Consider the following 71,789-nt stretch of genomic DNA (forward strand, 5'->3'; position numbering starts at 1 on the left):
TCCGCGCAAAAGTCGCCTAAGGGTGCAGCTGGAATAGCTCAACAAGAGCGTTATTCGAAGTCTTTTCTCTACAAGACATTCCGAGCAAAAGTCGCCTAAGGGTGCAGCCGGAATAGCACGACAGGAGCATTAATCGAAGTCTTTTATTCAAAAGACAGCGCACCCGGAATAACGTTAATCGAAGTCTATCATTACAAAGACACTCCGCACAAAGCCGCCCACGTACGCAGCCGGAACAATACAAGTGTACGAATACGGCCAACAAGCCACAACACCATTACAATTACACACACACGGCGAGGGCATCGCCTATCACATCGGCTCAACCTTCGGAATGATACCCATCTCCCTGTAATTAAACAACATTATCCTCAATTCCTCACCCTCAAAAAACTCCCGAAGATCCCCTTCGCCTATGCCCGCCCCATTCGGCGAAGACAATAATTCTCGCCTACCAACCCCGTCTACTCGAAGTCGGCCATGCTCCATCCCCATGCGACGGCGCCTGCCACTCCGCGAAAATTCACCCTCACACTGTTTTCCCACCACCCTTCGCCGCCTACACCCAGTACTCGTACCAGGAAGATCCTCGGCACCCTCCACACGCGGTGAAGTCTCCACCGCAGCCACATCCAACGCAACAAAATAATCTAAGCCTTCATCCGAGGACTCCTCCGTCCAAGGAAACGAACTCCCAGACTCACGTCGGACTCAAAACATTCAAACATAGAGCTAGGCGCACTATCATCGGCGGGCACTACAACTGAAGTCTCCGCCGCAAAATCAGTATTGTCAGTAGTGGTTGCTTGCGCAGGCCCAAACGTCGGAACCTGCGCAGCAATCGAGGTTCAGTATCACACACACAAAAGTTCACATGCAATCCCTAACCCCTATTCCTACACCTGCGAAGGCTCGGCCGTCGGCGTGGGGTCTTCGGTAGCTGGTTCGACCACCGCCCTCGAGGCGTCCTCACACGTCGGTGCAGGGGCTGGTGCGAGGTCTTTGCCGGTTGCAGTCGGTGCGAGGGTCAACGAGGGGCCCTCGTCGGCATCAGATGGCGGCGCCGGATCCACCTCCGCGGCCTCGGGTAGCGCGCCGTCTAGACCACCAAGGTCCTCGACGCCTTCGGCATGCGCCATCTGCAGCAACATCACACTCATTCAGCAAAACCACGCACGCGCACACATATAACCATATAAAAATAGCCTTTACCTGATCTATTGCCCGGTCGGACCGCTCCCGGCCCGTTTCTCGGCCGTGCGGGCCCCACATCCGGTCGAAGAGCGCCCCCGCCGACTGCTTCAGCACAGGGTCCTCGACCTTGAAGATTTCGCGTTCAAAGTTTTCGTCCGATTGGTCGAAGACCTCGAAATGCCTGCACCCCTCGCGGGACAAAGCATTCACGGCCCCCTCGCAGGTGACGAGGGAGGCAAAGGACATGAGACCCGTCGCGATCGTTGGGAGCACCCCCAGCTCCTCCTGCATCCATTCAAGGAAGCGAAGGCCCACTTCTTGACCGGGCGCCTCGAAGGCAGCGGTCCGCGCACCCAGCTCCTGGTACGCGTCCACGAACTGCGCATGCGTCCGCTCGACCTCCGCATGCACCGAGGCCTCGGCCTTGTCCACACGGCTGCGCAGGGCGTCGAGCCTCGCCTCCAGCTCCTCGGCAAGTTGTCGGGCGAGACTGCCCTCCGCCCTCGCAAGCTTGGCCTCGGCTTGCGCAGCCTACGCATCAGCAATGGCCTTATTCGCCTCCCTCCTCTCCTCCGCCAGCTGGCGCCGGAGATCCACCTTCTCGGCCTCCATGGCGGCCACCTTCTCCGACAGCCTGCGGCTCTTGCTTTCCGCAGCCGACTTCTCCTGCACAGCATCCGCATGCTGCGCCCGGAGACTCTCGACCTCGGCAGCAAACTCCGCAGTCAAGGCACCCGACGTAACGTGGTCGGTGAAGTCGGCCGCCTGCCACATAAACCCATGAGACCCGCACCCTCATAAAAACAACAACCATCGAATTCCAACACAACTTACATGCTTCAGCTGCTGCGACAGCTGTTGCGACGCTTGCCTCAGTTGCTGGGACATGGAGCCCGCCACGTCCTTAGCGGCAGTGGCCGATAGAATCTCGCCGCTCGCGCAGAAGGTGGCCCACAAGTCCCGCATGGGACCCTTCGCGCCAACCGTCGCCGTTGGCGAAGTGGCCACCACCGGAGGCGGGACAACAGCCAGTTGCCCCCCATCCGACCCTGCACCATGATATTGGTTAAAGACTTACCAAAAAAACTTACCAACAAAATAATCCTTGACACAGATGTCCGTGTCGAAGTCGGCAACACGCGCCGCCGCCTCGCCCGTACGTGTCGGCGAACGCAGCCTTCGCCCCTTCGCGGGCCCGCCTGAGGGTGGCTTGCCCGCGCCAGAAGCAGCAGCCTTCGCACCAGTCGAAGCCTTGCTGGGCCCGGGGGGCCGGTTTCGCAGCCGGCAATGGCTTACTACTGCCCGGGGCGGCGGACTTCGTGGCTCCCCGCGCCTTCTTCGCCTCGCGGAAAGGATCCCCGATCCTAACGAGCGCCCGACGCTTCTGAGCAGCGTCTTGATGATCCTTCTCCATTACTGCCGATACAACAGCAGCAATATTCCGCCCGTAAGGAAAAATCTTCAAGTCGCAAGCCATACGAGACGTAAAAAAGTCTTCGCCAGCCGCGTGGGGGATCGGAACATTCTTTGGCCATCGACCCCCGGTAACCTTCAGCATCCGCGCCAAAGACTCCCGGAGTTCGGGCGAAGACATCCCTCCCCTGAGGGCTGCGCACGTCCCCATCAACTCCACAGCAAAACTGTCAGACCCCCAGTCCCCCACTGCAGTACCTATTTTTCTCTTCTTCGCGGCTGGGGCAGCCTCCTGCGAAGGGCCTTCCTCAGTCACGACCACTGGTCTTTTCCCGCGGCGGTCGACGGCCACGGCAGCGTCATCCCCAGGATAGCCGTCGTATGGCAAGTGATTCAGCTCGAAGACCCTATTCAGGCGAACGTTGGACCCACGGATATCCCAACTCCGCAGAGCCTCTGTCCTCGACACATAACGCCCCACAATCCGCACAGCCCTGTCTTCCACCTCACGCACGAATGCGGCGGGATTCCGGCCACGCAGATCCAACGCGAAGGCAGGACTTCGCACTAGCTGCTCGCCCAAGGAGGGCATCTGGCGAGGGCATACTTCGCCCAACTCCCAGCCATGCGCCAAAGGCCACACTCCGTAGCCGATGAATTCTTCAACTAAATCGCGTCCGCTACTCATGCGGGCAGCACAACGAAGGGCCCCTTCGTCACTATCATCCTCCGCCACGTCAAATGGCGAGAACGCCACATAGCAGTGCAAGCACATCACGGCCGCCGGGAGTCCCGGGAGGTCTTCGACTTCGCCTCCCGCCACATAAAACCAATAATCATACTAATTGCCCCACTTGTTGTGGGTGCAAGGAACCAGCTCCACAACCTCCGCCAAAGTCTTGCCAGTCCTCGGCGTAAAGGTGCATGACCCAAACTGTGCAATCTCGTCTCCAACTTTCCTCTTCTGCCAGTGCAAACAATAATTTTTGGCGAAGACCTCTACGAAGGGCTGACCGCCATACGGAGTCACTGCCCAGACATACTTCGCCAGGGCTACCACGACATTAGGTGTCAATTGATGAATCTGCACCTCAAACCTCTGCAACACCTCCACCACAAAATGATGCGCGGGTAACCGAAGGCCCGCAGTAAAAAATGCCTCGAACACAACAATCTCACCCTCCAGCTCTGGAATCTCCTCCGCCCCTGGAACTCGGCCAACTCCGTTCCCAAAATACCCCAGCTGCTGCATGTCTTGCACGCGAACCGAGGAGATCCGCAAAACGCCAAACTCTACCGTGTGGCCCGGGTGCAGCTCCACAGCCGCTAGATCGCTCATGGTTTCCTCAGATGAAGATTTGCCCGGCGGCGTGTTCGCAACGGATGAAGAACAAGACGGCATGGCTATGTACCGTCGGCGGTGGCGCGCAGTCTGCTTGACGCGGGCCAGATCTCCGATGAATAGGAGCAAGGAGGGCAGGCGAGCGGGCGAACAACTTCAAAATGCTAGGGTTTGGCGGCGCACAGAAAGGTAAGAAAGCCTGAGTCGCGCCGCCCCCCTCCCTTTTTATACACAGGACGCAACCCTTCGGGAAGCTCACAGTCCAACAGTACCACGTTCGTCAACGGTCACATCAAAAACCCCAGCGGAACCACTTCGAGCGAGGGCAGCGTCTCCACCATCTAGCGACGTCTTCGACACCAGATGACTTAGTCGAACCGGTCCCTCGGAGGGCAAATGTTGGGGCGAAGGCGAAGACGCTACCCTTCGCTCCAGGCCTTCGCCACCTCGCTGCACCAGCGGAGGCAAGATGACGGCATGAACCACCCTTCGTCCTCCTCACCGCAAGACTGAAAGTGCATTCATCCCTTTTGTGAGTTTTGGTGATTTGGATAACAACACATTTAAAAGACTAACAAGTTTGCTAAGTGTTGAACAGGAAATTCAGTATGATGAACATACTTGAATAGTGTATAATGACAGTGAACAAAGGTTCAACACAAGGTTAAATCCAGTGAGACAATGCAAATGGATATAATATGGTCTCTCTATATTGGTTTGAATATATGGGCAAGACCTAAGAAATCACTGCATACATATGATCAGAATAGAGGTTGAAGTGGTTAAGAGGATTGGTCAAGCCAAAGTGAATAAGATATGAGGAATTGTGAATTGGCTTGACCATATTACTATCAGTCCATATATGCTTCTATGAGAATCAAACTAGAGCTTGATTGATCTTGACAGTTATATCTAGAAGACATTCAAGCAAGTTTCACAATATTGAAGAAATGATTCTCTCAATGGATGCTCAATATGATGTGACTCAAGAATGGCTTGATAGGGTGAAGATAGCAAGGAAAGGGCTTCGAGGAACTAAGCGAAGGTGAAGGCCAAGCGACGGCTTGTAGACCGAGGTACCATGGCTAAGGTGAAGAAGAGAGTACTTGCACTAAGTCGATGAACTAATCAGCTATGAAGAGTTATAACATGTTGATGCATCAGTAAGGTGACTTGAAACCATGATTTGAACTCATATATGGTGATATGGTACAAGTCACAGGGTTTGATTTATGTTTGCTTCAAAAGGTGAGACAAAGATGTTTGTGATCCTTATGAAGCAACGCCATGGAGAAATCACACATGAGACGCCAATGACTCAAGGAGTTTACTTAATTAATTTTATTTAATTTGAGTATAGGAATCGTCGTACTATAAAGAGGGATCCAAAAAGAAGGTAGGTGTTTGCCAAAGCTCAAGCCTCTATATTCAAAAGCTATTTTTTGAAAACCAAAAATCTCTTTAAAATTCTATGGTTGACCGTGGTTAGGTTTGAGAAACCTAGAGTGTTCTTGTTGAAAAGCAGCTGAACTTCTTAAACTGCAGTTGAGCTTTTCAGCTGAGCTGAACTTCAGCTGAGCTGAGCTTCTTCAGCTGCAGCTGAGCTTTTCAGCTGAGCTGAACTTCAGCTGAGTTGAGCTTTCTCAACTCCAGCTGAACTTCAACTTCAACCGGGGTCCAGGGCAAGTTCAACCGGGGTCCAGAGAGGTTCAACCGGGGTACAGGGCAAGTTCAACCGGGGTCCAGAGAGGTTCAACCGGTGTCCAGGGAAAGTTCAGCCGGGGTATTTTCCCCGGACCTCACTGGTCAAAACCGGTTGAACCGGTCCTAGGGGAGGTTCAACCGGTGTCAGGGTCACCTGACCGGTCTGACCTCCTGACTGGCAGACTGACTGCCAGTGTGACCCCCAGGCGGTTGAACCGGCCCTAGGGGCGGTTCAACCGGTGTCAGGACCTGTTTTTTGCAGTCTGACCTGCAGTCTGCCAGTCTGACTAGCAGACTGTCTGTCAGCCTGTCCCAGGCGGTTGAACCGGTCTTAGGGGCGGTTCAACAGGTCTTGGTCAACTTGACCAGTCTGCAGGTCAGTCTGCCAGTCAATCTGACAGTCAGACTGGCAGACAGTCTGCCTGACCTGCCAGGGGCGGTTCAACCGCCCTAGGGGGCGGTTCAACCGGTCTCAAACAGAAAAATCTGCCCAACGGCTAGTTTTGAGCTCCACCTATATATACTCACTCCTACCTCTCTCCCCATACACAAGAGCACGACCCCAACCCCATTTCTAACTTGAAGAACACCTCCCATTCTCTCTCACACATCTCTTGCCTCTCCCATTTCAAATCTTTGGAGAGAAATCTTTGAGTGAGTTTGAGAGCTGTGATTTTTGTGCTTCATCTCCAAATCTCTCTTGCTCTTCTTCATTTGAGCTTTGGTACTACATCGAGTTCTTTGTGGATTCATTACTCTTGGAGCTTCTAGCTCCTAGACGACTAGGTGTCTCTTGTGAGTCTCCAAATCTTGTGGAAGACCACAAGAAAGTTTGTATTACCCGCTCGTTTGAGCAAAGATTAGTGTGTGGGCTTGACCTTTGTGGTCGGCAAAGGGAGGATTAGGGTTGAAAGAGACCCGGCTCTTTGTGGGCGCCTCAACGAGGAAGTAGGGCACCTTTTGTGGTGTGACCGAACCTCGGGATAAATCTTGTGTCTCTTGTGTTCTTGTTCATTGTGCTTATTCGTGTTCTTCGTTCTCTCACCATTGCGTGAAAGATTTGTTCATATATTTTTGGTGTGTGGATTTTGAGAAGTGCCCTTCTCAGATCTACTACTTTGAACCCTGTGGATCAACTAGAACATCTCATTTCCAAAGTTAACTGGGTGAATTTCGAGATCAATTCAGTTTTATATCTCATTCTTTAGTTGAGCTCGTTCAAACCAGTTGCACCGGTTTTGACACCGGACAGTTTTACCTAGTTTGTTTCTAGTTTTTGTTGAAAAAGTTTTAACTTGCCTATTCACCCCCCCTCTAGGCAACTTTCAATTGGTATCAGAGCCTAATCCTCGTTCTAACGCTTAACCGCGTGAGGAAAGATCATGTCGAGGGGACTAAGAAACGAAAGTGCTTCTAAGCTTGAAAAAGTTGAGGTTGCCTCGACTTCATCTTTTGGTGCAGATGTTGATCCTAGGGCAATAGACCTTGCCATGAGAATCGCCGAAAGGATGTTCCTCAAAATGAAGGAAGATGAGGCGAAGAACAAAATTGAAGAAGAAAATGATCGATGGAGACCAAACGACGAATCCACCTCTTCACAAGGTTCGTCTTTCAAATCCACTTCTCATATGTGCTTTATTGCTAATGGGAGTGACAGTGAAAGCGAAAGTGAGGATGAGGAGGAGCAAGAAAGTGATAGTGAAGATGAGGATGATCTTCAACAATTCTTCGCTCAGCTAAGCAAGAAACATCGGATGAGCTTGCTCAAACTCATGAAAAGAGCGGAAGAACAAAAAGAAATGCTTCATAAGCAAGAAGACTTCCTCATCAGAAAAATCGAAGACTTAGAGAAGTTGACCAAAGAGCATGAGAAGCTAAAGTGCTCTCATGATGATTTGGTCCAAAGGTATGAAGACATTTCAATTGAGCAAATTAAAGCTATTAATCATTCATCATATATTGCTCAATTAGAAAATAAAAATGCTATGCTCAAGAACACGGTAGAAAAGCTAAACATTGAAAATATAGCTTTACAAGAAAAACATGATATGCTTGTATGCTCTCATAATAAATTTATGGATTCACATATCATGTTAGAAATGGCTCATGAGGTTGTGTTAACTAATTTGAAATCATACCAACCTCACATGTGCACATGTGTTGAAATTGAAACTATATTACCATGTGCTAACAATTGTTGTTATCAAGCAAGCCAATCTTCCATTGAGCTAGAAATTTCAGGAATTAGTGATATTTCTATCACACAAGAAAATAAAGAGCTCAAGGAAGAAGTTGGAATGCTAAGAAGGAGCTTAACTCGTTTGAAGGGAAAGTGTCATGCTCAACCTTCTCAAGATAACCGTGATAATATGGTGAAAAGCTTGAGAAGGAGACAACCGTAGCATGCACAAAACCCCTTCAAAAGAATACCAAGCTTTCCAAGAAGGGCATGAGCAAAATCCATGGTGAGAAAATTAATGCTCATATGATTTTCTCTAACAATGTACCTATGTGCTTCAACAAAGAAAGATCAAAGAGAAGCGATAGGAGGTGCTATGGATGCAAGGAGAAGGGCCATGAAATTGATTCATGCCCCCACATGAAGAATCAAGACCTTGCACGATCAAGAAAGATGACCATCAAAAAGGATGAAAGCAAAAGGCAAATGCATTGCAAGGACAAGCATCGCATTTGCTACAATTGCCGTGAAAAAGGTCATCTATTCAAGGTTTGTCCAAAGGGTAAAACTCCTAAGCCTAACTTGTCAATACATTCAAATATGCTTCGGAGACCCAAATTTGACTCTTGTGCTAGAAAGGTGATGAGTTCACCACATTCTAGGACAAAGGCCATTTGGGTGCCTAAGTACTTGCTAGCTAACCTTGGTGGACCCATCCAAAAATGGGTACCAAAATATACTTAATAAGTTTTGCAGGTACCCACAGATGATATGAAGCTTTGGGGTGCTTGAGCGGTTTAACTCAATTCTTATCTCAAGCTATCAATCTTACATTGTATATCCTTTAAGATTGACCCAAAGATGAATTGAGTTGTTATATCACTAACTTCATATTCATCTCTAGCAAGAACTTGTGTTGTAGGGAATAAAGATTAACCTTTGTGGGAATCAGGCAAAAGGCCTACAACCAAGTGATATCCAAAGGATGGTAACAATTAATTCTTAAGTGCACATTGCTTTTAATTGGTATATTCCTTTGTGTCTTTTGTAGCCACATAGGAAAAATGAAGCACTTGAGAATGAACTTAAAAGATCTTACCTTGCTTTGGAAAGGATCTAATTATATGGTAGATTGCAAGTTCATATTTTTATATTGTGACAATCTACATGCTTTAAATTGATTGTATGTATCTTGTGGCATATTTCAAATTGATTATCGTATTATTGCCATGACCTAGACATAAAGAGGATTATCCCATGTTCTTAAATGAATAGAGTGCTAAGTAAGAAATTCAAATTCTTAAAGCACTTACCAAAAGGGAATTCTCTATATGACAAAGTTGTGAGACTAATGTTTTTATCTGAGTGATTTATGTAGTTTCACAACATGAGAATGTGTTTCTAAAATGGAGTGTGTCATTCAATCTATGCGTACATTTTAAAATTTGAAATGAGGTTTATTGTGGAAAATTATTTTAAAATTTTCATTCCAAGCTCAACTGGTCTGACCAGCTGAACTTTCTAGCTCAGCTGGGGAGACCAGCTGAACTTCGGAGTTGAACTTCAGTTCGGCTGATATTCACCAGGAACCCCCTGGCTGAAACCGGTTGAACCGGTGTCCAGGACCGGTTGAACCGGTCTGGCACAGTTTGACCGGCCAGTCTGACCATTTTTTCAGACTGCGTCAGCCCTTTTTCAGACGTCTTTTTCAGTCTGCAACAGCACCTTTTCAATAACTTTTACAGCACCTTTTCAGCAACTTTTGCAGCACCTTCTCAGTAACTTTTGCAGCACTTTTTCGGTCACTTTTGCAGTACTTTTCAGCTTTATTTTTGCAGACTTTTACTGTTTCATTTGGTATGTGACCAATAATAGTTCCTTTCAAGTGGCATTCTTTTAATTGGTAATAATCTATTTTATGCAAAGAAATGTCAATATGAAAGTTAAATTCTTTTTGGCTTAAATTTGTTAATTGGTGCATATTATAAATTCACTCATCCATGTGCATTAATTTAAAAGGAATTTATTTTATGCATGTATGCTCATAAATGATGATTTGCTTGCCATTCATATATAGATATCATCATTCATTAAATACTTCCTTGTCCTACTAATACCTCTTTTCAAAGTGTTTTATCGACTAGTTTTAAAAGGAAAAGAGATAACAAAGAAGGAAGTCTCCACAAATGATGAAAAGAAGAATAATAAGGTGACACCACCACAGATAGTAAGATCTGTCAAATTGGTATAAAAAAATGGTACATTCTATATGGTGGTAAGTATTCTTAGGCATAAGTTAATTCATTGCAAATTTGTCATTCCTTGACCATGCTATGTAATGTACTCCTCATGAGACTCTTAACTAAATTGAAAGTGCATGTGGTAAGTCATTCAAATACTTGATGCACATATCTAGTGGGAGAACATTATATATCTTGTGTCGTAGAGAATAAGTTTCACTTGAGTAAGCTATACTAAGACAATCCAAAATGGTAAATTTGTATCTCATTCATATGGATTGTAATCTTTGTTTTCTAAATAGCTACTCTTAATGCAGTTTAAAATTCCCTTATCGTTAATTCTAAAAGTGCATAAGAATCTTTTTGTTAATATTCATCACATACATATGCACTAACATGGATATGTTTTTAAACTGTAAAAGGTACAATTAATGATCCATACTCTCTAAATTTTGGAACCCATATTTTGATATCTTAGAAATCTACTTGAATCAGTATCCATATGCTTCACATTGAATTGGATCACTAAGTTGTAAATTCCATGCATAACTTGTCTTCATGATATGAATGCTTGTACGACTAACCTTGATAAGCTAGGTGCACCCAAGGTCAAGCTAGGTTCATCATCAAGAAGGCAACACAACGATGTATCAAGAAAAGGAGAAAAGGCTCTTATTCTTAACTCTAGTTTTTATCTATGTGATTAAATATTGAATTGAAACCATGTAAGATGGTTGTCATGTATATGTGGGGTCCTACACAAAGAGAAATGCCATAATAAGGATTGTGTGGGTACTCAAGGCTTTTACTACTAATCTCAAAGGACCCAATTCAAATTGGGTACCAAGATATGAAGCTTAAACTTGTTTTGCAGGATCACTCCTTCAATGGATCAAGTTGGGTGCTCGATAATGAATGTATAAATCATATTTGGAGATAGTAGCAAGGGTGGTAACAACTGAATCTCAAGTGCATATTATTTTCAAATCTTATCTTTTTTTGTGACTTGTGTAGCCACTAAGGAAAAAGAAGCACTTGAGGATATGCATCAGTTGTTGATTATGAAATAAAGGTCTAATTAGAAGATGAATGAATATTATCATATGGTGAACAATCCAAAACTATGTGATGTACTCTTTCTAATTAATTTGGATTTGATTCTTCTATATTAGACAATCACCATAATATGGATTAAGTCAGCCCTTTAGACTTCATTGAATAACCATGCATATTATCCATGTCATTCAAAATATATTGTGCATGAGGGCTCAAGGGAAATTTAGTCCATATTATGAGGTTTCTCTATTTTAGCAACTCGCTTGCCTTCCACATATAAAGGGTTGCTAAATAAGAAACCAGTGCTTGTGCTACTAATGCCATCTCTTGTGTTGAGTTTATCCATAGAAAATCTATGTTAAGAGATGGTGCTTATTATTTAATTGGATAAATCACAAGCTTAAAGGATATTATTCAACTAAAGTAAGATGAAGTTGATAAGAGGCCAAGGTATGAAAACTTCCTCTCATTCAGTTGTTTTAGTATTTTATCCTTAATGGAATGTACCATAGTATAGGTTAATTTCCTTGCACTATAAAATGTTCAATAGTGCATATAACTTTGACATCAAATATATGTGTGCACTAATTTAAAGGAATTTAATCTATATTTTTGGGTTTCATGAATGATAATTCATTTTCCATCCACATATAAGGATTATCATTTGTGAAACCATCCCTTGTGTTTCTAATGCTCTCTTTTCTAAGTGTTTCAATAAGGTCCTTCCAAGTGTTTTCAAGATGGATTCAAAATCCACGGATATAAGAGTCTTGGTTGTTTCAATCATTGAGTTTCAATGGGTCTCATATCAAGTATGATTGAACCAAGCCAAGATCAATGAAGTTCAAGATCGCCTGGTTGGATGAAATCATAAAGAGAAAAGAAATCACAGTGATTCAAGAAGGGAGTTATATTTTTTTGTCAACCAAATAATGAAGATGTAGTGACATATTTATATGATATCCTTCATTATGAGGTTTGAGGTTTATATCAGCATGCTTTACCTTTTAGGAATTCAATTGATATACTTTCAGTCCTTAAACCTTCAATTGGTATAATTTTCATCATCTATGTAAAGCATGTTATGTTAAACCAAGATATAGTGCAAACATCTCTTTAACCTCGTATTATTGATATGCATAAGTGTACTTTGTGTACTCTTGTATGCACAAATTGAGGGAGAGTTTAGCCTATATATTGTGAGACTAATGATTTCTTTCAAGTTCATGTTGTGTAGTCCACACCTTGGAGAACATCAAATGAGGATGAGTGGTTCCAAGGAAATGATCAAATATTTACCACATGTCACCCCATGGATTAGTTCTATTGGGGAACGATATGTGTTCTCTAGCATAAATTCAATTGTTTCAAATATATTATGCCTTGACCAAGATATATGATGAACTCCTCTAAGAATCTTAATTGAATCAAGTGCATGTTACAAGTAATTCAAGTACTTGATGCATACATTTAGCGGGAGCTCATTCTATATCTTGTGTCCTTAAAGACTAACATTTTCTTTTAGTGAATTTGTGTAGTTCTTTGAAGAGAATGAGTTTCTCTTGATCGTTTAAAGAGGATAAGTTTCTCTTTGAAATGTCAAGACTATCAAAAGCTAAGATGGAAATTCATGATTATAATGGAGACCATGTGGCGTAGAACAAAGGTGTGTCACTCCATGAATTATTGTATTACATTTGTGTATCTAGGCTCTTACATGCTAGTGTATGCATGTATATGCAATATCTTAAGTCACATCATAAGGTTGCACTTGTGGTGACGATTAAAGAATCTCTAGATATTTGATTAATACCTCTTGTGGTGATATCATAAGTTAGTCTTAAGTCATCTTAGTGAGGTATGAGTCATGCTAACTTATCAAGAATCTTGGCTTAAAATATTGCATATCATGTCTATTAGTATACCTTTTGATTATGAGTAATTCCTTAAATTGGTGCAATTTCATATTTTCATACTTTATTTGTACCAAGGTTCAAATTATAGAACTTAATTCCCTGACCTCACAAGTCAAAGTGCATAAGCTAAACAAGTATTCATCACTTGTATGCACACATTTAGGGGGAGAATGGTCTATAATTTGAATCTTTGAGACTAACTTCATTTCCAAGTCTCTTATGTGTGTAGTCTCAAATTAGAAAGGAATCTTCGGGCAAAGACAATCACTTCCACTGCAAATTTTGATGGGTATCAAAGATTCTTTGCTCGAATAAATGTATCTTTTATACATTTCATAAGAGAATGAGTTGCTCTTTTATATGCTACTCCAACGTCATCTAAAATTGGTAAATATGTATCACATCCTTTTGGATTGCAAATGTCTGAAGTAGCATAGCTTATAAATTCTCCTGTCTAGAACTTAATTGATTAAATAGTGCACATGTTTCTTATGTTGCATGATTATGTTCAATTGATACTCCTTTTATACCAATAGTACTTTAAGTTGCAAATAAGTTCTCTCAACAGATATCAATTGAATTCATATATATATGTGTGCACTAAAACTTGAGGAGAACTTAGTGTAATATGCTATTAGTGATCTATTTATCTATCAAATTGTATCAATTGGTGTTTTTCAATTGATACTTTTCATACATGATCACTAGTTGCATAATCCATACTTGTGCAATTTTCATGTTGCCTCTTGTTGTGATAAGAAAATGCTAGGTGACATCTAGACTCCAGGTATCAAGATTTATCTTTCAGTTAGTATGACAATCTTCATTTGATATCTTGGACCTATGTCACAATTATGCCAACAAGAGCTTGCAAATGAATTCTAAATCCAACACAAGTCTGGAAACCCCTTGAAAAGGTAAAACGCAAAGGTACATCACTTATGACACTTATCCATTACCTTTGTGCCATCTAAGGACCCTTTTCATAATAGTGTGTTCCCATCTTGCTTAATCATAATTTCTACCCTTTATATTCTTTGTATCCTTTTTGGAGATTTATGACAAAGGGGGAGAAATTTTGCATTAAAGCTTACCTTTAGTCTTATGTAACTAAGTGTTAGAAGACTTTAAAAAGGGGAGAAATAATTAACAAAAGATGTAGAAAATTGATGAGTGCATACTATGTCATGAACATCACGTTTATTTTATGACACACTGCACCCCATGAATAGTATGATATAAGTTGTCTCCATACTGTGACCCAAATATGTGCTTTTGGCATTTGAGTACAAAATTGGTATTTTCTGAAATGCACATATTTAGGGGGAGAAATTATATCATAGGATTCAAAATCTTATTTATCAAATCTTATGTAAGCTTTAAATGTGTTGTCATCAATCACCAAAAAGGGGGAGATTGAAAGTGCATTCATCCCTTTTGTGAGTTTTGGTGATTTGGATAACAACACATTTAAAAGACTAACAAGTTTGCTAAGTGTTGAACAGGAAATTCAGTATGATGAACATACTTGAATAGTGTATAATGACAGTGAACAAAGGTTCAACACAAGGTTAAATCAAGTGAGACAATGCAAATGGATATAATATGGTCTCTCTATATTGGTTTGAATATATGGGCAAGACCTAAGAAATCACTGCATACATATGATCAGAATAGAGGTTGAAGTGGTTAAGAGGATTGGTCAAGCCAAAGTGAATAAGATATGAGGAATTGTGAATTGGCTTGACCATATTACTATCAGTCCATATATGCTTCTATGAGAATCAAACTAGAGCTTGATTGATCTTGACAGTTATATCTAGAAGACATTCAAGCAAGTTTCACAATATTGAAGAAATGATTCTCTCAATGGATGCTCAATATGATGTGACTCAAGAATGGCTTGATAGGGTGAAGATAGCAAGGAAAGGGCTTCGAGGAACTAAGCGAAGGTGAAGGCCAAGCGACGGCTTGTAGACCGAGGTACCATGGCTAAGGTGAAGAAGAGAGTACTTGCACTAAGTCGATGAACTAATCAGCTATGAAGAGTTATAACATGTTGATGCATCAGTAAGGTGACTTGAAACCATGATTTGAACTCATATATGGTGATATGGTACAAGTCACAGGGTTTGATTTATGTTTGCTTCAAAAGGTGAGACAAAGATGTTTGTGATCCTTATGAAGCAACGCCATGGAGAAATCACACATGAGACGCCAATGACTCAAGGAGTTTACTTAATTAATTTTATTTAATTTGAGTATAGGAATCGTCGTACTATAAAGAGGGATCCAAAAAGAAGGTAGGTGTTTGCCAAAGCTCAAGCCTCTATATTCAAAAGCTATTTTTTGAAAACCAAAAATCTCTTTAAAATTCTATGGTTGACCGTGGTTAGGTTTGAGAAACCTAGAGTGTTCTTGTTGAAAAGCAGCTGAACTTCTTAAACTGCAGTTGAGCTTTTCAGCTGAGCTGAACTTCAGCTGAGCTGAGCTTCTTCAGCTGCAGCTGAGCTTTTCAGCTGAGCTGAACTTCAGCTGAGTTGAGCTTTCTCAACTCCAGCTAAACTTCAACTTCAACCGGGGTCCAGGGCAAGTTCAACCGGGGTCCAGAGAGGTTCAACCGGGGTACAGGGCAAGTTCAACCGGGGTCCAGAGAGGTTCAACCGGTGTCCAGGGAAAGTTCAGCCGGGGTATTTTCCCCGGACCTCACTGGTCAAAACCGGTTGAACCGGTCCTAGGGGAGGTTCAACCGGTGTCAGGGTCACCTGACCGGTCTGACCTCCTGACTGGCAGACTGACTGCCAGTGTGACCCCCAGGCGGTTGAACCGGCCCTAGGGGCGGTTCAACCGGTGTCAGGACCTGTTTTTTGCAGTCTGACCTGCAGTCTGCCAGTCTGACTAGCAGACTGTCTATCAGCCTGTCCCAGGCGGTTGAACCGGTCTTAGGGGCGGTTCAACCGGTCTTGGTCAACTTGACCAGTCTGCAGGTCAGTCTGACAGTCAGACTGGCAGACAGTCTGCCTGACCTGCCAGGGGCGGTTCAACCGGTCTCAAACAGAAAAATCCGCCCAACGGCTAGTTTTGAGCTCCACCTATATATACTCACTCCTACCTCTCTCCCCATACACAAGAGCACGACCCCAACCCCATTTCTAACTTGAAGAACACCTCCCATTCTCTCTCACACATCTCTTGCCTCTCCCATTTCAAATCTTTGGAGAGAAATCTTTGAGTGAGTTTGAGAGCTGCGATTTTTGTGCTTCATCTCCAAATCTCTCTTGCTCTTCTTCATTTGAGCTTTGGTACTACATCGAGTTCTTTGTGGATTCATTACTCTTGGAGCTTCTAGCTCCTAGACGACTAGGTGTCTCTTGTGAGTCTCCAAATCTTGTGGAAGACCACAAGAAAGTTTGTATTACCCGCTCGTTTGAGCAAAGATTAGTGTGTGGGCTTGACCTTTGTGGTCGGCAAAGGGAGGATTAGGGTTGAAAGAGACCCGGCTCTTTGTGGGCGCCTCAACGAGGAAGTAGGGCACCTTTTGTGGTGTGACCGAACCTCGGGATAAATCTTGTGTCTCTTGTGTTCTTGTTCATTGTGCTTATTCGTGTTCTTCGTTCTCTCACCATTGCGTGAAAGATTTGTTCATATATTTTTGGTGTGTGGATTTTGAGAAGTGCCCTTCTCAGATCTACTACTTTGAACCCTGTGGATCAACTAGAACATCTCATTTCCAAAGTTAACTGGGTGAATTTCGAGATCAATTCAGTTTTATATCTCATTCTTTAGTTGAGCTCGTTCAAACCAGTTGCACCGGTTTTGACACCGGACGGTTTTACCTAGTTTGTTTCTAGTTTTTGTTAAAAAAGTTTTAACTTGCCTATTCACCCCCCTCTAGGCAACTTTCAAAGACGAAGGCCTACAACGAAGTCTTCTCATCCCGAGTCCTCACCCAACCTGGAGGCCCATGTGGGATTCGGCCCATTGTAACAGGCCCCGCACGGAGAAGCGTGTTACAGGCCCAATTTGTAATAGCTTTTCTGTAATGACAGTTTGTAACCCTCCCTTGTGGGAATATTCTAGGGATAATCCAGGTGCCTGAGGGCATAAATGTCATTACATCAAGACATTGGGCACTCGGGCACCTATAAATACCCCTGTACAGTGCCCTTGAGAGGCTGGATTAACAGAGCAATTGCCATCTCGAGTTAAACCTTGTTTGCATTCTCTCCATTCCCCCGTTGGATCATCTTGCCCAGGAGAGCAAGTTCCAACAGCAGACAACCTAGGGGGGGTTTGTTGTGTAAAGCAAGGGTGAGTACACATCAACATACTCATCAATATGTCCTGTTTGGCTGTAGTGGACTAGCTTTATGTGGAGTTTAGTCAAGCAGTTGCTTTTAGTTGGTCAGGTTATTATTACTAGTAGAAAGCCAGGTTTTAGTATTAACCCAAGTTATTAACCCAATGTGCCTTTTCCAAACGGAAAGAATACCACTTACCATTACCATAGTCATAACCAAAACCATCATCCTCATCACCACCTGTAAACCAAACATCTCTGATCAAGTATCTCTAATCAATGGAGCTCCCTTGGCCGCTCATAACCGCGAGCACGGCTGATATATCAATTTCATAACACTCTACAGAGGTTGCGCACTTTACCCACAAGCCGTGATTCCCTCTTGCCTCGGGCTGATCAAACCCTTAAACACTACCAAGATGAATAGGCAGGGTTTCACTACGTATCCTTTACAAAGATTTCATGGGGCTGCAGCCGCCCGTTAGGTTTCCTAAATGCACCGCACTCCTCCCAAGGGGCGAACCAACCTTGGCAGAGCGAGCCGCATACACCGAGCCCCATTAACGGCACGACGGCGAAGCGAACTACACCCTAGTTCCTCTAATTATTCAGCTAAGGGCATTCCATTCCACCCTCATGGTTGCACTGTTTTCCCGGGCGGTCATCCAACGAACCAGTCCTTACGGAGAGGCACTCGAGAAACAGCTCGAGTCCCCTTAAGGGCCACAAGTATATCATCATGGTCAAAAGGGAAAACTGCGTATCATAGATAATCTCATCATGTTCATTGATTAATGTGAAGCACTAGCATATGGCTAAACCAAAATAACCCAACCACAACAGGTAAACAAGGACAAGATAAACAAAAGCTAGTCAATCCTTAGGTATAAACTGTGTAAATACGGGGAGTGAATTATAAGAATGAGTAGGACATATATGGGTCAAGGGACACTTGCCTTCACCAACCGACTGTTGCTCAGGGTCTTCACTTGCAACTCCTTCGGACTCCACCAACTAACCGTTATCTATACGAGTTCAAACATATATTCCACACATTTAATACGAAAGAACAGTACACCATACAATAGAATATAATAAATCAGAATAACGGTCGAGGCTACGGTCGAAAAGCGATCACGTTACGCGATTATATATCAGAGTACTCGTCTAAACAGAACAGTATGAATTTGGCCATCGTGCTATGCATAGGATAAAGTCATGTTCCGTATTTAATCATCATAAGCAGATCAGAGTAAAATTAAAAAGGTTGTCGCGCGGTGAAACGCGCGACACAACACTTTAAATTGAATTAAGAAATAAACGACTCATCGCGCGACGGAGCGCGCGACGAGACACTTGCAATAATTATAAAAATAACGTCAAGCATCACGCGACGAAACGCACGACGGCATACGTCATCCAAACTGAATTTAAAACGAAACGTCGCGCAACTAGACGCGCGACGCCACACCTTAAATAATCTGAAATTAAGACGAATCGTCGCGCAACGAGGCACGCGACGCAACACATTAATAGAATCTGAAATCAAACTAATTCGCCGCGCGACGAAGCGCGCGACAACATATTAACAAGGTATAAATTAAATAAATCGCTGCGTGACGAAGCGCGCGACGTAGCACGCTAAATAACCAAAATTAATCCAACTCGTCACCGATGAAGTGCGCGACGCACCACACTAATAAATCTGAAATTAAACTCATTCGTCGCGCGACGAAGCAGGAGACGTAGCACGTTCATTAAACTAAATTCAAAACTAACTAAACTGAAATTTGATCGCCGCACGCGCTGGGGCTGCGCACGCGGGAACGCGCTGGGCAAGCCGCGAGGGGCCGCGTTGCTAGGGCCAGGGGCCTCACGCCGGACAGGGGCTGCGCCGAGGACCACGCTGCTCGGGGGGCAGGGGCCGCGCGCAGGGGGCACCGGGGAGCCGGCCGCGCAATGGGCCGAGTGGGGGGCGCAGGGGCGCCGTGCCCAAGGGGCCGCGCGCGAGGGGGACGGGGAGCCGCGCCGCCAGGGCCGGGGGGCCGGGACGGGGCCACGCGCCGCGCCAGGGAGGCAGGGCGGGACCGAGGCGGGGCCACGCCGCCGCGCCGCACCAGGGGGCCGGGGAGGGGCCGCGCCGCCGCGCCAGGGAGCCGCGCGTAGGGACACAAGCGCGAGGGGAAGGGCGGGGTCGCGCGCAGGGGAGAGAAGGGGTCACGCGCAGGGGAGAGAAGGGGTCACGCGAAGGGGAGGGAAGGGGAGGAAGAGGGAGGGAGAGAGAGAGAGGGGAGGGGAGCTCACCTCGGGGATCCAAATCCGGTGATCACCGTCTTCAAATGCTTGTTTATCTTTGTTATAGAAGATCACATTGTCTGAGACTTTTCTTGGTCTAGAAATATGAGCCCATTTGATCATTAACTTGAACAAATTCCCACATTGAACAACCCCGACCCAATAATTAATTTTAATGGATAAGGTCAATTCTTATTTTTCACACCCACCTACAAGCTTAGTATATAGAAATTGGTGTTTCTCCATGCTTTTTTCTTTTTCTCGCGGTCCATAATGCCCACATGACGCATAATATATAGCCACATTTCTCTAACAAATAGAATACAAATTTAAGAAAGTCGTGATTCAAAGTAGTTGGGTACAATATTATTTTAACAAGGACATCTATTCTTGAGCTTAACCTTAAACTATATTTTTTTGCATGTTTATCATAGGAATCATGCTAAGATGGACCACTGTAAAAATAGAGAAGTTGAATAATAAATTAGCCCTTAGGGTAGGCAATAAAAAGGTACATCTAACTATGGATGATGGCTATGGGTGATGTTCCAGTAAACTGACAGGGAAATAGTCTCAATATTTCCTATAATCGATTTTGGTGTTTGACGACCATCATAAACCTTGTGGACTAACCAGTTTGCCTAGTTGATCATTTCACAGGTGCATAAGTTCATCTACAACTATTCTAAATCGACTATCCAGAATACCGTAGATTATTCCGGGCCCTTGTGGCGAACCGTCTGGGCCCTTGCGGCGGACCGTCCGAGCTCTTGCGGCGGACCGTCCGCGGCTCCAAGGTGACCCTCGGACAGGAACACTGTAAAAACATAAGTCTACACTATGGACCGTCCGGTCTGTGAAAACCAGAAAAAACCGAAGGTGACGGGTTCGGTAAAATGTATTTTTAGCGTCCTCGCGGACCATCCGAGGTGCACGACCGGACAGTCCGCGACTGCTTTATCTGACATCTGACGACACATTAAATGCTATATAGTCGTTGATATAGCCGTTACTGCTGAACGTTGCGATTTCAGCCGTTGATGTGCAGGGGCGGACCGTCCGGACCAGGGGCGCGAACCGTCCGCGGTAGGCAGAAATGAGCAACGGCTAGGAAGTGGTTGGGGGGCTATAAATACAACCCCAACCACCTCCATTCACTTCACCCAAGCACTCCAATCCTTCACATTCAATACAAGAGCTAGCAATCCATTCAAAGACACAATCAAAGCTTCCAATCTCTCTAAGTTCCACAATTGAGACAAGTGATCATTAGTGATTAGTGACTTGAGAGAGAGTGAGTGATCTGTGTGTTATTTGTCGCTCTTGTCGCTTGGTTTTTACAATCGTGCTTTCTTTCTTCCCATTCTTATTCTCAAGTGACTTGTAATCAAAGCAAGAGACACCAAGTGTGTGGTGGTCCTTGCGGGGTCTAAGTGACCTGTTTGATTAAGGAGAAAGCTCATTCAGTCTAAGTGACTGTTTGAGAGAGGGAAAGGGTTGAAAGAGACTCGGTCTTTGTGACCACCTCAACGGGGACTAGGTTCTTTGGAACCGAACCTCGTTAAAACAAATCACTGTGTTCATCCGCTTTGTTTCTTGGTTGATTTGTTTTCCCTCTTTTTCGGACTCGAATTTAATTCTAACGCTAACCCCGACTTGTAGTGTGTGCTTAAGTTTATAATTTTCATATTCCGCCTATCCACCCCCCTCTAGGCGACTTTCAATTGGTATCAAAGCCCGGTGCTTCATTAGAGTCTAACCACTCGAAGTGATGTCGGGAGATCACGCCAAGAGGGATATTGTGACCAACGACAACAAGTCCGCAAGCTCGGGGAGAACCCATTCGAGGGAGTCCGGTTACAAGCATAAGGAGGAATCCTCTTCCTCCATCAAGTCACAACAGAGAGGTGACAAGAAGAAGAGGATGAAGAAAGTGGTCTACTACGAGATCGACTCATCGTCACCCTCCACCTCCGGCTCCGACTCGTCGTCCACTACTTCTAAGCGCCATGAGCGCAAGAAGTATAGTAAGATGCCCCTTCACTACTCTCGCATCTCTAAGCGCACTCCATTACTTTCCGTTCCCTTAGGCAAACCACCATCCTTTGATGGTGAGGATTATTCAATGTGGAGTAATAAGATGATGCTCCATTTAACATCTCTCCACAAAAGTCTTTGGGATATTGTTGAGTATGGAGTGCAGGTACCAAAGGTAGGGGACAAGGACTACGATTCGGACGAGGCTGACCAAATTCGGCACTTTAACTCCCAAGCCACAACTATACTCCTCGCCTCCTTGTGTCAAGAGGAGTATAATAAAGTGCAAGGGTTAAAGACGGCCAAAGAAATTTGGGACGTCCTCAAGATCGCACACGAAGGGGACGAGGTGACCAAGATCACCAAACAGGAGACGATCAAGGGGGAGCTCGGTCGATTCGTCCTCAACCAAGGAGAGGAGCCACAAGCCATGTACAACCGACTCAAGACCTTGGTGAATCAAGTGCGCAACCTCGGGAGCATTAAATGGGATGACCATGAAATGGTCAAGGTTATTCTAAGATCACTCGTTTTTCGTAATCCTACGCAAGTTCAATTAATATGTGGTGATCCTAGATATAAGCTAATGTCTCCCGAGGAGGTTATAGGAAAGTTTGTGAGCTTTGAATTGATGATCAAAGGCACCAAACAAATCATCAACTTGGAGCAAGGCGGCACCTCCACACCCGAGGTGCAACCCGTCGCATTCAAAGCAACGAAGGAGAAGAAAGAAGAGTCTACATCAAGTAGGATCCCCATCGACGCCTCCAAGCTTGACAATGAGGAGATGGCGCTCATCATCAAGAGCTTCTGTCAAATCCTCAAGCAAAGGAGGGGGAAGGACTACAAACCCTGCTCCAAGAAAGTGTGCTACAAATGTGGTAAGCCCGATCATTTTATTGCAAAATGTCCTATTTCTAGTGACAGTGATAGAGGCGACGACAAGAGAGGGAAGAAGAAGGAGAAGAAGAGATATTACAAGAAGAAGGGCGGCGATGCCCACGTGTGTCGGGAATGGGACTTCGACGTGAGCTCCACCGACTCCTCCTCCGACGAGGATGCCACCAACATCGCCGTCAACAAAGGTCTCCTCTTCCCCAACGTCGGCCACAAGTGCCTCATGGCAAAGGACGGCAAAAGGAAGAAGGTAAAATCTAGAGCCTCCACTAAATATACAACATCTAGCGATGAGGGTAGCTCTAGTGAAGATGAGGATAATTTGCTTACCCTTTTTGCCAACCTAAACATGCAACAAAAAGAAAAATTGAATGCATTAATAGGTGCTACTCATGAGAAGGATGAACTCTTGGATAGCCAAGAGGAATTCCTTATTAAGTAAAATAATAAGCATGTTAAGGTAAAGAATGCTTATGCTCAGGAAGTAGAGAAAAATGAAGACTTGACTAAGGAGCTTAGCATTTGCCATGACACCATTTCCCCTTAGAGCTGAGAACACTAGTTTAATTGCTAAGGTTGAAAAATCAAATGTTTGCCATGATTCAATTGCCAATCTTAGAAATGAAAATGCTAGTTTAATTGCTAAGATTGATAAATTGAATGAATCAATTTCTAGCCTTAAGACTGAGAATGATAAGTTAATTTCTAAGGCTAAAGATTTGAATGTTTGCAATGCTTCTATCTCCAATCTTAGAAATGAGAATGCTATTTTACATGCTAAGATTGATGAATTAAATGTTTGCAAACCCTCTACATCTATTGTTGGTCATGTTACTATTTGTACTAGATGTAGAGACATAAATGTTGATGCCATTCATGATCACCTAGCTTTAATTAAAGAACAAAATGATCATATAGTGCAACTAACTGCTAAAATCAATGAGCATGAAACTGAGAATGAAAAAATTTAAATTTGCTAGAAGCATGCTCTATAGTGGGAGACTCCCTGGCATCAAGGATGGCATTGGTTTCCAACAGGGAAGCAATGTCAAACTTAATGCCCCTAAAAGATTATCTAATTTTGTTAAGGGCAAGGCTCCCATGGCTCAGGATAACGAGGGTTACATATTATATCATGTTGGTTATCCTGAGCACAAAATTAGGAGAATTCATGCTAAAAAGTCTCATTCTGTTTCTCACCATGCTTATATGTACAAAAATGAGGCATCTAGCTATAGGCATTCTACACATGTTAAAATGCCTAAAAAGAAAACTCCCACTACATCAAATGAGCCTAATGTTTTATTTAAGACTTTTGATGCATCTTATGTGCTTACTAACAAATCAGGCAAAGTAGTTGCCAAATATGTTGGAGGTAAACATAAGGGCTCCAAGACTTGTGTTTGGGTACCCAAGGTGCTTGTTTCTAACGTGAAAGAACCCAAGACTGTTTGAGTACCTAAGAACAAGGTCTAAAACTGTTTTGCAGGTTTATGCATCCGGGGACTCAAGTTGGATTATTGATAGCGGATGCACAAATCACATGACAGGGGAGAAAAAGATGTTTTCCTCCTACGAGAAGAACGAAGATCCCCAAAGAGCTATCACATTCGGGGATGGAAGTCAAGGTTTGGTCAAAGGACTTGGTAAAATTGCTATATCACCTTACCATTCTATTTCCAATGTTTTTCTTGTAGATTCTTTAAATTACAATTTGCTTTCTGTTTCTCAATTATGTAAAATGGGGTACAATTGTCTTTTTACGGATATAGGTGTTACTATCTTTAGAAAAGTGATGATTCAGTAGCATTTAAGGGAGTGTTAGAGGGTCAGCTATACTTAGTTGATTTTAATAGAGCTGAACTCGATACTTGTTTAATTGCTAAGACTAATATGGGTTGGCTCTGGCATCGCCGACTAGCCCATGTTGGGATGAAGAATCTTCACAAGCTTTTAAAGGGAGAACACATTTTAGGACTAACAAATGTTCATTTTGAGAAAGATAGAATTTGTAGCGCATGTCAAGCAGGGAAGCAAGTTGGTACCCATCATCCACACAAGAACATCATGACAACGGACAGGCCACTGGAGTTACTCCACATGGATCTATTCGGCCCGATAGCTTACATAAGCATCGACGGGAGTAAGTACTGTCTTGTTATTGTGGATGATTATTCTCGCTTCACTTGGGTATTCTTTTTGCAGGAAAAATCACAAATCCAAGAGACCTTAAAGGGATTCTTGAGACGGGCTCAAAATGAGTTTGGATTAAAAATCAAAAAGATAAGAAGCGACAACGGGATGGAGTTCAAGAACTCTCAAATTGAAGGTTTTCTTGAGGATGAGGGCATCAAGCATGAGTTCTCTTCTCCCTACACACCTCAACAAAATGGTGTAGTGGAGAGAAAGAATAGAACTCTACTGGACATGGCAAGGACTATGCTTGATGAGTACAAGACTCCGGATTGGTTTTGGGCTGAGGCGATTAACACCGCGTGCTACTCCATCAACTGGCTCTACCTCCACCGAATCCTCAAGAAGACATCATACGAACTCCTTACCGGTAAAAAGCCTAATGTTTCATATTTTAGAGTCTTTGGTAGCAAATGCTTTATTCTTGTTAAAAGATGTAGAAAATCTAAATTTGCTCCTAAGGTTGTAGAAGTCTTTTTACTTGGTTGACTCAAACACAAGGGCATATAGAGTCTTCAACAAATCCACTGGATTAGTTGAGGTTTCTTGTGACATTGTGTTTGATGAGACTAATGGCTCCCAAGTGGAGCAAGTTGATCTTGATGAACTAGATGATGAAGAGGCTCCATGCGTCGTGCTAAGGAACATGTCTATTGGTGATGTGTGTCCTAAGGAATCCAAAGAGCCCACACAAGCACAAGATCAACCATTATCTTCCAATCAAGCATCTCCACCAACTCAAGATGAGGATCAGGCTCAAGACAATGAAGATGAAGATCAAGAGGATGAGCCACCTCAAGAGGAGGACAATGATCAATGGGGAGATAACCATGACAAAGACAAGGAAGATGAGCAAGAAATTCAGGGTCAAAGACCGCCACACCCAAGAGTCCACCAAGCGATACAAAGAGATCACCCCGTCAACTCCATTCTTGGTGATATTCATAAGGGGGTAACAACTCAATCTCGAGTCGCTCATTTTTGTGAACATTACTCTTTTGTGTCCTCTATTGAGGCATACGGGATGGAGGATGCACTAAGAGATTCGGATTAGGTGCTGGCAATGCAAGAGGAGCTCAACAACTTCACGAGGAATGAGGTATGGCATTTAGTTCCACGTCCTAATCAAAATGTTGTAGGTACCAAGTGGGTATTCCGCAACAAGCAAGATGAGCATGGTGTGGTGATAAGGAACAAAGCCCGACTTTGTGGCCAAGGGTTATTCACAAGTCGAAGGTTTGGATTTCAGTGAAACCTATGCACTCGTAGCTAGGCTTGAGTCAATTCGTATATTACTTGCCTATGCTACTTACAATGCCTTTAAGCTTTATCAAATGGACATGAAAAGTGCCTTCCTCAATGGACCAATCAAGGAAGAGGTCTATGTTGAGCAACCTCCCGGCTTTGAAGATAGTGAGTACTCTAACCATGTTTATAAACTCTCAAAGACGCTTTATGGGCTCAAGCAAGCTCCAAGAGCATGGTATGAATGCCTAAGAGATTTTTTTATCACTAATGGCTTCAAAGTCAGTAAAGCCGATCCTACTCTATTTACTAAAACTATTGCAAAAGATTTGTTTGTATGCCAAATCTATGTTGATGATATCATATTTGGGTCTACTAACAAATCTACTTGTGAAGAGTTTAGTAGGATCATGATTCAGAAATTCGAGATGTCAATGATGGGGGAGTTGAAGTACTTTCTAGGATTTCAAGTCAAGCAACTCCAAGAGGGCACCTTCATGAGCCAAACCAAGTACATACAAGACATACTTTACAAGTTTGGAATGAAGGATGCCAAGCCCATCAAGACACCCATGGGAACCAATGGGCATCTCGACCTCGACACGGGAGGTAAGTCCGTAGATCAAAAGGTATACCGGTCGATGATAGGATTTTTACTCTATTTATGTGCATCTCGACCGGATATTATGCTTTCCGTATGCATGTGTGCAAGGTTTCAAGCCGATCCTAAGGAAGTTCACCTTAGGGCCATGAAAAGAATCATGAGATATTTAGTTTATACCCCTAAGTTTGGTCTTTGGTACCCTAAGGGGTCCACTTTTGATTTAATAGGATATTCTGATGCTGATTGGGCTAGGTGTAAGATTGGTAGGAAGAGCACATCAGGGACTTGTCAGTTTCTGGGAAGATCCCTAGTGTCTTGGGCTTCAAAGAAACAAAACTCATTAGCTATTTCTACCGCCGAAGCCGAGTATATTGTCGCAGGCCATTGTTGCGCGCAATTACTTTGGATGAGTCAAACCCTCAGGGACTATGGCTACAAATTGTGCAAAGTTCCTCTCCTATGTGATAATGAGAGTGCAATCCGCATGGCGGATAATCCCGTTGAACACAGCCGCACTAAGCACATAGACATTTGGTATCACTTTTTGAGGGATCGCCAACAAAGGGAGGAAATCGAGATAGCTTATGTTAGCACCAAAGAACAATTAACCGATATCTTCACCAAACCTTTAGATGAGAAAACCTTTACCAAACTTAGGAATGAGCTAAACATTCTTGATTCTCGGAATTTTGATTGAAACATTGCACACATAGCTCATTTATATACCTTTGATCATATCTCTTTCATTTTGGTACAAATGCATAATTCTTATTGTTTATGTACCAAGGCTATGACTAATGTGTTTTCAAGTGCATTTCTACTAAGTCATAGATTAAAAGGGAAATTGAGTCTTCGGCGAAGACAAGGCTTCCACTCCACTCTATCGGTATTATTTACCCTTCGCCGTTACTCCACATCACTCCAAATTGGTATAATCTTCACTCATATTTCATTTATCAATGGGGAGAAAGTAAGAGAGGGCTCTCAAAGTCTCCGTTTTTGGCGATTAATGCCAAAGGGGGAGAAATATTAAGCCCAAAGCAAAAGGAGCGCACCACCACCTAAAATTTTTCAAAAAAACGTTTTCAATTGGTATCTTATTATTGATATACTTCAAATTGGTATGATATTTTCAATTGGTATATTTAAAGATAGTTTTTCAAAATATTTCCAATTGGTATCTACTAAAACCCTCTTGAAAACTAAGAAGAGAATTTCAATTCATGGGGAGTTTTGTTTAAAGTCAAAGGAAAAGCATTTGAAATAGGGGGAGAAATTTCAAATCTTGAAAATACTTCTTGCAATCTTATTCATATACCTTTGACTATTTGCAAAAGACTTTGAAAATATTTTTCCAAAAAAAAGCAAAAACAAAACAAGTGGTGCAAATGTGGTCCAAAATGCTAAATATCAAATCAAACTTATATACTTAGAAATGCTTTCATTTCAAAATAACTTATGCACACCTGTCAAAATGCAAACTAGCTACATTTCTACACTTTATATTTGATTTGGTTTGTGTTGGCATCAATCACCAAAAAGGGGGAGATTGAAAGGGAAATAGTCTCAATATTTCCTATAATCGATTTTGGTGTTTGACGACCATCACAAACCTTGTGGACTAACCAGTTCGCCTAGTTGATCATTTCACAGGTGCATAAGTTCATCTACAACTATTCTAAATCGACTGTCCTAAATACCGTAGATTATTCCAGACAGGAGAAGCTTTTTGGAAAAACACCTAAGCGCGGACCGTCCGGGCCCTTGCGGCGGACCGTTCGCGGCTCCAAGGTGACCCTCGGACAGGAACACTGCAAAAACACAAGTCTACACTACGGACCGTCCGGCCTCAGGCGCGGACCGTCCGGTCTATGAAAACCAGAAAAACCCGAAGGTGACAGGTTCGGTAAAATGTATTTTTAGCGTCCTCGTGGACCGTCCGGGGTGCACGACCGGACAGTCCGTGACTGCTTTATCTGACATCTGACGACGCATTAAATGCTATATAGCCGTTGATATAGCCGTTACTGCTGACCATTGCGATTTCAGCCATTGATGTGCAGGGGCGGACCGTCCAGACCAGGGGCGCGGACCGTCCGCGGTCGGTAGAAAGGAGCAACGTCTAGGAAGTGATTGGGGGGGCTATAAATACAACCCCAACCACCTCCATTCACTTCACCCAAGCACTCCAATCCTTCACATTCAATATAAGAGCTAGCAATCCATTAAAAGACACAATAAAAGCTTCCAATCTCTCCAAGTTCCACAATTGAGACAAGTGATCATTAGTGATTAGTGACTTGAGAGAGAGAGAGAGAGTGATATGTGTGTTATTTGTCGCTCTTGTCGCTTGGTTTTTACAATCGTGCTTTCTTCCTTCCCATTCTTATTCTCAAGTGACTTGTAATCAAAGCAAGAGACACCAAGTGTGTGGTGGTCCTTGCGGGGTCTAAGTGACCTATTTAATTAAGGAGAAAGCTCATTCGGTCTAAGTGACCGTTTGAGAGAGGGACAGGATTAAAAGAAACCCGGTCTTTATGACCACCTCAACGGGTACTATGTTCTTTGGAACCGAACCTCGGTAAAAACAAATCATCGTGTTCATCCGCTTTGTTTCTTGGTTGATTTGTTTTCCCTCTCTTTCGGACTCGAATTTAATTCTAACGCTAACCCTGGCTTGTAGTGTGTGCTTAAGTTTATAATTTTTAGATTCCGCCTATCCACCCCCTCTAGGCGACTTTCATAAACTAACCCTTAGGCCTATGAATGATGTTCCAGTAAACTAGCTCTTAGGGCTATGAGTGATGTCATGGTAAATTAGCCCTTAAGGCTATGAGTGATGTCCTAGTTGGATGTACCTTTTTATTGCTTACCTTATGTGCTAGTTTATCTATAAGGTATGTTACCATAATAAATTGCCTCCTCATCCCATCTTTGTTTTTGAAATCTTTTGTATAATTCTCATGAATTGTTTGTATGTGACACTGCCAATGATAGGCAAGAAAATTTTATGTACATGTAGACTAAAATTGTCATATATACAAACCAAACAAGCAAGAGCAGACACAACATCACCGAGGTGAAGACACGCGTCAAGAAGAAAAACTTGATATGGAATCACAAAGTGGTGATTATGAGAGAATCAAAAATGAGAATGAGAAACTCGAGGAGGACTTAGAGAAGCTATCAATCAAAGGGCAATGACTGCTATGCAAGCAGTCGCTAGGTGCAAACATGCAAGTGAACCTCCTAATCTGTTATATTATGATCCAACCATAGATGCAACCATTGTTTGTTAAGGGGTTTTTTATCAAGCTGTCTTTGTTCACGCAGGCGGGCGTCCACGGGGAGGCATGGCCCCAGATCGCGCGTGCTCCTCGGCACGCAGGCGGCGAGCAAATGACGTTACAAAACAAAATAAAAACCAATCGGGCGGCTCAAATCCGCAACATTTTGGTCAGTCTGATGGACACGCGATTATACGTCTGTCTTTGTTCATCCGATCATCGATTGGTTGGTGTTAGGAGTGGCTGTCATGTAGGGTCATTGTCAGGGGGCAAGTGGATTTTTACATCTATAAAAGGACAGAAGCTAATAGGGATATCAATTACCAATTATCAGAATACAAACACTATCATCGTCTATTCTCTCGTCTTCTTCCTTCCTTTACCCCTCTCCACGCTACAGCTTCCTCTCTACTCTCTATATCTGCTATTTCTCGCTAGAAGCATCTGTGACGCTAACATTTAGTATCAGAGGAGGATTTCATGGAGGAGGTGATGCAGGGTATTCTCGACACGCTGGCGCGCACGGAGGCACGCTTGACCGAGGCGCTGGCTGGTCGCTGCGGCGAGCAGTCCGCACGCGAGCGCAATTCCTCCTTCGACGGATCCGCGCCTCCTTCTTCCGTCATCAACGCACAGTACCGCGACGAGCAGACTGCCACAGTGCTCGCGTTCCTAGGGTCCGACGAGATGTCTTCGTCGACCACGCTCCTCGCCGGCTCGGTATCCGACCGCTACATCCCGCCGCTCTACGACGACGACCGCTACACCACGCCACAGCCGTTTGTCGATACTCTCGCCAACCCCGACGACGACCTCCTCCAGGAGCTCGACGTGTTGGACGAGGACGCCGCGAGCGCCGACGTGGCTGACGACGATTCAGACGCTATACCCGTCCATGCGCCGCTCGACCCCGACGCGACGATCGAGTCAAACGCCGACAGCAGCGGATCACCGCACTACCCGTGCCTCCCAAGGGCGCGGTGTTGTTCCGTCGGGACCCAGACGAGAAGGTCCACGACGGGCTCATCGGCGGGACGGAGTTGCCCGGCGAAGTCCGCCGTCTCCGTTTCTCCTTGCCGTCACCAGACCTGGCGATGAACCTCGCGCTCGTCCCCAACACCGACGCAGAGGAGGAGGAGGTTCTCACCATTACGCCCACCAAGTGTTCGAGAATGGGCCTCAACAACAGCACCTACTCCATCCCCAACCTTCCCGTGGTCTGCATCATGGGTGGGCCCAACTCAGACGACTACGACTCCAACTATGCCCTGCACCACACCATCGGCCTTCCAGACTTTTCCCAGGAGCTCTGGTGCTTCCAGATGGTCACCTGCTACCAGGCCTTCATCCACAACCTGGACGACGCACATGAGCGGATTGGCACGTCCATCGCGACGATGTTGAGGGTTCGTGGGATGAGAGTTGCTGACACGCGCACGCGTGCTGGGTTGGGCCGCCGTGCGCGTCTCGCCTCCGCCGCGGCGGTGCTCAACGCATGCGATCCTGACGAAGCTGCCATAGAGGCCGGGCTTCAGTCCGCCCTTCCCGAGCCTCCCTCCGAGCAGGACGCCGTCATCGTGCTCAACATGGCTATCGCCACCAGGCCAGAGATTGTCGTGCTCGCTCGCCGCTGGTTCCTAGGAAACGCCGAGGTCCAGAAGAAGGTCATCCTCTACAACGTCGAGCTCAAGCTGCTGCGCAAGAAACAGCACTGGTGCGAGACCGAGGCGCCATGGGCCAAGATGCTGCGGCACGGCATGCAGCCCGACAACACCATCTTCTCGACCATCAACAGCTGCGCGTGCGCCTACGGCCTCCTGAGCAAGGTTGTCAAGTGGTTCGACAAGATGTCGGGGTTTGGGTGCTCGCCGGACTGGCTCACATACTCTGCGGTGATCGACACGTACGACCACACTGGGAACTTCGAGGCGGCCCTCCGGCGCGCTCGCGCAGAGAAGTGGCAGCTCGACCCTGTGCTCTGTTGTACTGTGAACGAGGTCCACTCAACCAGCGGCAACTTCAACCGTGCACTCAACTTATTCAAGGAAATGAAGGCAACCGGTGTGAACCCAAACCTGGTCATGTGCAATACAAGGTTGTATGTCATGGGCCACGCATTGCAACCTTGGGTGGTGAAGAGCATCCACAGGGAGATGATTGACAAGCAGGTGCAGCACAACAAGGTGACCTACTGTTGTCTCCTGCATGCATACACCAGGGCACACTACGATGAGGATGCCATGGCTGTGTACCGGCTGATGAAGGATGAAGCAATGGACGTGATGCTCTACAACATGCTTCTATCCAGGTACGTCGACATTGGCTATGTGGACGAGGCTGAGGAGATCTTCAGAGACATGAAGGCGTCCATGGATGATCGTTCTAAGCCTGATAAGTGGAGCTACTCATCGATGCTGAGGCAGTATTCATCAACTGCCAACGTCCTTGGTGTAGAGGGCATACTGAATGAAATGGTGGAAGAACTGGGCAAGGTGATCAGCTGCGTTGAGACGGACAATCACCAGCTTGGTTCCATAGTAAAGCCCCTGGTTCATGACTTAGCAGACTTAGCAGGACTTGCTCACAGTGGAGGATTCAAGCAACCGTGGCCTCCACCTATGGAGTTTGAGTGCTTAGACTGTGCATGGTCTCCGGCAACTTGGCGATCATGGTCAGCGGCTTGGGGGCAAGCCGCATTTTAAGCGGTGGGGAATGTTAGGAGTTGCTGCCATGTGGGGCCATTGCCAGGGGGCAAGTGGATTTCTACATCTATAAAAGGACAGTTGTATGGGCTAATAGGGATATCAATTACCAATTATCAGAATACAAACACTATCATCGTCTATTCTCTCGTCTTCTTCCTCTCGTCTTCTTCCTTCTTTTACCCCTCTCCACGCTACAGCTAGCTTCCTCTCTACTCTCTATATCTGCTATTTCTCGCTAGAAGCATCTGTGACGCTAACATTTGGTTGCGACGCAAGTTGCTGCTAGTTTTCAGATCAACCATTTTTGCTTGCGATCACCTGTTTTGAATCAAATTACTTGTAATAATAATAATAAAGGGCTCTTTGATGTGATGCAGCTATAAAACAATCTCTACCGATCAGGCGATTTTTGTATTTCTTGTTTACATGGACAGTTGGACACACACAGGCAAGATGCATGGAATAAATTTGCCAGCAGTCCACTGAACGGAGCAGGAGGGTGATTTTTGAACTGTCTGTCTTCTCTGAGGAAACCAAACAGACACATATTCATGAACGAACAAAAAAATGACAAAGCATTCGAGGAGAACAGGCCAAAACAAGTGACAGTTTGTGCGCTATAAAAGGGGGCAGCCAAATGTCAACCGCGTTGCAGTCAGTCAGTCAGTGGCTGTACGTCATTACGACGGTCGGATCCGGATCAGACGGCTGAGGTTGTACCAATCAGCTGTGCTAACAGCAGCACCCTGCGCTTGCTCTACCGGAGTAGCGCAACTCCGCAAGCAAAACCTATCTCCAAGCCTCCAATCTGTGAACGGTGAAAACCCCAATCGAATGACGCCGACGGCGAGCCTCCTCCTCCCGGCTCCCCCATTCGTCTCTATCTCCGATGTGCGCCGCCTCCAGCTCCCCCCGCGCAGCGGCCACCGGCCTCGCCCTGCTGGAAGGGCTTGGAGTGCGGCTCCGTACAGACGCGGATGGTCTCTTCTTTCGTTGGTATATACTAGTGTCTAACGCGCGCCTTGCGCGCGCTGTGTGTTCGAAATATATAAAAATGAGACATTGTGTTGTTCTCATGCGTTTACATCTATTATTCACGGTGGTCTATTGGTCTTCTAACTGGTACAATTGTTGATGTGCAGGGATCCATGTTTAATCCTATGAAATAAAATGTATAGTTTTATTAATCTGACCCCAATCATTAGGTAATGAAGTAGAAAGAAAATGCAAACTGTAATTTCTTCCCCTGTAATTTCTTCCCCAGTATTGGATATGTGAGTTTTTTTTGGCAATCTGCAAGGTATTAGAAATGTAAATATTCGCAAAAATATGTTGAGTGAGCTATATATACTGCAAAAAATTGTAGAAAACAACTTACATCTGAGGCTGCTTTTATTCATAAATTCTCTATAGTAGTAGAAGGTGATTCTTCTAGCAATTTAAAAGTAGATGCTTTGTTCGGTGTAAATGGACCTTTTTCTGTACTGTCAAAAAATTAAAAAGCAACTCCATCAGCATTATATAGATTTTCTATGTTTGTGTTTAGACTTGAGTATAAGTGCCAAAAAATGGTACTAAATGATTGCAATACGAAGAACATGGTGATAAAAAATATTATATCTTTCTAAGATACTAATTCGTATGTAATGCAAGTAAAATATAAGTGCAAAAAGGTAGAATAGATGGGTAGATTCATTTAGTTGGGTTAGGCAGTTCCCTGATAGCTCATAGTTTAAAATGTAGCATTTAAAGTACTCTAGAAGTTCTATCGTTACGAAAGCTGAAAACTGATGTGCAGGTTCCTATTTATTTTAAAAAAATCATCTGATGAAATTCAAGTGCAAAGAAAAAAAAGGTTTTCTTAGAGATTATAGTTCTTTTAATTGCCAACGTAACAGATGTTATCAAATCATAGTACAATGAAAGCACCAATGTATGGTGTCAAATCATTGGTCTAGATCAGAGGGGACAGGGTAGTAAAATAAGAGAAACAAACACACCTGATCTATAACTTTCTCATCATGCAAGATACCAGAACTGAGGATGCATGTGGAGGCTCCTAAGCTTGCTGGTAATATTGTCATTTCAGATGGAAGAAAAATGTGCTTGTATAAACCTAAGGGAAATGGTGCAGAAAGATAGTCATCATAACAGCTGCAAAAGAAATGCAAATTTCAGAAATCAATTAAAAAATAAGCTTATTGAGATACTAATAAAATCAACACCAATCTAAGCACTTCTCACAGAAAAAAAAAGATTGATCGGCACCTGTATGCATTGTGGAAAAATGCAATAGTGTTCTGAAGCTTTGCCAAAGCAGGGGATAAACATATGTGTGAGACATTTATGTCATTTCTGTCAGGAAGAACTTCAAGTGCGCCAACAACCAAGGATATCCACTGTGCACTAACTGGAGTGTTCAATTTATACACATAAGTTCTTTTTTAAGGATCTTCCTTACTAGAGACCTTCTAAGATCAGAAAACAGAACATAACTAACATGCACAGAAAAGAAATGAACTGTAATACCAAGTGTATTAAAGCTAAAAGAGCTTCCTTGTTACTTCACAAAAGTTAGTTCTTCAAAAACAAGGAAATTAATATTTTCCCTCCAGATCTCTTGATCAAGACTGAACGCATACCTGGTAAAGCAAGTCACCATTGCTGACAGCAATGAAATCCATGCTAACTGTAAATTCTAGATCAAATCTGAGCATAACATGATAAATAGAGAGAGAATTATTAACACGCAAAGGCAAATATTGTACCAGGATTCACAAAAGCATGAACGAATGAAATTAACTTACGGACAGCGTTCTCTGGCACTATCAACACAAGGAAACCAACAGTGTGCCCGCCTTATCTGACTACTGCTACGCATGACATTGCCAACGAACTGAATGCCAGTTTCAGCCTTCTCCAAAATATAATCTATGTGAACCAGTTTTATGTTCTTCACCTATAATTTGTTAATGAAAGTATCATGTGTGTGCATGTCTAATAATACATAAATAGCTGGTAAATAATGTGTATTAGTGTAAACATGCATTCTACCTTTTCATATTCAGTCTCATTTCCAGTTTCCTTGCTCTTCTCATTTCCATTTTCCTCTTCTTCTTCCTTTTCATTTTCCTTTTCCTTTTCCTTGTATATAATAGTACTTATATAGCATAATATTGGTAGTTCTTTTGCCACACAAACAAACCGAAGATACAATTATACATACACAATCTTGCTACCGGTTCGAAATTTTTCGTCTTCCAAAATTTACAGGTTGTAATGATCATTTAGATTGAGTAAGTAGTACCAAAATTTACATGTTGTAATGATCATTTAGCTTGAGTAAGTAGTACCACGATTAAAAGGTGTAAGGAAAATGGACCCCGGGCCATTTGGCTAATTGAGTTTTGGTGTTTGATGATTAACACAACCTGTGGACTAATATGTTTGCTAGTGTTTATAATTATAGTTCACATGATGCAAAGAGAATTGGACCAAGGCAATGAGGATGCAACACCTCAAAAGAAGACATAAAAAGATGCATAGGAGTCCAATACTCAAGAACAAAAGAAGCCCGAAGAAATCAGCGAAGAAATCCAAGATGAGGGCTGTCAGCCAGCGCCTGGTGGCGCACCGGACATTGATGTCCGGTGTGCACCGGACTGTTCGGTGAGGCACTGGACAGTCTGCGCAGAGAGGCCACAGACAGGCGCTCTCTGGCTGTAGCACCGGACTGTCCGGTGTGCACCGGACTGTCCGGTGTGCCATGGGCAGACGGCAACGGTCGGATCCAACGGTCGACTGCTACAGGCGCCAACGGTCGGCTGACGTGGCGTGCACCGGACACTGCACAGTAGATGTCCGGTGGTGCACCGGACTGTCCGGTGCACCCGACGACAGAAAGCTGCTGCTTTCTGTCCAACGGCTAGTTTGGGGTGTGGAGGCTATAAATACCACCCCAACCGGCCATTCTCAAGTGTGAGAGCCCAAGCAACATACCAAGACACATAGTGCATATTTCCAAGAGCTCAAACACCCAAGTGCTTAATAGAATCACTCGGTGATTAGCGTAGGTGCTTTGCGAAGTGCTTAGATTAGTTAGACCGCTTTAGCGCTTGCTCTAGGTGAACCCTAGTTAGTTGAGTGAGTTTTGTAAAACCACACAACCCCTCGGCTCTTGCGTGAGTCGTTGTAATTGTACCGAGTGGGGCGAGAGTCTTGCGAGACCGTGACAACCGCGTTTGTGTCACGGCCGCCACCGTGTACCGGAGGGAACGAGGCCCGCGGCGTTTCGGCCGGAAGCTCGATAGTGGAGACGGCGGGGAGCGTCCGAGAGGAGCCGAAAGCGGAGCACCACTTGCGCGTGGAGAAGGCCCGCGGCTCTCTACGGAGTTACTCGACCGTGGTGCTTGGCCCTCCCGTGGGCTTCCCTTTGCGTAGGGGCACCAACGAGGATTAGTCGGGACCTTGCGTGGTTCCGGATACCTCGGTAAAAATACTGGCGGCATCCATGAGAGTTTGCTTCTCTACTTAGCTCTTTACATTCCGCATTTATATTAAGCATTTAAGTTTCAATCTTGTAGTCATACTTATTTAGTGTAGATTGAAACTTAGCCTTTGCGGTAGAGATAGCAACACTTAGACAAAACCTAGTTTGCACTCTAGTTTGATTATTTGCAAAGGTTTTGCTTTAGGGATTTAATTGTGGCCTAGTTTAGTAAAAGTTTTACAAGTCCTAATTCACCCCCCCTCTTAGGCGTCACCCGTTTCCTACAAGTGGTATCAAAGCCCGGTTTGGCTCATTTGAAACGCTTTAGCTTCACCGCTAAAAGAGCCGACGCTTTTTAGAGGAAGGGATGGATACCCATAGGCCACCACACTTCGACGGCACTAACTTCCCATATTATAGTGCTAGAATGGCTTGTTACCTAGAGGCCATTGATCTAGGTGTTTGTAGAGTCACTCGTGACGGGATGAAACCCCTCAAGAATCCCGAGAAACCCACCACGAGTGAGGAAAAAGAAATCCATTTAAATGCTAGAGCCAAAAATTGCTTGTATGAATCTCTTAGCATGGATATTTTTAACCAAGTATTTACCTTGAAAACTGCTAATGAGATTTGGCTAAAATTGCATGAGCTCCATGACGGCACATCCAATGTCCGTGAGCAAAAACATTGCCTAGTCTTAAATGAGTATAATTCTTTTGCTATGAAAGATGATGAGCTTGTTAGAGACATGTATTCTCGTTTGAATCTAATAATCAATGAGCTCAAGTCTATTGGCATTAATAAGCTAGGCGATGCGGACATTGTGAGGAAGATTATCTCCCTGCTACCACAACAAAGATATGGGAGCATCATCACCATCCTTCACAACATGGAGGACTTGAGCAACATGACCCCGACCATTGTGATTGGGAAAATCGCGGCCTTTGAGATGTCGCGAAAAATGAGTCGGGGAGAGGAGCCAACTTCCTCAAGACCATATGCTTTTGCATGTGATGAAAGGAAGGGCAAAAAGAAGGCTCCCACTCCAAGTTTCTCAAGCGAAGAAGAGGAAGAAGAAGAAGAAAGTGATGATGATGAAGATAATCAACCATGCACATCATCCTCCGAGGACGAAGAAACAATCCGACGCGTCGGAAAGGTAATGAGGATGATCCGCAAGATTAATCTAATGGGTGTGCCCCTGCAGGTCGAGGATCTTCTCTTTAACATTGACAGGAAAAAGCAAAGGAAGAGAGGATGCTTCGCATGTGGGGAGAAGGGCCACTTCAGGGACAACTGTCCAAATATGGCGAAACCCAAAAAGGAGAGGAGCAAAGGCAAGGCGCTAACAAGTGTTAGAACTTGGGATGATTCTTCAAGTGAAGATGAACCTCCAAGGACGCGCAGCCACCGATCCTCATCACGCTCATCACGGTCATCACACAAATGCCTTATGGCAAGAGGTAACAAAAGCATTCCATCCTCTAGTGATGAAAGTAGTAGTGATGATGAAGGTGAGGGAAAGCCCTCTATAGATGAGCTTGCGGAAGCCGTAGAATTTTTCCAGGATGTTTGCACTAAGCAAAAAGCTCAACTTAAAACTTTGAAAAATAAGTTGGTTAGCTCTCAAAATGATTACAAAGGTTTGCTTGAAAAATTTGAAACTTTTGCAAACTTAAATAGTGAGCTATCAACTAAAATTGAGCTATTAGAATCTAGTGCTCCATCCACTGCTACCGATGATAGCCTTATTAAAAAGAATGAAAAACTGAAAGCTAAGTTAGCTAGCTCCCAAGAAGCTATTGAAAATTTGCTAGAGAAAATGGAAACTCTTAGCATTCACAATAATGAGCTAACTACTAAGCTAGAAAACATTGGTAGCACCCCAGCAGCATCTTTAGTTGAAATACCTGAAATAATTAAGAAAGATGCTTCTACTTCCTGCTTTGATTTAATTGATGATTCTAACCCCTGCAACCAAGTCGTTGTTGAGAATATTGTTGTAGAGACATGTTCGGATGAGGTTGCAAAGGAAAATGAACAATTAAAGCAAGAAGTGGCTCGCCTTGGCAAGGCTTTGTATGACAAGAAAGGCAAAGCCAAACAAATCCGACCTCCACAGGATAACACCACTGCGGGAGTGAACAAGCCTGTAGAGGGAGAAACTGTGATTTGTAGGCTATGCAACATGGAAGGCCACAAGTCTTTCCAATGCAAGGCGATGACCGGGGATAAACAAAGGCAAAAGCTCAAGCAAAAGCCATCAAGCAAAATCTCCAACACCTACATCAAAAAGGTGAACAAAAAGGATGCTACACCGTATTTGATCAAGAAGAAAAAGAACGGAAAGGTGATAGCAATCAAGGCCAACAAGCAAGCCAACAAAGGAAAGGGGGCCAAACGCATCTGGGTGCCAAAGGAAATAATTTCAACCATGAAAAGCACCAAGAAGGTTTGGATCCCGAAAGGGAAGTGAGTGGACCAAAGGTACTCGGGAAATTTGGAGACTTGGCTAAATTGGGATGTATATCATGGGATACATCATATTGGATCAAGTTTATTGCCAAGTGGGTTAGTGAAAATTTCGGACCCAAATTTCCCACCCATGACTAAGGTAACTAGTTTTATTGTATTCTTCGTTTTTTAGATATGCGTATCTGTTTACCTTTTATCTAGTTTACCTTTCTTGCCTAGTATTACATTTGTTATGTACTTTTGTTTAAAATCATGCATACTAGGTAAATCATATGGTAGGATTGCCTGTCCTTAATTCATATACTTAAGCAAACCTACATGGCTTAAAATGTTTATTTAAGCACGGCACATAGCTTTTATATCACTCCATAGTAAATGATGCATCAATTGAAAATTTTGATCTCTACAAGTTGTATCATTTAACTTATATGTGCCAAAGTTAGGATTGTAGATAATTTGCCCCTCTTGATATCAAATCAAAGTGCATGTCTCCAACAAGTATTCAAAACTTGTATGCACACCTTTAGGGGGAGATTACTCTATAATCTAACACTTTGAGACTAACACCTTTTCAAGTCTATTTTATGTGATAGTCTCATTGTTAGGAAAATAAGGTCCCCGGAGAAAGACAACAATCTTCCACTGCAAAAATCTCTAAGAACTCTCATGTCTCTCAAGCTCACCATTGACTTTCAATTGGTATCTTTTGAGACTACTTTCAGTATCATTTACATGTCTTCTCCAAAATTTGATTAGACTATATTTCATATCATATGCTTCCATGTTGCAAAAATGCATAAGTAGTTAACTCATATTCTGTTACCTATGCATAAGGGAAGTTAGTCTTTTCAAATCATGTCTTGCACCTCTAATTTTCACATGCTTTTTCCTGAGTAGAGGGTCTCTGTCAGGGGGGGTATTTCTTCATCTCTAAAGGGGGAGAAATCTCTTTCTAAAGAGAACACTCATTTAGGGGGAGTAATCCTTTCAACTGATATCATTCACATGGTTTAATTTAATATCCTTCTAGTGGTATCATTTGAAAAATTTCTTGATGAGGGCAAGCTTTTATTTACTTCCTACATGTTTTTAATGTCTTCCTTTTCGGTGGTTGATGCCAAAGGGGGAGAAGTTTAGGGACCAAAGCAATGAAAACTATATCAAACACCAAACACCACCAAATTAAAATTTTATATCTACAAATGGTTTTTCCAGTGGTTTTGGTTATTTGGTCCAAAAATAGGAAGTAAGTGAATTATGGAGTTAGGGGGAGGCTTAAGTCCATAACTTCACATTGTGGGGACAATCATGCATCTTAGCAAGTAGATTGCATATTTTAGTACAAATACTTGTATCATTTGCTTGCTTTGGTTGTGTTGTCATCAATCACCAAAAAGAGGGAGATTGTAAAGAAAATGGACCCCGGGCCATTTGGCTAATTGAGTTTTGGTGTTTGATGATTAACACAACCTGTGGACTAATATGTTTGCTAGTGTTTATAATTATAGTTCACAGGATGCAAAGAGAATTGGACCAAGGCAATGAGGATGCAACACCTCAAAAGAAGACATAAAAAGATGCATAGGAGTCCAATACTCAAGAACAAAAGAAGCCCGAAGAAATCAGCGAAGAAATCCAAGATGAGGGCTGTCAGCCAGCGCCTGGTGGCGCACCGGACATTGATGTCCGGTGTGCACCGGACTGTCCGGTGAGGCACCGGACAGTCTGCGCAGAGAGGCCACAGACAGGCGCTCTCTGGCTGTAGCACCGGACTGTCCGGTGTGCACCGGACTGTCCGGTGTGCCATGGGCAGACGGCAACGGTCGGATCCAACGGTCGACTGCTACAGGCGCCAACGGTCGGCTGACGTGGCGTGCACCGGACACTGCACAGTAGTTGTCCGGTGGTGCACCGGACTGTCCGGTGCACCCGACGACAGAAAGCTGCTGCTTTCTGTCCAACGGCTAGTTTGGGGTGTGGAGGCTATAAATACCACCCCAACCGGCCATTCTCAAGTGTGAGAGCCCAAGCAACATACCAAGACACATAGTGCATATTTCCAAGAGCTCAAACACCCAAGTGCTTAATAGAATCACTCGGTGATTAGCGTAGGTGCTTTGCGAAGTGCTTAGGTTAGTTAGACCGCTTTAGCGCTTGCTCTAGGTGAACCCTAGTTAGTTGAGTGAGTTTTGTAAAACCACACAACCCCTCGGCTCTTGCGTGAGTCGTTGTAATTGTACCGAGTGGGGCGAGAGTCTTGCGAGACGGTGACAACCGCGTTTGTTTCACGGCCGCCACTGTGTACCGGAGGGAACGAGGCCCGCGGCATTTCGGCCGGAAGCTCGATAGTGGAGACGGCGGGGAGCGTCCGAGAGGAGCCGAAAGCGGAGCACCACTTGCGCGTGGAGAAGGCCCGCGGCTCTCTACGGAGTTACTCGACCGTGGTGCTTGGCCCTCCCGTGGGCTTCCCTTTGCGTAGGGGCACCAACGAGGATTAGTCGGGACCTTGCGTGGTTCCGGATACCTCGGTAAAAATACTGGCGTCATCCACGAGAGTTTGCTTCTCTACTTAGCTCTTTACATTCCGCATTTATATTAAGCATTTAAGTTTCAATCTTGTAGTCATACTTATTTAGTGTAGATTGAAACTTAGCCTTTGCGGTAGAGATAGCAACACTTAGACAAAACCTAGTTTGCACTCTAGTTTGATTATTTGCAAAGGTTTTGCTTTAGGGATTTAATTGTGGCCTAGTTTAGTAAAATTTTTACAAGTCCTAATTCACCCCCCCTCTTAGGCGTCACCCGTTTCCTACAAAAGGCTAACTATGTATGCATGCTCTGTACCTACTTAAAAACAATAATACATGTAGAGTGTTGATGCCATATCTAAGTGGAGTGACGGTGCTTTAAGTTGCTCTTTAAAAAGATTTGTGCATTTGGCCTGCAGTTTCTTCGTGCATTACGTATGTAAGAAAAGAAGTGTAATTAGACAAAAATTCATATTTTGCTTTCTAAAATGAGAAGTGGCAGAAACACCGTTAAGAGGATCGAGTTCTCCTCAGCTTGCCTGATAGGTAAAATTTTACCTCATGCTAGTGCATTCATCTGTATGTGACTGATTACAATCTAAATCTGAAATAGTCTCGACTTTGGAAACCGCAAACAATTTGTCGCGCATAAAACTATGTATTCTCTTTGCGAAACCCATTGCTAGTTTTGTTGTGTTGCGTCAACTATTGCTGCATACTCATGAACATGCTATCCCAACTATGTCACAAACATCAGAACATGTGTACCTGATACTAATGGGGAACTAAATCTGACCATTCTTACAGTAATGATGGAACAGGTCTTCAACTTGTTATCTAGCTTCTTCCGTAACTCGTCATCGCTTGCTCCTGTGCCTGTCATCAATTCAGGGAGCGCTGGCACTGACCACAGAACACCCAAACGATGAGCTCATGAAGAGGACTCCTGTTGTAAGGAAAGGGAACTTCATCAGCAACATCATGTGGAGGAACATCATGGGGCAGGCCTTGTGATCTGGGTAGGCCATGTACCAGTTCCTTGTGATCTGATATCTGACCAAAAGGCCTAATCAAAACATGTTACGCTTACTTAAAAGTGGTTAGCCATGACATGCTAAGGAACAAAGAATAAACCTTCTGGAACTCAAGAAGATAACAACATGAAACAACAACGATTGGTTTTTTTAACCTTGGCGGAGAATGGCTAAGACTTCCACTGTGGCTACAAAGCCTGTATCAACCAACTTCAGAAGCTTTTTCCTACCTTTGTTGTTCTTGCTCTTGTTTCTTAGCAATCTCAGCAGTTGTGTCCTTTTGAACTGTAAAAAAACGAAAAATCAGTATGCTGAGACTACTAACTTCAATCAAGCTCTAACATGGAGATTGAATGTACCAATTAGAACATACCTTGCTTGTTAAGTTGTTTATTTAGCAGTAGAATTCTATATTTGAGATGAGATTTTTTTTAAAAAAAAACTTTTTCTTTCAAGCGGCAACCATTTGGTACCTTGGGAGCAGGAAGGGACTGGTGCTTCTTACTACCCAGGTACCGGACAGAACGCTCGGGTCGGTCCTTCCCCATTCGCTCGTTGGGCAGCGATAGATCGAAGCTGAATCATTTAGATATGCAGGGACGATGGGTATGGGATAGCGATACGGTGGAGGAGAGGGCCAAATCTTTGATGAATGCAACCGGCACCTGATCCATCGGCGATAGTGGCGGTTTTCAAAGTTCAAACTAACACAAATGTAGTGGCGATATATATCGTCTTGTGAACTTTTCTTCTGAAGTTCTGGTTTTCCACTTGGTTGAACACAAAATGTACATTTTGGATATGGGAAGAGCCATACAGAGATTCATTTTATTCTGTGTAGCATGTGATTCTGCTATCATTATCTTTTAGTTTGGTGTGTAATGTCAATACTGAATTAAGTGATAGTACATGGCAAAGGTTCTACAATAAGCTTGAATGAATGATACATAGTCAAGTGAACAATTTGATAAAATGATAAGCCTGATATAGTATTTCATAGCTTACAGCTGTTTTATGCTGAGTGGACTTAGTTCTCATATCTTACGATGTTATCTTTGGTGTTTCACAGGCAATCAGCATTAAGTCTGTCTCTTTCTCTGGTTTAAGGAAGGATAATGTAGCCTTCCGCTTGCAGCCAGTGCCACAAAGATTCGCAGTCTGCTGTCCTGTAAGTAACAAATTGTTGTACTATGGATCTGTCACCACGTAATTTAATCACTGCATGATGCTGCAGCTACACATCTCTATTTATTTTCTTTTTCTATGTCAAATGTGCCAATTGTTTCAACTACTTTGTTTGGCTTCTAAAGAGATTTTGTATTTATTGTGCACTGAAGTGCTTCCATTATGTACTTGATTGTGTTTTTGTGAACACATAGCTCCGATGAAAGAAATTTTCAAGAGAATTCCTAAAGTACTGGTTATCTTTTTTTTCCCTTTGCATTTGGCACCCCAGGATTTTTCTGTCTCGTGTTAGCATCTGATGTGGATGTAAAACGTCCCATCACATTGTGTTTGTGTTTTTAGCTGGTAGATTATACTGGTGCAATCTTCTTTAAACTGAAGTTTGTGTTACCTAATGATTATGATCATTCCACTGTTGCTGTGCTTACCAGGCTAAAAAGGAGACTGTGGATCGGGTTTGTGATATTGTCAAGAAGCAGCTTGCACTTCCTGAGGGCACTGAGGTCTGTGGCTCCTCTAAGTTTCAAGACCTCGGTGCTGATTCGTTGGACACTGTAAGTGCTTTTATGTTTGCAACAATTGAATGTATCTATTTAATTTTTGAATGATTCTTGGGTAGCAGAACAACAATTGGCTATTTTGTTTTGTACATGTATCAATCATAAATTGATTACATTTCCAGGGAATAACATCTAGGATCAGTGCTCTGGTTCTCTACTCAAGTCTGCAAGTTATCTGTTATGCCAGTCTATTGCCATTTGTGTTGGATTGCTCTTCTTTCCCAAAAGAGACTAAATCTTCCATGGACCTGTTTTTTAGGTTGAGATTGTTATGGGCCTTGAGGAGGCTTTCAAGATCACTGTGGAGGAGTCGAGCGCGCAGTCAATCGCAACTGTGGAAGATGCTGCTAATCTCATAAGCGACAACCAGTTGGTACCTTGGGAGCGGGAAGGGCTGGTGCTTCTTACTACCCAGGTACCTGACAGAACGCTCGGGTCGGTCCTTCCCCATTCGCTCGTTGGGCAGCGATAGATCGAAGCTGAATCATTTAGATATGCAGGGACGATGGGTATGGGAAAGCGATACGGTGGAAGAGAGGGCCAAATCTTCGATGAATGCAACCGGCACCTGATCCATCGGCGATAGTGGCGGCTCTTCACAGTGCCTCTTCTTGATAGACTCGACCACCTCATCCTCTTCATCGTCGTTCGCCAGGCAACCGCGCCGGACCACCAGTGCCCCCATCTGTGCCGGCCTGCGCGTTTCGAGGCGGCGACGTCTGAGGGGGCAGATTCGGGCTCCCGACGGCGGCACAAGCACCGCATCGGTGTTTGACGGGGGAGGTGGGATGGTGCTCCGCTTGAAGCCGCGATAGACAGGGCTGGCAGCACGACGACGTTTGAGGGAGGGAGGAGACCAGCAACGTCTGAGGAGGAGGAGGAGATTGGATTTGGGGCTCCTCACGGCGGCCCAGGCAATGCGACGATTTTTGAGGGGTAGACTGGAAGGCGCTTCGATTGGATCTGCAGGAGACCACGCCGACAACATGACATCGTCTGGAGATGGCGTCATCTGGGCGTCTAGAAGCATCGTTGGTGAGGGGTGGCGCCTTGGAGCTCCATCGCGCAGCGAAGAGGGCACTGGCAGCCGGAGCCCGAAGGGTCTGGAAGCATCGCGTAGCGAAGATGGTACACATGATATATGATAAGGAATGCTTTCGCGGGTGGAGACGCGGCTGGAAGCCGTTGAGACGTGATCCAACGGCTAGAACATAAAGAGATGACGTGGACGAACATGGGGGCTCGTTTCTCTCCTGCTTTAATAATATAGAAATGGGCGAACCCTACTACCCGTGTAATAAATAGATTGCTCCCAGCGTCCTGTTCTTGGGGGGGCCCTTTGATGTGCGGGATCAAATTCAAATCTTTTCTATGATTCGTGCTGGCACGCTGAGTTTGTCCTCCTTTGGCGTGTAACTGTAGGGAGCAGAACACGCCGCAGAAACGTTATATGTGCTTCCCTGTTCGGAGTTGGAGCTCCCGAAGCACTGGTCATTGGAGTAGTCGCCTTGTTGGTGTTCGGCCCCAAGGGTCTAGCAGAGGTAAATTAGCTCAGTCTACAAGCCCTGTCAGCTTTCTTGAGTGGTGCTAGCAGTTGAGAAACAAGATTGACCTATGGGTATTGTTGACGCTTTTTTGGAGCGCCAAATACTTAAGAAGAACTGACGGCGGTGCTCTCTGGTCAGGCGCGGACGGTCCGCGACCTGGCACAGGGGCTAGGGTTTCCTGCCTGACGGCCGGACGGTCTGCGCGTGCGTAGGGGCGGCGGAAGATCACCGACGGCGTCTGGATCTCGCTCCCGGGAGGGACCCCGTCGGGGAGGAGAGATCCTATGGGTTGTCTAGGCTCGGGCCGGCCGACCTAGACTCCTCTAATCGGCATAGAGTCGAAGAGAGGCGAAGAATTTGGGGATTGAGAGGCTAAACTAGAACTAGACTAGAACTACTCCTAATTGTACTGGAAATAAATGCGAATAGAAGTTGTATTGATTCGATTGATAATTACAAATCGGTCGTAGACCTCTCTTTATATAGAGGAGGGGGGCTGGACCCTTTACACGACTGGATTCCGGGTTAATTCCGCAAATCTAGCCAACAAACATAGCACAAAACTCGGAACCCTAAACTGCTCTGCGCATGCGCGGACCGTCCGGCCCACAGGCGCGGACTGTCCGGATCGCGGACCATCCGGCCTCAGGGCCGGACCGTCCGCTCGCTCAAAATGGTGCTCAACATACCCCCCCTGCCTTTTGGTGAAGCTAAGCAAACCAAAAGCAACTAACTCGATGTGATTACATCGGTTTTCTTAGGCATCCTGCCACATACTAGGATGGTACTGTTTGAGGAAACGCCCATTCAAAGCCTTAGGCAAGTCTTTGCCTTGTAATGTTTGTAGCAAATAGGCGTTGCCAGACATCACCTGTTTTACTTTTTAAGGACCTTCCCAGCTTGGTGACCATTTCCCGAACTTCCGGTCTTTATTCCTTAGAGGCAGAATGGTCTTCCACACCAGGTCCCCTACTTGAAATGATTTTGCTTTGACCTTCTTGTTGTAGGCCCTAGCTGATGGAATAAGTCTTGAGCATCTAGAGGACAGCCTGCTTTTGACTGTCCTCTGTAGTCCTTTAGCATCTAGAGGACAGCTTGACTGTCCTTTGTAGTCTCTTTAGCATCTAGAGGACAACAGTCGCTTTTTGACTGTCCTCTGTAGTCGCTTTAGCATCTAGAGGACAGCAGTCGCTTTTGACTGTCCTTTGTAGTCTCTTTAGCATCTAGAGGACAATACTGTTGTGTAGTGTGTGTTAGAAGGTGTGGTAGTGCAGCCCCTAGGGCTATAAATATCTGTCCCCAACCCCTCTAAGGGTATGGCATTGTGTAGAGTTTGAGGAAATAAACAGAAAATTGCCCCAACTCATAGTGTCATCCTCTTGATGAGAGTTAGAGTCCCTCTACTTACAATTGGTATCAGAGCCAAACTATCCTGCAGCCTAAACATCTCGTGCTCATCTCCTTCCCGCGCCTCTCCCCACACTCAGTCGGCAGCAAGAGCTCCAACTGTTCCTTCCTCCCCTGCTCAGACGAGCAGCCTTTCGTCTAAGACAGCCTCTTCCACACGCAGCGACCCCTCACTAGCCCACCATGTCCCTACGCTCGGCCACTTCGAGTGCGCGGCGCCAGCAGGAGGCCGAGGTCGCCGCGGCACAAGAACGCGAGCGAGCAGCAGCAGCGGCTGCAGCGACAGCGGCGAGGGCAGCACGGTCGGCGGCGGCGGAACTGGCAGCGGCGAGAGCGGAAGTAGAAGCAGCGGAGGCGGCGGATGCTGCACGTGCGGCGGCAACAGAGCTCGAGGTTCTGCGCGGCAGTAGAGCTGGCAGCTCTGCTTCTGTCGACGACAACACCGATGAAGAGCTCAGGCTGGCGAGGGAAGCAGCGCGAGAGCAGGCGGCACAGTGGGCAGCCAGGCATCCCCATGGGGGCGCGCGTGGCGGCAGCCCGGATAGGCGCCGACGCGCTGACGGCGCTCCAGGCGGGGGCGCACGCGGCGGCAGCCCAGACGGGCGTAGACGCGCCGGCGGTGCTCCCGGCGGCGGCGACCGAGTCGACGGAGATCGCGGCCTCTACAGGCGGCGCGGTTCTCCCTCCCCGGATCGGTACCATGGTCGCCGCATGGCCCAGGCCATTGTCAGGGACATCGGTCCCGGCGGTGGGTGGCCTACCCTCACCAAGATCAACTACGTCGAGTGGGCCGCGGTGATGAGGGTACGGCTCTAGGTTCGCCACATGTGGGAAGCAGTTCGTTACGACGACGTCGACTACCACGAGGATCGGCGGGCGCTGGATGCCCTCATTGCTGCAGTCCCGCCCGAGATGCAGTTTTCGCTTTCCCAGAAGCGGACTGCCAAGGAGGCCTGGGACGCCATCGCTGCGACCCGCATCGGCAGCGATCGTGCCCGCAAGACCACACTGCAGGCACTTCGCAAGGAGTGGGAGAACCTGGCCTTCAAGCCAGGTGAGGATGTTGATGACTTTGCTCTCCGCCTCAACACTCTGTTGCAGAAGATGGTGCAGTTCGGCGACGACACCTACGATGAGGAGAGAGATGTTGAGAAGCTCTTCCGTTGCATCCCCGAGAAGTACAGGCAGATTGCTCGCTCGATCGAGTCTCTGCTAGACCTCTCCACGATGACGATCGAAGAGGCGATTGGTCGCCTCAAGGTGGTCGACGACGACGAACCACAGGCTCTCTCTGGGCCTATCACTATCGGCGGGAAGCTACATCTCACTCGGGAGCAGTGGGAGGCCTGCCAGGGTGACAAGAAGAAGGGGGAGTCCTCCTCGACACGAGGCCGCAAACGCGGCAAGCCACGCAAGGCGCGTGGAGGCGCCCAGGCCGGGGCGCGAGGACATGCTGAGGGTGGTGCACGTGGAGGTGCCCAAGGCGGCGCCGTCGGCAACAAGAAGCCGGCACGAGACGACGGCTGCCACAACTGCGGCAAGCTTGGCCACTAGGCCAGGGATTGTCGGCAGCCACGACGTGGCCAGGCCAACGTCGCACAGGCGGAGGCGGAGGAGGAGGCCCTGCTCCTGGCACATGCAAGCATCGAGCCATCTCCAGCGGCACCGGCCGCAGCGGCACTCCTCCACCTTGATGAGTCGAAAGCACGCGCTTTCCTCGGCGACGGCTCCAACAAGGACATGATCGAAGGATGGTGCCTCGACACCGGCGCCACTCATCACATGACCGGCCGACGGGAGTTCTTCACCGAGCTTGACTCTAGCGTCCGAGGCTCCGTCAAGTTTGGGGACGCCTCCGGCGTAGAGATCAAGGGCGCCGGCTCAGTCGTCTTCACCGCCGCGTCTGGTGAGCACAGGCTGCTCACCGGAGTCTACTACATCCCCGCGTTGAGTAACTCTATCATCAGCTTGGGACAGTTGGATGAGAACGGTTCGCGAGTGGAGGTCGAGCACGGAGTCATGAGGATTTGGGATCCCTCTCGTCGCCTTCTTGCCAAGGTACGCAGGAGTGCAAATCGGCTTTACATCCTCAATGTGAAGGTGGCACAACCTTGCTGCCTTGCTGCTCGTCGAGACGACGGGGCATGGCAGTGGCACGAGCGCTTCGGGCACCTTAACTTCGAAGCCCTGAAGCAGCTCAGCGCCAAGGAGATGGTATGAGACCTGCCGTGCCTTGACCATGTGGAGCAATTCTGCGATGTCTGCGTGTTGACAAAGCAGAGACGGCTCCCCTTCCCCCAGCAGTCAAGCTTCCGAGCCAAGGAGAGGCTCGAGCTCGTGCATGGGGACTTGTGTGGCCCGGTGACACCAGCCACACCAGGAGGACGACGCTACTTCTTGCTGCTCGTCGACGATCTCTCCCGCTACATGTGGGTGATGATCCTTGGCAGCAAGGGAGAGGCTGCGAACGCCATCAGGCGTGTGCAGGTCGCTGCGGAGGCGGAGTGCGGCCGCAAGCTGCGCGTGCTGCGCACCGACAACGGCGGCGAATTCACGGCGGCTGAGTTCGCGTCGTACTGCGCGGATGAGGGCGTTCAGCGCCACTACTCCGCGCCGTACAGCCCGCAGCAGAACGGCGTCGTCGAGCGGCGCAACCAGACGGTTGTGGGGATGGCTCGGGCTCTCCTCAAGCAGAGAGGAATGCCAGCTGTCTTCTGGGGAGAGGCGGTGGTGACAACGGTTTACATCCTCAACCGCTCGCCTACCAAGGCTCTCAACGGGATGACACCGTACGAGGCTTGGCATGGGCGCAAGCCGGCGGTCTCTCACCTACGGGTCTTCGGCTGCCTCGCGTTCACCAAGGAGCTTGGCCACATCAGCAAGCTCGACGATAGGAGCACCCCGGGGGTGTTCATTGGCTACGCGGAGGGCTCGAAGGCCTACCGCATCCTTGACCCAAGAACACAGCGTGTGCGCACGGCGCGCGACGTAGTGTTCGACGAAGGGCGAGGTTGGGCGTGGGACAAGGCGGTGGACGACGGCACGACTCCGACGTACGACTTCACCATCGAGTACGTCCACTTTGAGGGAGCTGGGTGAGTAGGCAACTCCTCTCCGAGCAGGTCTACCCCAGCCCCCAAGTCTCCACCGACTCCAGCGCCACACTCTCCAGCTCCTGCTACAACGAGCTCTTCACCACCACGCACTCCAGCCACGACTCCGGCTACAGCGAGCTCTTCGCCACCACGTACTCCAGCACCGACGGTACCCTCTCCGGGAATGTCCTCTCCGACACCAGCTCGTGTCGAGCACGACCTAGTGGAGCTCGTGACCCCTCTGTCCCGCGACGAGGAGCGCGTCGACGCGTGCTACGACGGCGAGCCGTTGCGGTATCGAAGGGTGGAGGGCCTTCTCCTCGACCCGTCGGTGCCAGGCCCTACATCTCGCATTCTGGCAGGAGAGTTGCATCTTGCATGCGACAATGGTGAGCCTCGGTCTTTCGCGGAGGCCGAGAAACATGCGGCTTGGCGTGCTGCGATGCAGTCAGAGATGGACGCAGTTGAGACGAACCGCACTTGGGAGCTCGCTGATCTCCCTCATGGTCATCGCGCGATCACCCTTAAGTGGGTGTTCAAACTGAAGAGGGATGAAGCCGGGGCCATCGTCAAGCATAAGGCTCGCTTGGTGGCACGCGGTTTCTTGCAGCAGGAGGGGATCGACTTCGACGATGCCTTCGCCCCTGTAGCACGGATGGAATCCGTGCGACTCCTCCTCGCGCTGGCAGCCCTGGAGGGCTGGCATGTTCATCACATGGATGTCAAGTCGGTGTTTCTTAACGGCGACTTAAAGGAGGAGGTCTACGTACACCAGCCGCCAGGTTTTGCGATCCCTGGCAAGGAAGGCAAGGTGTTGCGCCTGCGCAAGGCCCTCTACGGCTTGCGACAGGCACCAAGGGCGTGGAATGCCAAGCTGGATTCCACGCTCAAGAGGATGGGCTTCATGCCAAGCCCGCACGAGGCGGCCATCTATCGGCGGGGCAATGGAGAAAATGCCCTGCTGGTGGGTGCCTACGTCGACGACTTGGTGATCACCGGCGCCAAGGATGCAGAGGTGGCAGCGTTCAAGGAAGAGATGAAGGCCACCTTCCAAATGAGTGACCTGGGGCATCTCTCCTTCTACCTGGGGATTGAGGTGCACCAGGGCGACTCCGGGATCACACTTCGCCAGACCGCCTACGCCAAGCGCATTGTTGAGCTGGCTGGGCTCACTGACTGCAACCCAGCTCTCACTCCGATGGAGGATAGGCTGAAGCTGAGTCGCGACAACACGATAGAGGAGGTGGATGCTACACAGTACCGGCGTCTTGTGGGGAGCCTTCGCTACCTCGTCCACACACGACCTGACTTGGCATACTCCGTCGGCTACGTTAGTCGGTTTCTGCAGCGACCGACGATGGAGCATGAGCAGGCTGTGAAGAGGATCATCCGCTATGTTGCGGGGACTCTCGACCACGGTCTCTACTACCCGAGGTGCCCTGGGGAGGCACACCTTGTCGGGTACAGCGATAGCGACCACGCCGGCGACATCGACACCAGCAAGAGCACAAGCGGGATCCTCTTCTTTCTCGGCAAGTGCCTCATTAGCTGGCAGTCGGTCAAGCAGCAGGTGGTGGCCATGTCCAGCTGCGAGGCCGAGTACATAGCGGCGTCCACTGCTTCGACTCAGGCGCTCTGGCTAGCTCGACTGCTCAGTGATCTGCTCGGGAGAGACACTGGAGCTGTGGAACTCAGGGTGGATAGCCAGTCCGCTCTGGCATTGGCCAAGAACCCTGTGTTCCATGAACGGAGCAAGCACATCCTGCTGAGATACCACTTCATCCGAGACTGCTTGGCAGAAGGGAGCATCAAGGCGCGCTACATCAACACCAAGGATCAGCTTGCAGACCTGCTCACCAAGCCCCTTGGGAAGATCAAGTTTGTTGAGCTTTGCTCCAGGTCCGGGATGGCCCAACTTTCTCACAAGACGACGCCCAAGACTTAGGGGAGAATGATGGAATAAGTCTTGAGCATCTAGAGGACAACCTGCTTTTGACTGTCCTCTGTAGTCCTTTAGCATCTAGAGGACAGCTTGACTGTCCTTTGTAGTCTCTTTAGCATCTAGAGGACAACAGTCGCTTTTTGACTGTCCTCTGTAGTCGCTTTAGCATCTAGAGGACAGCAGTCGCTTTTGACTGTCCTCTGTAGTCTCTTTAGCATCTAGAGGACAATCATGTTGTGTAGTGTGTGTGAGAAGGTGTGGTAGTGCAGCCCCTAGGGCTATAAATATGTGTCCCCAACCCCTCTAAGGGTATGGCATTGTGTAGAGTTTGATGAAATAAACAGAAAATTGCCCCAACTCATAGTGTCATCCTCTTGATGAGAGTTAGAGTCCCTCTACTTACACTGGCTACCATGATTTTGTCCTTTTCTATTGCTCCCAAAGCTATCATCCTTTTGTCGGTCACCTCATCAATATTATCCATCATTGAATCATAATAATCAGTAGCAGTTAGATCATTTTGTCTGGCGAACCTGATAGCATTCGAACTTATTTCCACAGGCAACACTGCTTCCTGCCCATAGACAAGCTCAAAAGGAGATACTTTAGTAGCCCTATGTTTAGATATTCTATGAGCCCATAAAGCCTTAGACAAAATCTTATGCCAATGTTTAGGATTATCAGATATTTTCTTTTTTATCAAATTAATCAATGTCCTATTGCTAGACTCGGCCTGACCATTGGCCTGAGCATAATATGGAGATGAATTAAGCAGCTTAATTCTGTATAATTCTGCAAATTCACGTACCTCCTTTAACATAAAAGAAGTACCTTGATCTGTAGTTAAGGTCTGGGGAATGCCGAATCTATGAATGATATGCTCAGTTATAAACTCAATTACCTCCTTGTGTGTCATGTTCTTTAGAGCAACGGCTTCAGTCCATTTGGTGAAGTAGTCAGTGGCAACTAACACAAACCGATGCCCCTTTGATGATGAAGGATGAATTTCTCCAATAAAGTCTAATCCCCATCCTCTGAACGGCCAAGGCTTGATGATAGGATGTAATTCGGCTGCAGGGACCAACTGTAGGTCGCCGAATTTTTGACACACTTGGCAACCCTTGTAGTACTTGAAACAATCAGCTATCATACTAGGCCAATAAAAACCAGACCTTCGCAACAACCACTTCATCTTTGGAGCTGATTGATGAGTACCACAAATTCCCTCATGTACTTCGGCCATGGCTAATATAGCATCATCTAGGCCCAAGCACTTAAGTAGGATGCCATTGACTGTTCGGCGGTAAAGTTCATCACTCATCAAAATATACTTGAAAGCTATTCGCCGAATGTTCTTTTCTGTCCTGATATTGGGATTTCGTAAATAATTAAGTATAGGTGTCCTCCAATCACTTGCATCGGCTTCATTGTCAGCCGAATTGATGAAAAGAACATTTCTGGTAACCCCGGACGGTCCGGCGTCATCACGCGGACAGTCCGCGACCTGGGAATTTGGCTTTGCACTAGTTATCAGATTTTCAGTTTTGTGAAATTTCCCTCTCTTTATCCGATAACCTGATGCATCTTGTGCCAAATCATTAGCTCTATGATTCTCAACTCTAGAGATATGCTGAATACTGAATTCGTCAAAAGAATGGATTATGCTCCAACATTTCTCAAGGTAACTATTTAGAGTACCATCAAAACATTGATATTCTTCTAACACTTGTTGGACAACCAGCTGAGAATCACCAAATACCTTCACAAGTTTTACTCCCATACCATTTAAAAGTTCTAAGCCGAATAGGAGGGCCTCATATTCAGCTTGATTATTAGTGCAATAAGTTTTCAATCGGCTAGAGAAGTCAAAGGAGACATTACTTGGTGAAACAAGTACAATGTCAATTCCTTGCCCTTCATTGCAAACCGATCCATCAAAATATAAAGTCCAAGGAGTAATAGTGAGGTATAACATGTCTAGCTCATGAATATCATTAACCCGATGTTCTACAATGAAATCCGCTACGACTTGGCCTTTCATAAATTTTAATGGTTCATAGGCCAAGTCATATTCTATTAGTGCATAAGCCCACTTACCAATTCTACCACTCATAATTGGGTTATGCAACATGTATTTGATCACATCGGCTTGACCAGAAACAGTGCAATGACTAGACAGTAAATAACATCTACATTTGGTGCATGCATAAAACAAGCATAAGCATAACTTTTCAATAAAAGTGTACCTTGTTTCAGCATCCACCAACCTTCGGCTTAGATATGTCACCACATGCTCCTTCCTCTCAGTTTCTTGTGTCAGAACAGCCCCAATGACCTTATCCTCAGCTGCAATGTATAATCAAAATGGCACTCCTGCTCGTGGTGCTTTTAATACGGGAGCCGAAGATAAGTATTTTTTGATGAGATCAAATGCTTCTTGTTGTTCTGCCCCCCAAGCGAATTCGGCATCATTCTTAAGCCGAAGAATAGGGGTAAACGCATCAATCTTCCCGGCTAGGTTAGAAATAAACCTTCGTAAATAATTCACCTTGCCGAGGAACCTCTGTACCTCGACCTTACAGGTCGGAGGCCCCACATTCCGAATAGACTTGATTCGGTCAGGGTCTATCTCTATACCATGTTCATGTATGACAAATCCTAAAAACTTACCAGCCGACACTCCAAAAGCACATTTACGTGGGTTCATTTTCAAACCATACTGACGCATTTTATCAAAGGCTTTGCGCAAATCAGCTATATGAGAACTAAACTCAGCCAATTTGACTACAATATCATCAATGTAAACTTCCACAGTGTTTCCTAACAATTCATGGAAGATCAAATTCATAGCCCTCTGATAAGTGGCACCAACATTTTTCAGACCAAATGTCATGACAACCCACTCAAATAAACCAATGAAGCCTGGACATATAAAGGCCGTTTTAGACACATCTTCTTCGGCCATGAAAATCTGATTATATCCGGCATTACCATCAAGGAAGCTAATAATTCTATTTCCTGATGCATTATTGATTAATGTGTCGGCTATGGGCATGGGATATTCATCTTTAGGAGTTGCTCTATTTAAATTGCGAAAATCAATGCATACTCTAAGTTTACCTGACTCCTTCTCCACCGGCACAATATTGGAGACCCACTTTGCGTATCTGCAAGGTCTGATAAAATTAGCTTCTAGCAGCCGGTGGATTTCGTCCTTGATGCGTGGGAGAAGATCTGGACGAAATGTTCTAGCTCTTTGCTTGAAAGGTCTGAAACCAGATTTAATAGGCAGCCGATGCTCTACGATCTCTCGGCTTAATCCAGGCATCTCAGTGTAATTTCAAGCAAAGCAATCTGAATATTCCTTCAATAGACCGATCATCTCATCTCTAGAATCGGTCTCTAGGGTCTTGTTTACAAAAGTCGGCCTTGGAGTTTTACCATCTCCTATGTCAATCTCCTCCAAAGGATCGGCCGATGTAAATCCCTGTCCTAGTTTATCAAGATCTCTGAATTCCTCTATCATGTTCCCCACGGAGGAATTAGAAGGTCTTTGTGTGACGGCGGACTTTCCGGTCTCGGGGACCGGATCATTCGTAATACTGTCCTTTTGCTGTGATATATGTTCGGTCTTAAAATCCCAACCCTTTTGTGAAAGACCAGACCATCCGGCCTTGGAAGCCGAACTGTCCGTGATCAGAGACTCATGAACTTTGTGTGTATTCATCATTTAAACTTTATTTAGGATTTAGCCGATTCTCCATCGGCTCTAGCATTACAGGAATGAAACCTTTCTTATCTATACTTATGAATTGATAATCAGAAAAATCTACTCCTGTGAGACATGTAGCAGTCTCATAAGTCCAGAGTACAGGGGCATCGGCCACAGCGATGCAGGCCGATACATCAGCATGTACTTGTTCTATGTCATCGCCTACCCATTGTATTAGCATTTGATGTAATGTAGAAGGTATACATTGATTGGCGTGAATCCAATCTCTGCCTAGGATTAAACTGTAATTTCCTTCTACATCAGCGACAAAGAATGTAGCAGCAAGGGTCTTAGTCCCGATGGTTAATTCAACGGACGTGACTCCCCTGGCTTTGATCGAACTATCAGTTCCAACACCGCTGAGGGTCATGTTGGTCTTGACAAGTTCGTCATCTTGTTTACCTAATTTTCTGTACAATGAATAAGGCATTAGATTTACAGCCGCCCCTCCATCTACCAACATCTTAGCAATCGGTATCCCATCAATGTGGTCGCGCACGAAGAGCGGCTTTAAATGATTTACCGATTCTTTTGGTTTAGTAAAGGCGGCTTCTTTAGGACCAAAATCAAACTGGGCAACAACAGGTTCATCGTCGCCGATAATAGTACAATCGGCGAAAAATGTAATAATATTTACATCCATACCTGGGCGTTCTGGAGAAGCCTCGTAGTCGACCAGGTCTTCTCCCAGCAGGTCGTCCTCTTCCATTGATGTTGTCGTGTCGTTGGAGGCTTCCTGGTGAACGGCGGACGGTCCGTGCGCGGGGGTCGGACGGTCCGCGCCTGGTGCAGGTTGTCCAGAGGCTTCCTGGTGAACGGCGGACGGTCCGTGTGCGGGGGCCGGACGGTCCGCGCCTGGTGCAGGTTGACTTTCTATTTATGTGGCCGTTTGTTTTTTCTCAACAGCCTTCGGTCTCCATTTCTTTTGCGGTGGCGGGTATAGTGGATGTGTGTCATTGAATATCTTTTCCGCCTCTTTCTCCTGGCTCTCCTTTACTCTTAGGCGCTGTAATTTTCTCTTTTGGGACCGTGTCAATCCCGCTGGGCACCATCGAGGCATGGAGTATTTTGGATCGGCTGTTTTGTTGGTAGCCGTATCCTTTTTTGTTGTGTTGGCCGATTTGCCAAAAATCATCGGCCTTTTATTATCTTCCTGTATGACAACATCTGCAGTGCCTATTTTGATGATGTCCTTTTTTGTTGTTTTTTGAGTTGCTGCAGGCATATGCCCCCCTGCCGGATTGGTCGGCCTTGAAGGCCGAGTAGTCCGACAATCCTGTTGAGTTTGTGCCTGGTGACCGGATTGAGCAGTGCTCAATCGGTCTTGTACTGGTGGCGTCAACCTGTCAAAAACAGATGTTTGGGGTGCCCCCCAGGCGGGGTACTGTGGCATCCCAAATGGATATGGTGGCATGCCCCACATTTGATTTGGGACATATGGCGGAGGTAAATATGTGTATGGATATGGCATAGGTGGATATGGAGGTGGAGGTGTCCATGCAGGTATGTTAGGTCTCACTTGTACAGTATGACCTTTCATTTCTTCCGATTGGTGGGGTGGTCCAATCGGCCTGACTTGACGCTGCTCATGAATGGGTGAGCGGGGTCGCTTTGCTGGCCGGTCACTGGGGCCGGCCTTCTTTTTTACGTATTTAGACAATAATTGATCAAAAGTTGGGCCGGCTTTAACCAACCGACCAGCTTCCTTGAATGTATTTGTTTTCCACGTACCTATCTCTGGTCGTCGTGGTTTGAAAGTACGTGGACGTTGTGAGTCCTGAGTACGGCCGGACCGTCCGCCGGAGCTCTCCGAACCGTCCGGTGGGGTCCCGGACCGTCCGCGCCTACGTGCCGGACCGTCCGGGATACGCAGCACGGGTTCCTGCATCTGTCTCCCTGTCTGCGCTTGCCCCCCAGTACTGGAGGCTGTGATGGTCACCTTTAGGGTCTCCCCTCCATCGGGAGTCTTCTCGGCTACCACTTTCCTGCAAGAAACTTTACGATCCCCATCGGCCTCTTTAGCATTGCCGATGATTGTTTCCTTGCCTTTGCCTTTATCGGCTGTATTTGGCCGAACCAGGACTTTCTTGCCCTCGAAGTCAATCATGTTCATCGGAAAGGGCTCTGTATCCACCTGCATTTCCTGAAATTTCAATCGTCCTTCGTTAATGGCCGATTGAATCTGCCGCCGAAATACATTACAATCATTAGTGGCATGAGAAAATTAGTTATGCCACTTGCAGTACGCACGACGTTTTAGCTCGTCGGCGGATGGAACAGTGTGATTTATTTTAATATTTTATCACACTTACCGACATTAAACGTAAACTTAACCTCCTCTTGTCGTTTCTTGTGAACCGGCTGTAAGGAGGAACAAGCCGAAGATTTGGCCTGTTTTGGCCAAACCATTTCAGCAGCGTACACTTCTGCTGATTCGTCATCTGAGCTACTTTGGTCGCATTCTACTATATGTACGTTGTGACGCATTGTTTTAGCAGTTTCTTTACTCCGGCTTTCGCAAGCCAAAGCTCTCTGGTGTAACTGTGCTAGTGTAAAAAATTGGATGCCTTCTAATCTTTCTTTTAAATAATATCGTAGACCATTAAAGGCTAATCCTAGTAGCTGTTTTTCTGCTAAATGAATTTGAAAGCATCGGTTTCTTGTATCTCGGAATCACCGGATGTAATCATTAACCGATTCATCTTTTGTCTGTCGCAATGACACTAAATCTACCAAATCTAACTCATAGTCACCGAAGAAAAAATGATCATGAAATTTTTGTTCTAGATCCCCCATGATGAAATGGAATTAGGAGGTAAAGTGGCATACCATGCAAACGCGGTTCCTGTTAGCGATAATGAAAATAAACGTACGCGAAATGCCTCTGTGTCGGCCAATTCTCCCAACTGTGCTAAGAACGGGCCTATATGTTCGCGCGTGTTTTTCCTTTGATCACCCGAAAATTTTGCGAATTCGGGTATTCTAGTTCCCTGTGGGTACGAGTGGTGATCAAATCGGCTGTCATAAGGTTTCCGATATGATTGCCCCCCAGGGATCATACTTACTCCGAGCTTATCTCGGAACGCCCCGGCTATTTCCTCCCTCACTATATCAATGGCAGCCGGTGCAAGACCACCGGCTCTCTGGTCAAACATAGGTGGGGTTGGTTGCATATTAGTATGTTGTCGTTCCCCCCATTGGTTTGAGCTACGTGGTGCATTTCCATTTGCCCTATATGGCTCATAGGTTTGATCGTTTCTTTCCGGCCTTCTAGGTGGGGCCTGAAAGCTTTCCTGGGCTCTAGATCCTGAATTAATGGGCTGGTGCATTGCATAGTGTGATGGGAAGTGTTACTGGGACGGGCGAGGATTCAGGTAATAATCCTCCTCAAAAGACTCATGCGCGGACTGTCCGGCTACGTACCCGGACCGTCCGTGGTTATATGCGGACCGTTCGTCGTTGTATGCGGACCGTCCGACTGGGTAGTTTGGATTCTGTGTCATATGTGGTGGCTCGGGTGCGTATCTGGGTACTTCATTAAAAATGGGCCCGACTGTTGCTGGCCCGGACGGTCCGCGCTCACGTGCGGACGGTCCGGGCATGTGCAGATCGGCTGATTTGCTGCCGATTTGCGGTTGCTCAGGGTATGTGTCCATCGGCATCCCATAAAGGGGTTGTGACTGGTCGTGACAACCTGCAGCCGATGTGTTACGCGTGTTACCTCCTAACTCAACCTCGTGCGAAGGAAAATTTGTGATACTAGATTTATCAAATGCACGCACTAGTCTCTTAAGATCGCTTTGCATACCCCCTATGATGTTCTGCATTTGTTCACGCTGATCTTCTACATAATTTCTAAGAGATTGCAGATCGTTGGTATTACTTACATTGGGGATATCTGGCGTGGGTTGGAGCGAAGCCGGATCCGTCGCCCGATGTCGGACGACCTTGTTGTTCCTGTCCACTTTGAAGTTGGCCAAGAACTTTGCTTTCGCCTCCTGGATCATCCGCTCCTTATGCTCCTCGAACTGGAGCTGCTCGTCAGCCGGCAATGTGTCCCAAGTCGGCTCTATGATGTTGCTTGGGGAAATATCAGAGCTATCCCTTGAACCGACCATTGAGGGCCGATTTGATGACTCTGTATTTGTGTTCCCCAGCGGAGTCGCCAAAAAGTATGTTGACGCTTTTTTGGAGCGCCAAATACTCAACAAGAACCGGCGGCGGTGCTCTCTGGTCAGGCGCGGACGGTCCGCGGTCTGGGGGCCGGACGGTCCGCGACCTGGCGCAGGGGCTAGGGTTTCCTGCCTGACGGCCGGACGGTCTGCGCCCTGGGGCCGGACGGTCCGCGCGTGCGTAGGGGCGGCGGAAGATCACCGGCGGCGCCTAGATCTCGCTCCCGGGAGGGACCCCGTCGGGGAGGAGAGATCCTAGGGGTTGTCTAGGCTCGGGCCGGCCGACCTAGACTCCTCTAATCGGCGTAGAGTCGAAGAGAGGCGAAGAATTTGGGGATTGAGAGGCTAAACTAGAACTAGACTAGAACTACTCCTAATTGTACTGGAAATAAATGCGAATAGAAGTTGTATTGATTCGATTGATAATTACAAATCGGCCGTAGACCTCTCTTTATATAGAGGAGGGGGGCTGGACCCTTTACACGACTGGATTCCGGGTTAATTCCGCAAATCTAGCCAACAAACATAGCACAAAACTCGGAACCCTAAACTGCTCTGCGCATGCGCGGACTGTTCGGATCGCGGACCGTCCGGCCTCAGGGCCAGACCGTCCGCCCGCTCAAAATGGTGCTCAACAGGTATAACCCCCCCCCAAAAAAAAGCTTCATTGTTGTGCCATTTGGCCATTCATCCCAGCAGCATAATTTTTCCTTAGTCTAATTCTCAGTTCAGGCCATCAGCTGTCGTAGTGTTATGCTGACGTCTATTCCTCCTTTGCTCTGTAGAGCAGTTGCACCTGAAAACGACATTGCATTTGATAGTGTCAGTTGTTCAGTTATTATTAATGGTGCACCGGACAGTGTTCGGTGCGCCAGGCTGCGTCTGCTGAACTGCCTGCTCTCGGGACTTCGACGACGGCGTACGACTATAATTCACCGGACTGTCTAGTGGTGCACTAGACTGTCCGGTGAGCCAACAGTCGGCCCGGCCAACGGTCGACCGCGGAATCCGCGCGCGACGCGTGGCAGAGCCAACGATCAGAAGGGGACACCGGACTGTCCGGTGTGCATCGGACAGTGTCTGGTGCGCCAACGGCTCTGAACCGCCAACGGTCGGCTTCGCCAAAGAAGGAAAGAAATCCGCACCGGATAGTGCCCGGTGGTGCACCGGACTGTCCGGTGCGCCAGGCGACAGAAGGCAAGAATTGCCTTCCTGGAATGCTCTCAACGTCTCCTAGTTGCCTTGGGGCTATAAAAGGGACCCCTAGGCGCATGGAGGAGTACACCAAGCAACCTTTGAGCATTGTTGATCATTCACACTTCATTCTTGCACACTTGTTCGACATTCTTAGTGATTTGAGCTCCGTTCTAGTGAGAACCTTGTGATACTCTTTTGAGCTCAAGTCTTGGTCTTGTGTGTGCGTATTTGTTGTGGATTTGAGTGTGTTGCTTCCCTCCCTTATTCTAGTGCTTCTATGTGATTCTTATTGTAAGGGCGAGAGACTCCAAGTTGTGGAGATTCCTCGCAAACGGGAAAGAGTAAAGTAAAGAAGAACACCGTGGCATTCAAGTTGATCATTGGATCACTTGAGAGGAGTTGAGTGCAACTCTCGTCCGTTGGGACGCCACAATGTGGAGTAGGCAAGTTTTGTACTTGGCCGAACCACGGGATAAATCCTCGTGTCTCTTGTGCTTGTCCTTATTGTGTCTATTGTGCTTCACAAGAGCTCTCCTCTCTACTCACTTGATTTCATTGATCTAACTCTTAATCAAGTCTGTGGTGTTAAGTTTTAAGTTTTACAGATCACCTATTCACCCCCCTCTAGGTGCTTTCAAATACTCATACCCAGTTAAAAAAAATTATCCACACCCATACCCCCACGAGAGTAAAATTGAACGATAGGTAATTCATACCCGAATACACTCGATACATGCCCACTACAAACAAAAAACCATAAATATCTTCTAGTACTAAAATTATATATCATCAATTATATGTGAATAGAGATCAACAACTATAACATACCAGCAAAACTAAACTAATTAATAATACAACAGTTTCTATAGTAATTATAAATAAGGATATTGCATAACAGTAGTAATTTTTACCTATTAGTATACTTATTAGTGTACCGTGGATAAAAGTTTCTGCTAGTTTTCAGATCAACCATTTTTGCTTGCGATCACCCGTTTTCAATCAAATTACTTGTAATAATAATAATAAAGGGCTCTTTGACTGTAGTTTTGATGTTGGGCTGCTGCAGCTATAAAACAATCTCTACCGATCAGGCGATTTTTGTATTTCTTGTTTACATCATTACATGGACAGTTGGACACACACGCAAGATGCATGGAATAAATTTGCCAGCAGTCCACTGAACGGAGCGGGATGGTGATTTTTGAACTGTCCTCCCTGAGGAAACCAAAGAGACACATATTCATGAGCAAACATAAAAAATGTTTTAAAAAAATGACAAAGCATTCGAGGAGCAACAAGCCAAATGTCAGCCGCGTTGCTGAAAACAGTACCACCTGCAGCTGCAGTCAGTCAGTGGCTGTACGTCATTACGACGGTCGGATCCGGATCAGACGGCTGAGGTTGTACCAATCAGCTGTGCTAACAGCAGCACCCTGCGCATGCTCTACCGGAGTAGCGCAACTCCGCAAGCAAATCCTCCTATCTCCAAGCCTCCAATCTGTGAACGGTGAACCCCAATCGAATGACGCCGACGGCGAGCCTCCTCCTCCCGGCTCCCCCATTCGTCTCTATCTCCGATGTGCGCCGCCTCCAGCTCCCCCCGCGCGGCGGCCACCGGCCTCGCCCCTGCTGGAAGGGCTTGGAGTGCGGCTCCGTACAGACGCGGATGGTCTCTTCTTTCGTTGGTATATATGGGCGAACCCTACTACCCGTGTAATAAATAGATTGCTCCCAGCGTCCTGTTCTTGGGGGGGCCCTTTGATGTGCGGGATCAAATTCAAATCTTTTCTATGATTCGTGCTGGCACGCTGAGTTTGTCCTCCTTTGGCGTGTAACTGTAGGGAGCAGAACACGCCGCAGAAACGTTATATGTGCTTCCCTGTTCGGAGTTGGAGCTCCCGAAGCACTGGTCATTGGAGTAGTCGCCTTGTTGGTGTTCGGCCCCAAGGGTCTAGCAGAGGTAAATTAGCTCAGTCTACAAGCCCTGTCAGCTTTCTTGAGTGGTGCTAGCAGTTGAGAAACAAGATTGACCTATGGGTATTGTTGACGCTTTTTTGGAGCGCCAAATACTTAAGAAGAATCGGCGGCGGTGCTCTCTGGTCAGGCGCAGACGGTCCGCGGCCTGGGGGCCGGACGGTCCGCGACCTGGCGCAGGGGCTAGGGTTTCCTGCCTGACGGCCGGACGGTCCGCGCGTGCGTAGGGGCGGCGGAAGATCACCGGCGGCGCCTGGATCTCGCTCCCGGGAGGGACCCCGTCGGGGAGGAGAGATCCTATGAGTTGTCTAGGCTCGGGCCGGCCGACCTAGACTCCTCTAATCGGCGTAGAGTCGAAGAGAGGCGAAGAATTTGGGGATTGAGAGGCTAAACTAGAACTAGACTAGAACTACTCCTAATTATACTGGAAATAAATGCGAATAGAAGTTGTATTGATTCGATTAATAATTACAAATCGGCCGTAGACCTCTCTTTATATAGAGGAGGGGGGCTGGACCCTTTACACGACTGGATTCCGGGTTAATTCCGCAAATCTAGCCAACAAAATAGCACAAAACTCGGAACCCTAAACTGCTCTGCGCATGTGCGGACCGTCCGGCCCACAGGCGCGGACTGTTCGGATCGCGGACCGTCCAGCCTCAGGGCCGGACCGTCCGCCCGCTCAAAATGGTGCTCAACAGGTATAACCCCCCCCCCCCCCCCCCCACAAAAAAAAAGCTTCATTGTTGTGCCCTTTGGCCATTCATCTCAGCAGCATAATTTTTCCTTAGTCTAATTCTCAGTTCAGGCCATCAGCTGCCGTAGTGTTATGCTGACGTCTATTCCTCCTTTGCTCTGTAGAGCAGTTGCACCTGAAAACGACATTGCATTTGATAGTGTCAGTTGTTCAGTTATTATTAATGTGAGCATGCCAATGCCATTCATAACTGGGAGCTGTTTGCACTTTCATCTGTCTCTGGAACTGTGTCATTGTTAATCAACCTTAAGTTTTAGAGAATAAGCTTCAGGCTAACCAAAAGAATTCCCCCTATCACTCTGTTTTTTTGTTGGGTGCAGGAAATTACATGTTTAACCTTATATCTGATTTTTAACGTGATACTTAGCTGACTGTCTAGTCTAAGGCAGCAAGGTATTAAGTTCCTCCCTGATAGGCTTTAATCGTGAACTCTATTGGAAGTATGGAATTGTTACCATGACTTCAAACACCATCCCATTTCTATATTTTAGAGTTTTGCTTTGAGATCCTTCTTTGACTCACCAGCATCATTTCTTCGAAAACTGGCCATTTTAAATAGTTTTAGGAAAAATATGTTGTACCACATGTGTGCGTAAAGGTTCACCTCAAGTTAAATTGAAGACTCCTTTATCTGCCAACAACCAAGGTAAAAAATGATTCTGTTCTCTAACTATTTTCAGATTTACTTTTAAACGTTTTTCTTCCCTATGCGTCTGTGCTTGACAATCATTTCCATGTCAGCATATGTTCTCTACAAACCTATGCTATTGGGCTAGCGCTATTAAAAAAGACATGTTTTAGATGCACTGCCCACATATGGGTCTTGGCCTCATTTGCTATATTGTTTCCAGGTAGCCAGGAATTTGGGGAAGACTTTGCGTGCTTTCCAACCAACCATTAGAGAGATACAGGTTGGTCCTTTATTTGTTGTTGCAATATGTTTGACGATCTTGCTTCGTAATGCAATATGATTTGATGCACTTAGGATGTATCAAGGGAGTTCAGGAGCACTCTTGAACGAGAAATCGGAATTGATGAGGTTTCCCAGTCGACGAATTATACACCCACGACCATGAATAACAACCAACAACCTGCTGCCGACTCAAGTTAGTAGATTTGACTACTACTGAATTTGTTTCCAATGTTATCATGCGCACTTCAGTAAAAAAGAACTTTTCCTATAGTCACATTTGAGAATCATGTTTTTCAGTCAAACACCACAGATACCCATAGATGCCCACTTCAGTTTTCATTCCTAGCAATTATTGTAGGTAAACCTCTGTTTACAACTTTACATGTGCATTATTTGGCTCAGTTATGGTTCTTCCTTTCTCATTACAGTGTGTCATATACTAACAAACAGCCTTCCGAATGAACTGCTTTGTTATGTATTAACAATTATCAGAGGCCATTAACATTTGGAAGATGATATACATATACAGTCAAGCAGATGATTATTTAGCATTTTCCCTGATATTAATGAAGTATATAAATACTTCCATGTGAGCTTAACACACATGGCCTGTGATTGTGTTCTCTCTTATTTGTTTTAATAAATGTGCTTGAAACTGACCAAAAAAGTATCCATTTGGTTCTAGCTTTTAGCTCATAGTTCAGAAGATGGGCTTGCACCAGTCTCTGAAGCCATTGATTTCTATATTGCTATGTCAGTGGCTTATTACTATCCATCATTCAGATATCAAGCCTGCACCTGCACCTTACACCAGCGATGAACTTGTGAAAGTAACTGAAGAACAAATTGCTGCATCAGCTGCTGCAGCTTGGAACCCGCAACAACCTGCATCGTCGCAACAGCAAGGTCTGGCATTCCTAGTCTTGCAATTTCTTGAACTATTTAGTATTTACCGTACCTGAATCTGCAAAGGCTCCTAGTTTAGTTTGTGTTTGGCTGGGTTAATTTCCAATCTGGAGAATAAAAGAGACAGTTACAAGATAAATTTGCTGCACATTTTTTATGTTTCAGAAGTGTACACTACTCCGAGTGAGGACGCTCCTACATCAGGAGGAAGCGATGGTCCTGCTGCTCCAGCTCTTGCTGCGAGTGACTCGGATCCAAAGCAAGTGAATCTGGACAAGGCGGAAACACAGAGATGACTCCGCTTAACAGCTTGACACTGGATGGGATGAGCACACTGAACACGTCAGGACGAGCAGTCTTATTTTAATTTTGTAGGCGATGGACTTCAGATTAAAGCCAGTTATTTGGACTGCTGCAGCTATAATCTATAGAGACATAACACTGTAAAAATAGTAGAATCCGTTTTAGATTAAAGCCAAACGAGATGAGAGCGTTTTCTGTGTTTACTAGGCTTGTTCTGTAGCAGCATGCATGGGCAGGTTCATACAAAAAGGCTATGTGTATGCGTAACATAACCACGAGTTTATATGGATTAAATATATTTAGCCACGTTGAAAAACCGGTTCAGTTAATAAAATAATGTCAGTTGGTTCATCAAATGTTTTACGTTTTTTTGAAGATTAAGAAACGAACGTGAACAGGCGGATCCAATGTAAAGCCCAAAATTTGGAAAAAAAAATCATGAAATAATAAAATAAAGAAATATATATATATATATATATATATAATAAGTGTGGTAAGAATTTTTGAAGACCTTTTGAAATCTATTAGGATTCTCCCTCCTCATATTCAAACAATAATATTAAATTAGTAAGTAACTAATAAATTCATAAACAAAAGGGATTATTATATAAATCATACCTTGTTGAAATTGATAAATATTATATACGGATAAATATTAGAGCATCGATTAATCGAGATTATACAAAATATTATGTGGAGCAACATATCCAAAAGTATTTACTTATGTATGATAATAAACAAATAAATAAATATATACTTTGAATTATGTTGGATTTTTGTGCTGTGCATTTAACTGTAAAGTTGAATTTCCAAAACCATGGTTGAATTTGAACTTGTAATCAAAATTTGAAAACTAGAAAACAAAACTGAAATAAAAGAAAAGAAATGGAAAAACTCACCTGTAGTCGGTACGTGGGCCGAAACCATACCTGGCCGGCTCAACTCCCTACCCCGCCAGCCCACTTATGGGCCCTGCTTTACTTTGCTGCCATGTGGGCCGCAAATGTCAGCCTCCCGGCCGCCCGCTTGTGGAGGATTACTGCCTAGGCCCGCGCTCTAGCTTTCCTTCCGCGCGCGTTGGTTTGCTCTGCTGACGCTGTCACTCGGGCCCACTTGTCATCTTCTTCGTCCACGCCGCATACTTGAACGAACTCGCGTGAACCGCGCGCTGTTACAAACCGACCGTGCCTGCTGGCCTCTCGATCCGGACTCTGCCAGGGCGCTATAAAAACGTGAGCCGCGACCCCCCCTCGCCATCCTTATAGCTGGGAACAGAAGAAGAGACCGAGGGATCTGCCGCCATGGAGGAAGTCGGAGTTCGGTCATCGCCTGGGCCTCCAAGCTTTGCTGGGGTGTTTGCCGTGCCCTGGGGTTCGTGTTCATGGGTGCGATTGATCACGTAGGGCTTCAATGGCGCCCTAATTTCTCATCGGAGCATCACCGTCGCCACTCACCGTGGCCTGGCCCTACTGCGTCGCGTTTTCGGGTGAGTTCCTCCCCCATCGGTTCGCGTTGCTCTCTGCTTCATGTAGCGCATGTGGAATTTGGTTGGGAGCTCTGGGTTGCCATGGCGTCGAGGTCCGGTGGCGCGGCCATGGCGCCGCCGCAGCTGGGGCATGGCGCCGCCGGGTGTGTTGCGCGGGCCACTGCGGCTGGGGGCTGAGATGGAAGACGAGATGGGAGTCGTTGATCGCTTGCTGAGCGGTGTAGATTAGATCTCCTGTTGTCACATTGAAGCCGAGATCTAAGCCATCCATCTGGAGTTCAACGGATATGATTAGACCATAGGTGAGCTGTTCGGTTAAATGGATCCGGACCTTCGGATCTCGATCCAACGGTTGGTGCTGCGTACGGGTTCAGAGTTATGAAGATTTAATCTGGGCCGTTGAATCAGATCCAACAGCCAGAATTCGCGGATACCCCTTCGGCTCTGCGGTTTGCAAATAAGCCCCTGGATTTCTAATAAACCAACCCGCCGTTCATATGGTGGTTAGCCTGTGTCTTGGAACGTTTGTAGAGTAGCCCCTGGCCTTTTGTTTATTCATGCACCCAGTCCAAAAGCTTAGGAAATTCAGGAAAATAATTTAGGAAATGGTTTTTATGTATAAAAATATATCCAGAACTTATTTAATTCATAGAAATTCCATTTTTACTCCTTTTTAACCCATTCCAATTGCAATAATCTTGTAGTAACATTGTTTAGCCATGAAACTTGAATTAAAATTGTTCATTTGAATTAATATGTTCTAGGTGCTTAATAACTTCAGAAATTCATAACTAAATAACTATAACTCCGAATTTAGTGATTCTTGTTCCTACGATCTTGTAGCGACGTGTAGACTATTATTATGCAGTTTGTACTTATGTTTGGTGTAATGTTAATTTTGTCTATACATGTTTGTTTATATTGCTACGACTAGCAGTGAGGACACGTGTCGTCTGAAGAGCAAATTGATACCTGGAATCTCAAGTGCCAGGCAAGTTGTGCCCTTGATCACTTCTTTTACCCAGACATGTTCTGATTAATCATAATGATCTGCATAGGTTAATTTTGATGGGACCCAATAGGTTACCCTAGTTTGATTATCTTTATACCTTGTTTTACCACTGAATTTTTAGGTAGTACCTGCTATTGCTTTATGTGGTTTTGGGTATAGAGATACACACTATTCATGATTATACTTTATTATCTGTTATTATTTATTGTTCATGTTAAGATCATTATGTTAATGGGAACATGGAGAACCACCCGGGAAAACAGTGCTACCACAAGGGTTTAATGGGACGCCCTTGGTTGATTAACTAGGAAAGCTAGTGGATGACTACCTTACCCGAAAGGGGCAAGGGTAGTAGGGGAGTGGTCAGTGTAGGGAGGTCCTTGGTTGATTTTGCTGCGATGGCGGTCAAGCGAGGCATTCCTGCACTGGAGCTTCCTATAAACTTTGTAAAGGCCTCGTAGTGTTACCCTGCCTCGCCTCCTCGGTAGAGGTGTATGAGAATGACTGTCTCTTGGCAGATGGGTAACATGACTTGTGGGTAAAGATGCGCAACATCTGCAGAGTGTAAAACTGGCATACTAGCCGTGCTCACGGTCATGAGCAGCTCGGACACTCACATGATTAAATTATGGAACCTAAACTCAATTTGTCATATGCATTGTTGAAAGTCGCCTAGAGGGGGGTGAATAGGGCGAATCTAAAATTTATAAACTTAAGCACAACTACAAGCCGGGTTAGCGTTAGAAATATGAACGAGTCCGAGAGAGAGGGTGAAAAACAAATCGCGGGCAAATAAAGAGTCATACACGATGATTTGTTTTACCGAGGTTCGGTTCTTGCAAACCTACTCCCCGTTGAGGTGGTCACAAAGACCGGGTCTCTTTCAACCCTTTCCCTCTCTCAAACGGTCACTTAGACCGAGTGAGCTTCTCTTCTCAATTAAACAGAACACAAAGTTCCCGCAAGGATCACCACACAATTGGTGTCTCTTGCCTCGGTTACAATTGAGTTTGATCACAAGAAAGTATGAGAAAGAAAAGAAGCAATCCAAGTGCAAGAGCTCAAACGAACACAAATGTCGCTCTCTCTAGTCACTATTTGATTTGGAGTGATTCCGGACTTGGGAGAGGATTTGATCTCTTTGGTTGTGTCTAGAATTAAATGCTATAGCTCTTGTAATGTGTTGAAGGTGAAAAACTTGGATGCTATTGAATGTGGGGTGGTTGGGGTATTTATAGCCCCAACCACCAAAAGTGGTCGTTGGAGGGCTGCTGTCGCATGGCGCACCGGACAGTCCGGTGCGCCACCGGAAACTGTCCGGTGCGCCAGCCACGTTAGCTGGCCGTTAGGTTCTGATCGTTGGAGCTCTGACTGGTGGGGCCTCTGGGCTGTCTGGTGGTGTTGGGGACTTGTTCTCAAATGCTATGAATTAAGAACAAGGCAACATAAAATGTTAAATGATACTGTCCTTCGTCCGTGAAGCATTATTCCTTTGAGGATAATGGGTCTAGGACGAAGGTTGATAAAAGTCTTATTACGAAGTTGAACCTTCGTAATGAACTTTCAAGAAACATTGTAAGATAATACAAAATAAAAGGTATAAAACGGATAAATGTTTCACAGATACATTATATCATATTCACTTAATACATTGAATCATTAAATACAATAATACCTATGCCTTGACAAAGGTTGTATTCCGAGAGATGCGATTGCAAAAATCAGAATGCGTGAACAGTAACGGAATACTGTTCACTATTTATAGGCACAGGTCACAGCCTGTGAGGAATTACAAGTATACCCCTTATAAAAACTTACAACATTGACTCAGACATTTATGGACTAAAAGGTCATTCTATCTTTAAGTCGGTTTGCAATGCCGAAGCTTTACGAAGAGGGACCTTCGGCTATCTTATACAAACAGCTTCATCCGGGGATAGCTTCTCCCTATAAGACCTTCGGCGACGAAGCATGGACCCAACAGTAGCCCCTTTCGCGGTGCTAGATCGTTTTTCGTAACGAGCTTGATCCGTGAAAAAAGTTTCTTAAGCTTCGGAGCGCCGAAGGTCTCAAAAACACCTTCCCTGAGCTCGTTGTCGAGAAACGATTCAATTTCCCTGCGCGTGGCGGCCCCACCGTGCAGAATTACTGTTCAGTCTTTGCGGCCCACCGTACAGCGAGTGCGAGCGGGTGTCCGCCTGGTGTAAAACTTCTGGCGCTTCGCCTTCTTACCTGCGGCACTATATAAACAGACGAGTAGGTGTGAAGTTGCCACAGCATTTACTGCTATTTGCACTGTTTTGCTGCCAAAATTTTTAACCGTCGCTGAAGCTTGTTTGTCATAATCGAACGAAGCTCCATCTTGAAGCCTGCTTCGGAGGAAAAAAGTATTAAAGTTTCACAAGTTCATAGCTAAATGGCCAGAGTC

At 45.9% G+C, this 71,789-nt stretch overlaps 2 protein-coding genes, 1 long non-coding RNA gene and 2 pseudogenes across 5 annotated transcripts; 3 read left to right on the plus strand and 2 right to left on the minus strand.

Moving 5' to 3' along the window:
- The first annotated feature begins 30,302 nt into the window (after positions 1–30,302).
- Positions 30,303–32,978, plus strand: LOC100502505 (uncharacterized; annotated as a pseudogene). The gene has a single exon (NR_145708.1). The product of NR_145708.1 is annotated as an uncharacterized protein (transcript).
- Positions 32,979–33,614: 636 nt separating this feature from the next.
- LOC118473579 (uncharacterized) lies at positions 33,615–35,743 on the minus strand. 2 transcript variants are annotated; one of them, XR_004853260.1, is made up of 4 exons: positions 35,662–35,743; positions 35,250–35,566; positions 34,608–34,761; positions 33,615–34,091 (listed from the first exon to the last, which is right to left on the minus strand). It is a non-coding gene; the product is annotated as an uncharacterized lncRNA (long non-coding RNA). The 2 variants fall into 2 exon arrangements; XR_004853261.1 differs by having other exon boundaries at positions 34,876–35,566.
- Positions 35,744–43,735: 7,992 nt separating this feature from the next.
- Positions 43,736–45,365, plus strand: LOC103642714 (acyl carrier protein 2, chloroplastic). The gene is made up of 4 exons (XM_020545464.1): positions 43,736–43,739; positions 44,156–44,301; positions 44,750–44,872; positions 45,138–45,365. The coding sequence occupies exons 1-4, from the start codon at positions 43,736–43,738 to the stop codon at positions 45,348–45,350; spliced, it is 486 nt and encodes a 161-aa protein (XP_020401053.1). The 3' UTR covers positions 45,351–45,365.
- Positions 45,363–45,951, minus strand: LOC103641591 (uncharacterized; annotated as a pseudogene).
- A 17,498-nt stretch (positions 45,952–63,449) lies between these two features.
- Positions 63,450–67,165, plus strand: LOC541822 (HCF106C precursor protein). Its single transcript, NM_001371615.1, has 6 exons — positions 63,450–63,695; positions 63,852–63,970; positions 65,593–65,652; positions 65,727–65,847; positions 66,438–66,560; positions 66,726–67,165. The coding sequence occupies exons 1-6, from the start codon at positions 63,533–63,535 to the stop codon at positions 66,854–66,856; spliced, it is 717 nt and encodes a 238-aa protein (NP_001358544.1). The 5' UTR covers positions 63,450–63,532; the 3' UTR covers positions 66,857–67,165.
- The last annotated feature ends 4,624 nt before the right edge of the window (positions 67,166–71,789 follow it).

Source organism: Zea mays, chromosome 10, assembly GCF_902167145.1.
Source record: "Zea mays cultivar B73 chromosome 10, Zm-B73-REFERENCE-NAM-5.0, whole genome shotgun sequence".
In the NCBI taxonomy this organism is placed as follows: domain Eukaryota; kingdom Viridiplantae; phylum Streptophyta; class Magnoliopsida; order Poales; family Poaceae; genus Zea; species Zea mays.

What these genes read in the sequence shown, in the direction of transcription:
- LOC541822 (NM_001371615.1), top strand. Translation starts at nt 63,533, where the DNA reads ATGACGCCGACGGCGAGCCTCCTCCTCCCGGCTCCCCCATTCGTCTCT. An exon ending in GATGGTCTCTTCTTTCGTTG is followed by an intron (nt 63,696 to 63,851) that starts GTATATATGGGC and finishes GTGTAACTGTAG; the next exon opens with GGAGCAGAACACGCCGCAGA. An exon ending in ACAACCTGCTGCCGACTCAA is followed by an intron (nt 65,848 to 66,437) that starts GTTAGTAGATTT and finishes TCCATCATTCAG; the next exon opens with ATATCAAGCCTGCACCTGCA.
- LOC103642714 (XM_020545464.1), top strand. An exon ending in GATTCGCAGTCTGCTGTCCT is followed by an intron (nt 44,302 to 44,749) that starts GTAAGTAACAAA and finishes TGTGCTTACCAG; the next exon opens with GCTAAAAAGGAGACTGTGGA. An exon ending in GTGCTGATTCGTTGGACACT is followed by an intron (nt 44,873 to 45,137) that starts GTAAGTGCTTTT and finishes CCTGTTTTTTAG; the next exon opens with GTTGAGATTGTTATGGGCCT.